The sequence below is a fragment of the Rhipicephalus sanguineus genome, chromosome 5 (assembly GCF_013339695.2).
Source record: "Rhipicephalus sanguineus isolate Rsan-2018 chromosome 5, BIME_Rsan_1.4, whole genome shotgun sequence".
NCBI lineage: Eukaryota > Metazoa > Arthropoda > Arachnida > Ixodida > Ixodidae > Rhipicephalus > Rhipicephalus sanguineus.
The window spans coordinates 156,305,368-156,377,456 of NC_051180.1; the positions used below are offsets into that span (position 1 = coordinate 156,305,368).

The 72,089-nt window shown below is 45.9% G+C and overlaps 1 protein-coding gene across 1 annotated transcript; it reads left to right on the forward strand.

Moving 5' to 3' along the window:
- Window positions 1-5,060: 5,060 nt before the first annotated feature.
- On the forward strand, window positions 5,061-53,316 carry LOC119394371 (nephrin-like). The gene is given in 21 exon segments (XM_037661673.2): window positions 5,061-5,213; window positions 5,615-5,672; window positions 9,252-9,404; window positions 11,025-11,192; window positions 15,815-16,111; window positions 16,850-17,061; window positions 23,688-23,775; window positions 24,662-24,798; window positions 27,964-28,117; window positions 28,231-28,289; window positions 29,176-29,422; window positions 32,608-32,922; window positions 35,510-35,791; window positions 37,457-37,500; window positions 37,502-37,769; window positions 38,466-38,756; window positions 40,428-40,595; window positions 42,921-43,063; window positions 44,890-45,001; window positions 49,327-49,460; window positions 50,969-53,316. Coding segments are annotated over 21 exon segments (3,762 nt in total). The 5' UTR covers window positions 5,061-5,129; the 3' UTR covers window positions 51,317-53,316.
- Window positions 53,317-72,089: the final 18,773 nt, after the last annotated feature.

The following is a 72,089-nucleotide window of genomic DNA, read 5'->3' on the forward strand; positions in this document are numbered from 1 at the left end:
CGTCGAAGTAGGCCGCCACGAATACACATCCCCCGGGCGGCGACGCGCTGTAGGGGAACAGCGGTTCAAGCCGGAGCCTGATTCCCAATTACCAAGTGCCTCCGAGCTGCTTCCGAAAACAGCCAGGGGTCGTGGCTTTCCCTTCGGGGAACAAAATGAGCCAATCTGCGTCCTCGGGAGAGCGAAGCTGACCGGTGCCAGCGAGCGGCCCGAATGTCACACCGGTACTTTCTGACTTGGCTCACTAATCCGCGCGGATTATGGCCGAAGTGGCCAGCAAAAACAGTTTCCCCACACTAATGCGGCTCAGAGCGATCCGTGCCAGCTTCAGGTGCTTAATCAATGGAAAACAACTTACTTCGCGCGCCTTTTTTCTATTCTTTATTTATTGACACGTGCGAGTCAAAATACAAGCACTACTAACTGAAGGCACTCACTCACTCACTCACTCACTCACTCACTCACTCACTCACTCACTCACTCACTCACTCACTCACTCACTCACTCACTCACTCACTCACTCACTCACTCACTCACTCACTCACTCACTCACTCACTCACTCACTCACTCACTCACTCACTCACTCACTCACTCACTCACTCACTCACTCACTCACTCACTCACTCACTCACTCACTCACTCACTCACTCACTCACTCACTCACTCACTCACTCACTCACTCACTCACTCACTCACTCACTCACTCACTCACTCATTGACTTTCAACGAGATGAGAAATTGCTACCGTTTCGTTCACATTGTCTTCACATTGGTACTGCTTTTGGTTCCATGTCGCCTAGTTTTCGGCGTTTCATTCCATAAAAATAGGATGGGGAGCTAGCTGTAGCTGTACAGTTGGCGTATCCATCAAGAGTGTCAGACGTTGGCGATAAGTATTTTGGCGTTGTCGTGTTATGGAAATTCTAAGGTACTAGAGTTATGATGATAGGATGGCGACTTAGCATTCTTTGCATGCGCTAATGCAAATTCTGCCAGAATAATTCGCGCGCGCGCGCGCACGCACGCACGCACGCACGCACGCACACAACACACACACACACACACACACCCACACACACACACACACACACACACACACACACACACACACATCACCAACACACACCACACACACACCACACACACACACACACACACACACACACACACACACACACACACACACACACACACACACACACACACACACACACACACACACACACACACACACACACTCTCTCTCTCTCTCTCTCTCCAGCGAGAAGAGACTGCATGCATAAAGAAGTGCGCGCACGCGCAACTCTATCTCGCCGCTGTGGCCCCCTGGAGCATGTGGTTACACTAGACAACACCGCAAGCCCATTAGCACGTACGCACAAGCGAGTGCAAGCGGTAGAAACGGGAGACAGAACGTCAATGCGTGGAGGCGGGAGTCGCATGTGGAATCGGCAGTCTCAGAAACGTGGACATACGAAAAAAAAAAAAATCATTCCGCCTGGCTAGGTGTGGATGTCCGGATGGAGGACTGCGCATCTCACATTCCCGTCTAAGCTGTCCGTGGTAGCCTCGCATCTGGAACAGCGACGCGGAGGAGAAGCTCGGGGCCTTCTTCTTGCTTGGCCAGTGGCCCGTGTGTGCATTGTGTGTTCTTTGCACTCGATGGCGCGACGACGACGCCCCCCAGTGAGTCGATCGACAGTCGGACAAAAACGAGACAAAAAAAGAAGGAAAAGGACGAGACAGCTGGCAAGAAAAAGTTTGTGCGAGGACAGGGCGACGAAGGAGACAGCAGCGATTTGGACCCTGGTAGGCAAAGGGCAAGCGACAGCGGCGCAAGAAGGCCCGTGCTGCCGATGGCGGAACATGGCCGGGGCCCTGATGTTTGCGCAGCACTTGACCCAACGGCAACACGAGACTCTCGCTCCATTGCAGAACGCATTAGACAAACATGAGCGTGCTGCTTTCGGCGTAGGCCAGGAGGGAGGGCGCGTCTTGCTTATTCACGGAGACAGGAAATCTCGCCTCCCGCTCCGTTTCTTTACCTCTCCCAGACGGTGCAGTGCGCGCCTCTTGTGCTGTGCTCCGCATAAATGGAATCCGCCGTTGCTCGCTCTGTGTTTGGCTTCTTTCTTGCTCCAACTTTGTTTCTCCTCGTGTGGACACACGCGGACCGAAAGGAAATTTGACGTCTTTTCGCTGCCGTTTGCTCTCGCCTCAGTGGTAGTCCCTGCGTTCCCGACAGTGTTTTCTTGAGACTAGGGCAATGCATTAGAAGCGACGTGTACTGTTTGGAGGCATTCGAAAGGTTGGCTCTGGTAGCATTTGAGAATGAATTGGATCATGTAATATTTTGTGTCTACATCGACAATACTGTCGTCGAGTCACTATCTGTTGATTCCGAGTCGCATTGAGGTCAGTTCGTTATTATTTTTTGTTCATTTGCTCAAAGTACCGGGATTCCATCGACAGGCCGACGGGAGATTTTACTCGCAATAGCCAAGAAGTAGATTCAAAAGCATGGAAAAACGGCTGAGTTGGGGTGCGTTTGCTTTTTCCCTTCGTATGTACCAAGTTGCGCTGTGTGCGGGGATAGCCAATAACTGACGTTCTAAAGAAATACGTTACCTTGTAATCACTGGCTATTAACAAGAGCGCAAACTTCCAGCTCACTCACACAGGCGTCGAATATAAAAAAAAGCAACAACAACAAAAAAGGACACCTTATGTCAACATTCGACTATGTATGCAACAAACTATTTCATATACTTACAGGATCTGAAATTTGGGTGAGTTTGTAGGAATTCATACTTGAACAAGTAACTTAATTAACATGAACACAAGAAGTAACAGGAAGGCCGTCTGGTGTTGTTACTTCTTGTGCCCTTGTTACATGCGCCACTTGTTCACGTATGTATTTGATCAACTGTCGACAACGTCAGGTACACCAAAAGGCGTTTCACGCAAAAACATTGTTACACTGTAATCATGTGACAGCAGAAGCCACTATTAGTTCGTGAAACTAGGAGAGAATTCACTGCAGCGCGACCGAACAGAAAAAGAAGAAACTGCCGAGGCAGCCTTATCGTAAAATTGCTGCAGGAGGATAGGTCGTTTCTGAATTAGAGCCATTAACGGGGAGCTTTTACTGCCGATACACGTGCTCTTCCACCGACGTCGTCGCGTCTTCATTTTGCTGCGTAAACTTTTCTTTTCTGTTCCCGTATCGTTTGGCTTTCCTTCTCAAACGGGAATGTAGCCACTTCCTTCACTTCCCTTGCAGGAATTTGGCCGTGACTGCGCATGTACGAAGAGAACGCGTTCTCAAAGCGCCGAATGCCAGCACTGAGCAAAGTACCGGATATTGACGAAACCGAACACGCCATAAAAGGATACGGCGCGAATTCGGTGGGGTTGCGAATGTCTCCCTTTTTAAGTTCCTTTCGATAAGTACAACACGATTTCAATCGGTCTAAGGAATCACGCTCACGTAAAAAAAAAGGGGAGGGGGGACGAAGAGAACGACTGACCTGTTACAACACAGGATATTAGGCATTTATAATGAAAAAAAAAAAGCTAGAATAAGATATGCGATTTAAAACGTTGTTACAAGAAAACCAGGGCTTGCCGGCTCTCACTGATGTGCAATATGTCGCCAGAATTCTATGTTTTTCATTAAAGAGCTTTCTCTCTCTATCTCTCTCTTTCAGTGTTGCGTAGAATCCTAGACCTGAATTACCTGTACAATTGCCGGCAACTCGGCAGCGGCACTATTGGTGGGAACTGTTAGAAGCCACCAAGTGATTTGCGTTCGCTTACCTGTCGTTACGTAATGTCTTATCAGGTGGCGTTGCGTTAGGAACACTTTGCCAAACTTGAGGCACTGTCGCGGGTAGTATGAAAATAAGGACGATATGAAACCTTGATCAGGAGAGAGGCTGAGAACCTCAGGTTATTGCCATCTTTTGAGAACGAAAACTAAGACCAAGTAATGTAAAAGCGAAAGGCGGGGGAAGATAGAAGAGAGGAAGGAAAAGGAAAGACAGAACGACTGTAGGTTGATCAGAAATGTTGGCTTCCTTCGGCTTGTTAATTTCAAAGGAATAATACAAAGACGAGAGAGATGACTTTGCGAGGAGGTTATGAGAGAAGCAGTGGAAACACGGGCAAGCTGTCCTTTTAACGCGCCAGTGATAACGAAGTAATAACTCATGAAATATGGAGGAAGGTGGAGCAAACGAAAACAGGCATCGAAGAAATGAAAGATGGACGGGTTGGTTACTTTTTGTGGTGACGGCGCCGTAGTACTCGCCATTGCACCGTTGTAACTTTCATGCCACTCACAGTAAACGACTGAAGGCTTCGAAGCTTCGCAGTATGTAGATACACTTTCATTTTTTTAGATCCTTGTAGACTCTCTGTCCTCTGTCAGGCTGATTATTTATCAGAGAGAGATCATGAAGGGACTGAAAGCGATGTATGAATGCAGAAGTCTCTAACTTAGAACTTCTCTCTCTCTCTCTCTCTCTCTCTCTATAATATATATATATATATATATATATACACGTCTGACTTCACGCGGCCATCACTCAGCGCCAGAATACATACTTTTGCAAAAATACATTGCTACAAGAAAAAAAGCGACCTCACCATCAAAACGACAAAGTAATTTCACCGCCATATATTAGAGAATTGTAATTAGTTTGCATTATTTTGTTGCTGACCTCTTCTGGACAACTTTCAGGTTTGTTCACCGGTGTGTCGCGATGAATTACAGTGAATTTCTAGAGTCATCATCAAGCCATGCGTGACCTCTAGTTATGCCATGTACTGAGAAAATGAATGCGTCAGGTTTCTAGTCTCTGGAGCCGTTTCATCTACAGGCATGACGAGAGCTGTGTTTTTATTCCTCTCATAACCAAGGGCTGCGCAGCGGGTCCGATTCCAATGTCACGTGGTTTGCTTAAGCTAGTTTCAGCTTCTACTTAATCAAATCACGCCCGCAACATCGTAAAGTGCACAGTTCGTGGATTCCATCTAGGTGTTTCGAATTGCTTTACAAACGACCTGGCGGTTCTTTTTTTTTGCAGGGTTCAACCGCAGCATACCTGGATACCCCCGATACACAATGATAGGGGATCCCGGCCAAGGAATCCACAACTTAAGGATAGACAACGCGACGCTAGAAGACGACGCTGAATACCAATGCCAGGTGAGTGAGACGACGTTGGAGCGTTCACTCATCTCAGGTGACCCTTGCAAGAGGAGCCGAATTAGAAAAATAGAAGTTTCATCCCGACCGTCGAAACCGGTTTGTGTAGGTATGCCCGTGTCGCGGTGTTGCTATCGGGATCTTGAGTCGACTTAACGCTTCCGATTGATGATGAGTAAGTCGTTTTGCCATTTATATGAGAGAAGAAAAAAAATATAAGGGTAAGTCGGGGGTGGGGGAGAGACGCAAAAAACAAAGTTGGTCTGTGAACTAATTTCGCCATTGCAGTGAGATATCGGTTATTCAAACCACGCACGCTTTCTTGAAAATACTTGAGTTCATAGCTAGGCTGTCTAGATTCTTGACTTTTTTTTTGTGCGCGCTGTTCTCTTTCTTTTCAGGTTGGCCCGACAGCAGACCACAAGGCTATCCGAGCGGACGCCCACGTCACTGTGTTGCGTAAGTGAATTAACCACTGTGACCACATATACTGAGCTGACATGCGCGTAGTTTTCAGTACTTGATACCGACACAACAGAGATACCTTAAAATATGTCGTGGAAGGAACCGCGAAGTTCAGAGGAAGCTACGAAAACGACGAAAAACAACAAGATGAAGAAGAAAAAAAAAACCTCAGTTCAACACGAACAAGGATGACACAAGAACGCAGGACTGGCGCTAATTGTGAAGTGAAGTGAAATAGCGTCAACAACCTAAATCTATTTCCGCAGGTAGTTATCACTTGCTTTGCATCGTAGCCATGTTAAGGCGTGATACCGTGTAAGAAATAGGGAAAAAACGAGCACGAAACAATCTATTTTCGTGCTCGCTTTCGCCTCAGCAATTGCTTCGGGGATGGAGTGCGCCCAGCGACTCCAGACTACTTAGTTCACTAAACGATGAGCGTCATATCTAAGACGCAAATTGAGCTAAGCTACCCGAGAAAAGTGCGTGGAGCTCTGCCGAGAAGCGAATGCCAGGCCATATGCCAAGTCAAGAGGGGCGTATAAGAGCTTCCGCTCTAACCCCATCCGTCCACGCTGTCGGCGCAGAAACGACCTGTCTCCAGCAGGCCGTCTCCTTCGCGCTTATGCTTCCGTATCCTGCGGCAAAACGTTGGCACTGCCCAGCAACATCCGCCGACGCCGGCGCATGGGCCGGTGGCAGCTCTCTACCTTTTCTAGATATCAGAGAGAAAGAGAGGGTTAAAGTGAGAAGGAATGCACCTAGGGAAAAGAAAGATGGGGCCTTAGAAACCAAGTGCACCAGAAGCATCGTGAAAAGCGCAGAACGAGGGTTAGGCTTAGAAGCCCCTCCGGGCGACTCGCGATTTTTCTAGCCCGTGGAAGATGGTTGGCCTACGGCCGGTAGCGGAGCTTGCAGTATGCCGCCGCGAACGCCGGAATATCCGCGATGCAGCCCCCCCCCGCCCCTTCACCTCTCCCTTCGCACCCCTTCTCTTTCTTCTTCATGTTCTTTTTCTCGACCGTTCTCGACGCCAGTGCTGCGATCTCTAGAGCGTTGAAGCGCGCCGAGATGATTCATCATCTTCTGTCAAGGCGCATTACGCCAGTCATCCGGCGATCCACCAAGATTCTTCAACTTTTAAGCCTGCAGAAAGAATTCCTTCGTCGCCTTTGTTCAGATTCTCCTTGGCGAATTCTTCCGCTATTTTTTAACATTTATTTTGTTCCAATATAGGCCGCCGGTGCAGAGGCTATAGCTCGACCCTAAGCGCGCTACTTGGCGTTTTTGACTTCCGTGAAAGCGTGAAGCGTAGCTTGAACATTATTTCTTTTCTTTTCTTTTTTTTCTTTTTTTCCCCTTCACTGGCATTGAAGCGGCCGCTCAGGTCGGTTGCAACCCGACGGACATTAACTCGAAATTATGTCTTGTTTTCCGCTGCGCCCAGCTTATGCGGAATACTTTTATCGCTTTAACCCTTTGAACCTTTCCTTTTTGAACCCTTAAAGGTTTTCAGCGGAGGAGAAATCGTTTTGTTCGAAAGTAAGAACATGCTGACTACCCTAGTGAAAAAAAAGCAAATAAATATACAAAAGAATCAAAGAGTCTTTTACTTTACCTTTGTCAAATTTATTATCTGTTTTGTTGTATCTCGATCACGCTGCATGTTCACCACATTTTGAGAATCCTCTGAATTTGCGCATCAACGCACTTCTAAAGCGGGTAAAGTGCAAACCATTATAAGCTACGCGATCTTAATAGATCTTGGATTACAGCAGTATGATATGAAAGCATTGCAGCCGCAGAAAAAGAAATATTTTCGAGGTCCATACGATAGAAGTTTTGATTTTTATCTTGTGCAGGTTTATTTCCGCAGTCTTGCAAGTATACCCTTGCAATGAGCGAAGCCAACACATTTACTTATTTATTACTGCTGCAGCGTTAAGCAGTTGCGCATGAAAACAGTTCGACTTCCAGGTGGAGGCATTCTGACAGCATGATGCGAGAACCGTCGTTCACGCAGGTACACGTTATAACGAGACACATTCTCAAACAAGAACGGTAGGAACGCTCCGTCAGGCGCATTTTGAGGTGTCAAGCTCCGAATCCACTAAGACATACTGCGGTCTTCAGCCACTACATCGCGAATGGCAAACCTATAGCTCCTTCTCGCGGCTTTTGCGTATGTGATGGAACGATTGAGAAAAATGTTATGCGCTTGTTCTTACTACTTCGCAGTGATCCCATCTTCACGCACTGTATACTTGCAGATTCTCGACTATTTTGGTAGACAAACATTTCACCAACGTTTCTGGTCTCTTTTAGTGCGATAGCAATTATATGGACAGTCTCGGCTGGATTTTGCCGTCGCCGTCGCCGCCGTCATGCACCGTATATGTATAAGTATATATATATATATAAGCCCCAAAGAAAAATCAGAAAAATGCTTCCGAAGCGCGGAATCGAACCCGGGACCTCTCGCTCCGCAGCGAGTGGCGCTAACAACTACGCCACGAAACGCAGATCCTCCACGTAGCTAACGGTGAGCGTTATATACACTCCCTTTACCGCTGGACGGACTCGGAGACGGCAGGCGTAAGTGTTTCTTCATTGCCAGCCACATGGCGCTAGGAGCGCGACGGGCGCATTTTTTGCTTTTTCATTTCGGCCTCGTCAAAATGTAAGCCGCCAGGGCCTTAGTTGAAACAGGAAGATCGAGCTCAGAAGCCTTAGAAGCGTAAGCCAAAGGACGTCCAACACTACTGCAGTTATTGAAGCGTGTCGAGCTGAGTGACTGTCTATTGTGGTTATACAAGTCTCCTATGCGTGGTCACAGTGTTCCGGCTCAATTGCTCCCGTTCTCTTTCACCTAACATGCAGGTTTGCAAACCAATCGCTCGTTTTATCGATCCCCTCGCCTTTATTTCCTTAATGTTCGCTTTACTATTTTTTTTCTACAGTTGACCACGCTTCATACTTGCCAAAACTATGATTGCATGCCCGTGATCACGTGCCCAAACAATGATTGCGTAACTTAGGAGCGCGATTCGTTGGGCAAGTTGGTCGTTCGTGTCGAGTCGCAGATAATGTAGGTAATCATTATATTATAGTTTTGTTATTGCTATTTCCTTGTCACGTCTTCTTTATAATCTGTCGTTTCCTTCAATAAATTCCAGTTGTTAGTAATAATAATAACTGGGGTTTAACGTCCCCAACCCACGGTATGATTATGAGAGACGCCGTAGTGGAAGGCTCCGGAAATTTCGACCACCTGGGGTTCTTTAACGTGCACCTAAATCTAAGTACACGGGCCTCAAAACATTTTCGCTTCCATCGAAAATGCAGCCGCCGCGGCCGGGATTCGATCCCGCGACCTTCGGGTCAGCAGTCGAGCGCCATAACCACTAGACCACAGTGGCGGGGCTTGCAGTTGTTAGTCAGCGCTTCGTCTGTCGTGTCATCACTTGTGTCCGCGTTTTTTTTTTTTTTCAGCGCTGTAAATACCTCGAAATGGTTGCGTGTCTGTGAACAGCATTTTTAATTGTTTTTTATATCATTCCCTCCCGTGCGCAGTGCCTCCTTCTTCGGTGACCATCACGAACCACCCGAACGGAAGCAGCGTGGAAGTTCGCCAATCGGACTCCGTCAAGCTCACCTGCGTCGTTTCCCAGGCGAAGCCCGCAGCGCAGCTCAAGTGGTACCGCAAGAACGTCGAGCTCCGACCAGGTGCGTGATACGTTTATGAGGCCCGGCGGTAAACGGAGCACGCCGCAGATTCTTCCGTCGCCGACAGCTCGCAAGAGAGTCGTAACACGGGGCGGAGGAGGACCCCACTGCCGCAGATAAGAGCTGTCGCGTCAAAAAGCTTTCGTGGCTCGAGATTTACGGTGAGACGAATCGATACAACTATTGCAAGGAGAGGGCTAAGAGCGCTTACATATTGGTTTTCTGTGCTCCTAGGCATCTAAGGTTTAAGAGCCCCAGAAAGAACGGTTGAAAGAAGAAACCCTCTGCCTCGCGCTACTGTTTAGACAAAGGGATTTATTTGAACATAAGTACACTGCTTAGATTCTTCAGCCTTACAGCTTAGCGATGTTTGTTAAAGATTAATTATTTATTCATCTTTATTTCATCCTTGCGCTCGTGCAAGAGGGCCTTAGATATGGCGGTGGTAAGAACACGAGTAAGATTCATGGCATACGATGCTAGCTATTTGAAAACGAACAATTATATACGCGGAATACTCGTGATGGGTGTGATGCAGCACATGCGATGAATGTGTCAGAGAAGCATGGTGATGAATTATCAATGTCTATGTTGAGGACACTTTGCGTGTGACTTGTGGTAGTGTGCATAACATTTGTTATACTCATTCTCATTGCTGTTTCTTGTTTCTTTTTTATCTGATTACTGACTTCATATTTCGAGAGAGCCGGTACTAGGGATGCCTGCTTTAACAGCCTGCTTGAGATAAATAAACAGAAAGATTCATTGCAGAATATGTTGCCAGGCTAGTTTATTCACTCTTGCTTGGAAGAAAAATGCGCGCACATTACACGGGACGAGTTCAGAGACACAGGACAGGGGCTAATCCGCGACTAAATTTTATCAGAACACATACTGCATTAGAAAATTTTATATGGTGCCTCATAATCATATCGTGGTTCTGGCACGTTTAACGTCAGAAATTATTGTCCACCACGGCAGACCAGTGGTTACGGTGCTCGGCTGCTGACCCGAAGGTCGCGGGTTCGATCTCGGCCGCGGCGGTCTCATTTCGGTGGAGGTGCAATGGTAGAGGCCCGTGTACTGTGTGATGTCAGTGCACGTTAAAGAACGCCAGATGGTCGACATTTCCGGAGCCCTTCACAGCGGCCGTCCCTCATAAACATATAGTGGTCTTGGGACGTAAAACACTGGATATTATTTCTAATTAATCCCAGAAATTATTGTCACCGCATGCCAGCCCCTCTCCCTGAGCTTCGCTCGTTCCATAGTTCTTATCATTTTATTTTCACTTTGCCGAGTAAGATCATCGCTTTTTTATTTTTAATAAATGCACTAAAGAAGAGGTTAGGCCTCATGTGCGGCGCCGCCGACTCCTCTTACATTACATAGCAGCTTTCTTCGTAGTGTTGTAATGAGTGTTTGCGCAAGAGAAAATTTTACTAAGCATAAACGTTCACAAACCAGGATCTCCTCGTTTCTTTCGTTATTTTTGTTGTGATTTTTGTTCATGAAGAGAGAGGTCTATTATGATATCGAAGGCTGGGGGTCTTCGAGGTGCTAAGAAAGATCGAAGCTGCTTGCGTCCATTGACGTCATCCTTGTGTCACTTCTTCGCAGACAACGTGCAATACAGCGTGGAAGAGAGCGAAGCAGGCCGCCAGAACGCCATCAGCAGCCTGACGCTGACTCCGCATCCCGAGGACAACGGTGTCGTCTACTCGTGCGAGGCCGTCCATCCCGCATTGGGCACACCGCTCTCCACATCCGTCAAACTGGACGTGCTTTGTGAGTTGTTATATAATTACGTTGGCGCTCATGCAAGCGCACATTCTTTTTCGAGGACACAATAGCAGTGCGTAAACAACTGGGCTAATGCACGTCCACTTTGATCTACAGTTACTTTGCCGCCGCTCCGCAAGCATACTTTCCGTTACATTCGTAAGTCCGTGTCATCCAGGTAATCGGGTAAACACGTAGCTTACTGCACTGAAATTTCACCACGGTAATTAGCTTGTCGTTTGTTTTTTTTTTTGTACAGCGAGGCAGTAACGCAGTGCGAGTTGTTCTCGTACGTGTCAGATATTCATAGACCTGATATCAAGCGCGTGGTGCGGTAATCTCGTTCTAGGAATCTCACAAACAAATAAACTGCTCGCAGAACACTCAGCACTGTTACTGCTGCATTGCCAACATGTCTCGGGGAGTACCTGGACTTTCAAGTCTCTCCCCTTTACATCGCACAACGTCTCCGAGTTGAATATAGGTTTTAATCCTTGTTCATTGGCGCCGTGGCGGTAGCAGCACGTCAGCGTCGGTCCAAGCCGACGTCACGGCCTCAAGTGTCAACGCTAGCGGGTGTCCAAAGCTGTGAACACTCGAGTTAAACACCCACATCATAACGAAGTTTCCAAAGTCTTTCGGCGTGCTCGGAGGAGTCGCGATTTATCCGCTCGCGGCGCGCGTTCACCTGCGCGTTAGAAGCCGCGCGCTCTGCAGCGGCGGCTCTGTCGGGACCACTGAAAGCCCCAGCGGCGCCACGGCGCGTCACACGAAACGAGGTGTGAACCAGACGAGACGACGACGGAGGCGAGGCGCCTTCATAATCGCCAACTGAGCCTGCTGGCCCGCAAAGTGCGCTCATCGGCGGGTCCCGCACCATTCGCGACGGGGGAAGTGGCGGAGATTCCCCCCCTTTAATCGCATAAATTACGCCGCGAGGTAAATTGGAGGAGGCGCACCCCTCTTTGGCTGACGTCCCCCCCCCCTCTTCCCCCTCTTTTGGGGTGGCGGTTGGGTTTAGGCTGGAAAATTTAATTTGCAAATGCGTCCAGGCTTCCCCTGCCAACAGCCATAGCGGTGGTTTCTAGCAGCCGCCTCGCCCGCCCCGAGCGTGTTGCTTCAGCTAGCAGCCTGTCTGTGGAGCTGTGTTTACCTGCATCATTTTATTCGCTGCGGAAACGAGTGCACAGTCGTGCAAAGCCTCTGTCTGATGCTAATGTCGCGAGTAAATCACCGTGAAAGTTCTCAGACTAAGGGGAGTCCGCTTCAACCTGCCTTGAGATATTTCATGTTATGTTCTGATGGAGCAGGCGATATTATACATGGCTATCTTAACTATTGAATAGTTCGAGTTTTGGGGAGAGCAAAGATAGCGTGAGTAATTGCAACGTTTTCTTCTTTTATTCTGATAACGACAATAATTGAACTACGTGTTGACTTCTCATTTTATTCTATAACACCCTTTATGGAAATATACGAAAAAAAAAAAAACGAAACGATAACTTTCGAATATAATCAGACCTAGAATTTGTCAAAGTTAGAAGAGTACTTGTAAAGAATAAATAAATATTTATTTGAAAAAAAAAACGACCTCATTTGGGCGTGGAAATATTTGTAGTAAAAGCGTAATGTTGATTGGGTCTAAAGAGCTGAATTAATACAGGAAAAATTCAGCTTCGAATAATTTCCTGCATGGCTTCCTGCAATGCGGGAACGCGGCGCTAAAGAAGCCGCACTTAACGGAGAGTGATCAACTAACGGAATATTGAGATGCTCATAACGAAAATAGAGATATCGGCACACATAACACGAAGAGGAGGGAGACGGGGGTGGGAAAGTGCGCAAACGTAATTTCTTTCGTAATAGGCACAATTTCTACGCTCCGCACCGCATTTGCAGTCCTTGCAGACCCATAGGACTGCAGCCTTTATATTGAGGCTTCTATGCGTAGTTCTACTATGGTCGGGCTCTTGCTCAATGCTCGTAGCTTAGCTAACCCCTGGGATAGTAATGCATTTCTATTAGTGCGAGCAACGAGAGGGCTGGGCGTTTTCGCAAGTGCCGCGTTTTTTGGCCTTAGCAGGGGCGGCATACTGATGCCGATATAATCGCTTTTTCCCGTTCCGAGTAATTAGTTTAGAGAAAAGAGGTGCTTCCATTTTTTTTTCTTCTTTTGTCTCTTTCCTCCTAAGCAGGGTCCCTTATGCGGAGCGGGCTACATGTCCATAGGAAATAAAACAGAGTGGGTGCGCGTGTGAGCTGACATGAGCGAAACTGGCCGCGTGCGTATTTTCACATTTTCCGTCGGGAGAGACGTTCTAATAGGGTAGGACGTGACAGGCAGCCTGAAAACGTAGTGACGTGCTAAGTTTTATTGGTTTGAGTTTGATACAGCTGTACGAGCTAAGGAGACATGGAATGCATGAAGCCAAAAGTTGAAGTCGTGAGAGATAATCGTTTAAAGTTAGAGACTCATCTCTCACACTGCAATCGTTTAAAGTTAGAGACTCATCTCTCACACTGCAAGAGGTATGGAGAGTATAGAAAGCCGTTAAAGGAACACTTCATTAAGTGATTCCAAAAGACAAAGTTGTAATGAAACTATAGAATACTAATGCAGCAGCACCATTAAGGACGTAACAGCGGCCGCTTCCACGCGTAACTGCCTGTTGTGCATCATCGACGTTTAAATCCTAATTCGGGGTTATCCTCTGTGCGTTCCGCTTGTACTTTACACTGTAAGCGCTTCCGATTTCCTTTTTTACCGTAAAGCAACAATCTGACACCGAACCTTTGGTTGAAATATTGTCACTTGAGCGCACAGTGTAAGTTTTTATCATATGGCGAGAAAAGATGCAGAGATAGAAAGGAAAAGCGCTCAGGTCAATCTGGTGCTGGTTTCCTGTTTGCTAACCTGCATTGAGATAAGGACACGTGGGGTCAGAGAGAGGAAAAGAGGAGTTATAAAAAACAAAGGAATCGCGGTAAGCGTTCACTGAGCCCAGTTTGTGAAAAAAGTATTACGTAAAAAATGCTGAATCGTGCTTTATACACTCCTGCCCAAACCCTTGCTCATGGCGAGCAAAAGTAAAATATTTAGGCCGAGTGACACGGTTGGCCGCTGCTGGCGACTCTTGTAGATAAGAGCTTGAAAGCACATGGAATAGGCGGTTAAAGGTTTCTCCCCCACATAGTTAGAAGAGCGCTAAAAAAAAAACATGACAAAAAGGGAATGGCATAGCGCCGACCTGCAGCTAACGTTTATTGCGCCCATTGCGACGCAGCGCTGACCTACCTAATGTTTATTACAGGCCGACGCGGTGCCACTCGTTTGCTTACCTCGTCCCGTGTTTGTCCTGTTCTTCCGACTGTGTACCAGCTATACCTCGCATGAATTGGCTTTTTCGTTGTACTATTTGAGGGCGCCGCCTCATCTTCTCTTGTTACCGAACCAGTGCGAGGGGTCAACGACCCGTTTCACGACATCAAATGCGCGCATGTAAGCGTAATACTTCTATGCTCGTACTAACGACTCTACAAAGTTCTAAGCACTCATAGATTTCACGATGAGAGCTTAGATTTGATTTCGTAAATTGAGTCTTTGACCTGCCGCGCTAGGTAGTTGTTGCGTTCTGATGCTTGAGACAACATGACTGGCATAATTCTCGTCGGTGATGGCAGCATTTACAATTTCACTGAAATGCAAGAACGGGCTCGCCACCAGCTAGCATCGCCTGAGTTTTTCAGAAGCTTAAACAGTAAAAATTAGCCAGGAGTAGTGAGTGATAGGTGCACAAGACCACTGCTTGCTTGCTTGCTTGCTTCTTTGCGCTTGTATGCGCCAATTTCTGACCATCTTCATTCCGAAAATATATCGGTGACGTCACTACGCCACTGAGAGAAAAATTCTTCGTATCCCGTTCCAACAAAACGTTCGTGCTTTTCGTTTTCTTTGCTAGTGCGGAGACCGGTCGTTCATCACACACTGACACAATGGACCTCACCGTTTTCCTGCAGCGGAGTCGACGCAATTTTCGTGGCGTCGCCTCATACGACAGTCAACCCAGACGTGTTATGCACTGAACCGATGACAAATGCCCACAAACGTGGCTTAAACTGAACTTCCTGCCAAGTATTCCTTACGTGCAAAAATTCATAGCGATTGAACCAGTGTCCTCAGCAGGAAGGAAGATGTATAGCGGAAACTCAAACTCCTTCTTTTCCCAGCGTTCAGTATATGAGTACTTCATCTTTTCTCCACTGCTCTCTGCAGCGCTCTATGTAGGCAGACAGTGAGTGGTTTCGGTTGTTGTTGGACATGCATTCATCTATTCTTGTCGCATACGTTTTCTGTTATACGCTCTCACTCCTTCCTTGGTTATTTCCTTCATATGCTGCGGCGCTCCCTTTTAAACTGTCTCGTATTGTTACTGACCATTCTAATTTATGTACTTATTTTCTACCAGGGACGGCTGTTGTTATGCACATCGCAGTATGCGATTGTTTTTATGCATGCATAAATATTTGTAACAGTATCTATTAGCAATCCATAAAAGTGAGTAATTAGAGCTTTATAACGTCCCGTCTTCCTTTGTGAAAAGAAACATGTCGTCCTTCCTTTCACGCAGTCGCCCCCGGTCCTCCGGAGATCCACGGCTACACCGAGGGCGAGACGATCCGCATGGGCGACACGACCACGCTTCGCTGCATCTCTCGCGGCGGCAACCCGTTGGCGCAGCTCGTCTGGTACCGCAACCAGGAGCGCCGCGTGGTCGACAGTTCGTACACCACGAGCGGCCGCGAGTCGGTCAACACGCTCACCTTCGTGGCCAACTCGTCGGACAACAACGCCGTGTACCAGTGCGCCGCCACCAACGTCGTGGCGCCCGAACCGATGACGGCATCCGTACGACTCACCGTGCAGTGTGAGTGGCGCTTATCAGACCCCTCCCCCTTTCTGCACGAGCGACATCTACTCTGCTATCCACCCGTAAACGAACCACGGAGCTAGGAGGAAATAGTACTCAGAAAAGCTTCCCGGTTGACGAATAATGTGTCCCGGTCCGAGATTGGAACCCGGGACCAACGCCTTTCCGCGACGATTTCGGCTAACCAGGAGGCTAGTCGAAACTGATTTAGTGGGAGAATACCTTTATAAGCCGGCGACAGATGTCCTCAAAATTCGAGTGTTTCAGACTAAAAAAATGGTTCAATAAATGCATATCGTAAGAGCAAAAATATACATACCCGTTATGATAATTAATTCGCTCTTAAAACTGCGTCACTGTAGCTGCATGGCGTATCAAAGAACACGAAAAATATAATCAGAACAGTAGATTAAGTGTCAGTAAGATCTGTAGAAATTGCGTTCCATGGAGGGCGTACTTGAAGAACAGCCCACAATTCCGCGTGCATAGTGAAAATATACAACGCGATAGAAAACTCTGCGTGTGATGTCACAGTAATGAAGTAGGCACTAGTCATCGTGTGTCTCATAATGTTAGTACCACGCAGGCTAAAAAAATAAAAGTTTGCGGAGTGATATAAGGTTATGGAATCCTATTTCAGCTTTTCAGTTTCGTTAGCATTCTTTATCTAACGCCTTTACTAGGTATACGACGAACGACTAGAGCTTCAGCTAACTCACGCCATTGTCACTGCAGTCGCACCTTCAAAAGTGAAAGTACGGGGTCCCAAGGAAGCCAAGGCGGGGGACCAGGTGACCATGCGCTGTTCCACGGAGCGGAGCAACCCGCCTGCCGAGGTCTCGTGGGTGGTTGACGGCCGCCCCTTCGAGTCCGTCTCAACCATCACGGCCGACCCCAAGGGAGGATGGGTCACCACCTCCAACATTACCGTCAACATCACGGGACAGGTGAGGGCAACATTCTTGCCTCTTGTCGAGAACTATCGTTTTAAGGACATTACACAAAAGCAGCAGGAGGAGGAGTGTTTGTTGCAGGCGGACTTACCCGTGCCGAGATTGCTGACAAATGCTCAGCCCGAATGCCACATACCAAATGTGGCCCAGCCGAAAATTCATCGCATTCTATCTAGTACATGAAACACATTACCATCGTGCTGATAACGTCGACCCGCACTTTTTAACCTTCGCACTCTGGAGGAACATGAGGAGGAGTATCCGAAACACATCTCTCGGAAATATCGAAAGTCCTCGAACGAAGAAAATGTCGCCTGCACGTGAGTGTGGGACCATCGTGCGTGTTAAGGAATTTATTAATATTTTACGTTCCGCGTGGAATTCACAACGCTCTAATTTGTAATCCTGGGTGCCACCAAGGATATGACAGTGCACACAAGATGATGTTGTTCAAAGTCCTGCTTTACGCCGCTATGCAGGAGATTGCGATGGCGGTGTAGCAAAGCCTGAGCGTATAGCATGTCGCTAACTGCACAGTTGTCGCTTCAGCAATTGCTTGTTGCTCTAGCCGTTTTTTGCCCTTCAAGTTGTTTCTGAGCTTTCGACGTGATCTTGAATGAGCTGCATCATCGTGGTAGTCTAGAAGAGGGTCCTCTTATATGAAATAATGAAAAGATCAGCAAGAGTACCTGAAATACTACACCTTAATAGAATGATAGTATTCGATTAAAAGAAAAAGCTCGCTGACTATGTGTCACCGCTCAGTTTCCAAGGGACGTCAACAACAATCACCATTATCATTGTGAGATGATGTAGGCAACTAATGATGAAGGAGCTTTGCGCCGTCGGAATTTTTTCTAGGCACGAGTGAAGTATATGCGAACGGGCAGGTGACACCACTCGCGGCTTATTTCTGCAAAACTAAAAAAAAAGTGAACTATCGCAACACGAATAAAAATGGCAATGTAGTAAGCAAGTCGCGGGGTGTGCGTGGCGCTCCATCTAAACATTTCACCGCTTGAACTATTGTTTATTTATATTTTGCTTTCTAGCTTTGCCGGACCCCTTCTACCTGCCTTCAATATGCCTCCAAATCCGTACGTTTTGCCCTACGGCTGTCACTATTGCGCCATAAGGTCTCTAGTGCCTCTCGTCTCGCAGACAAGCTGCTGGACATGCCCCGAAGCGATCCTCTTTTTATAGCTAGCCCGTTCAGCGCAAAGGGTGTCCGCCGGGACCGTAGCCGTCCCGGTGTCCCGCTCTCTCTTCCTGTCTCTCCGAAGAGTCCACGCGCGCCAAGACTCCGCGCTGCACTTCTTTTTCGCTCCTTACAAAGTTTGAAATCCTCTTCTCGGCATCATTCATCCAACGATGACCCCTGCTCTTCTTCATCCTTCGGTACAGGAGGACAGCGGGCACCTTCTTCATTTTTTCCTCCTTTCTTTTGTTTTTCTGAGCTCCGAGCAAGAGCAAGTGCCGACAAGTCGCATCGCAAGTGGGGCCAACACGCCTGATTTTTGCGCCAGCGCGCAGTGCAGCGACGTGATATTCCATGCCGGCCGGGCACCAAGTTTTTAAGCGCCCGGGGCCATTCGAGTTGGCTCCGAGTGAAGCTCCGAGCTGATGGGCGTGTTCGGAAGCAGCGGAGGAGGCGTTCGGTGAGGGAAAAAAAATGAAACTGCGAGAAATCGGAAAGGTGTTCACGGACCGAGAGCGCCGGTGCTCGGAGGGAAAACGAAGGAGGGCAGAGATGGTGTAGCTACTGCCTGTTCGCTCCCTATATATTAAAAGAGAGAGAGAGATAAAAAAAGAGAGAAAAAAGAAAGCAGAACTGCCCGAAGACGAAAGGATAATAAAAGAATCGGCGAGAGGCTAGATCTCCGCAGTGGGCGTGAGTACCGGCGGCATTGACGAAGAAAAAAAAATGGAAGAAAAAAAAAGAGCGTAGTAAATTGAGATGAGACGCGAGAGCGGCGCGCGCCGATTGGATGACCGAGTGCAGTCGGAGAGGAACACTTCGTCCCGGCCGCTCCCACGTGATCACGCTTCTTTTACTCCCCTTTGGGTTCGCTTCCATTAAAATCTCATCAAGAAGCGACATCCAGAAAACGATGGGGAAAATGGACAAATCGCCAGAGGAAGCGGCAACAATCGCCTCCAGCTCTCCTGGCTTCCTGCCTTTCCTGTCTCGGGCGTTTATGTTTTGCTCTATTTTCGCCGGCCTCCCTTTACGGAAAAAGAAAGAAAAATCTTTCTCTACATCTCTCTCGGTGTCTGTATGTTTCGTCGCCTCCCCCCCCCCCCCCCCCCCGCCTTCTTTAACGCCTGCAAATCTTTCTGCGCTGTCTGGCGAGAGATATACGTTTTTGCCGCGGGGAGAAAACGTGGCGAACACGCTGAGAAGGATGGGGGGGGGGGGGGATCTATACTCTCCTGAAATGTGATGTATCTGAATGCACACGTGTCCTATAAAAAGAACAAAGACAAAATTGAAACGAGCAAAAGAATCGGAACCTTGAGATGAAGTTCGTTATACTTGTATATTTATAAAGTAAAAAAAGTCGGCCCGCAAAGAGAAAGATTGAACTGAGTACTCGGGCCGACTGGGGTGCAGTTCCGTAGATACAACGGATAAAACGCCAGCGATGCGACAAACTCGACGTCTCTGGGTTTGACAAGTGATGCCTTAATGCTTTCGCAAAACGAGGACTGCACTCTCTGGACTGCGTTTTAATCTGTGTCGCAAGTAGGAATATAATTCTTTCCGAATTTACGTTCCCAGTTTTAGCGAGGCGCGAAATGGGTTGCTCACTGCAAATGCGAAATCTAAAGCGGAGTTTTTCTTTCTTATTTCGGTCTTTCGAGTGTGAGAAATGTTTCTAGGGCTCTTCTACGTTTGGGGAAATAGTAATGCAGCCTGACTGAATCGGCTAATAGTTAATGGGTGACAGAGAAAGCGGCAGAAAAAGGCTGAATGGAAAACTGCAGCGAGGGTAGTTTTACTACCGTACATGTAGGCAGGGTGTATAAAGAAAACAAAACATGAACAGAGACCTAGAACTAAAAAAAAAAAAGCACACACACAGTCCAGTAATATCGCTGGGAAGTAAAAGCTAACACCGACTATCTTGAACGCAGAGCTAGCGTAGAAATAAGCGTAGAATAAGAGGGACGCTAAAGAGAAAGAATTTAAGCCGTGTTGGTAAATTACCTTGAACAGCTTCCCCATAAAAAAGTCACTAATACATCGAGAAGAAACCCTGTAAGCAAACAAAAACCTAAAACGCATTACGCTAATGTCGGGTGGCGACGCCTCCTTTCTGTTCACGAAGAGGCTCGTCGGGATGTCATGATTTTGTTCACCGCTCATGTTAGTATACTTCAGAAGAAGCTGCGTAAGTCACTATAACATTGACTGGCCAACAGGAGTAGAGTCGTAATTCATAAATCAGAGCGATATTCGCAGTTGAAGTTGCCTTTGATGTAGACGCCGCAAATCAGCGTCCGTCGGCTGAACTTGAAGCCTGTCTTAAATCAAAGGGAGAAGTGCGATAGAAGCTAAACTAAGCCGATACTGAACTCTGGAAACTGCACGGTCCTGTGTAGTCCTGCGGAATCCTGCTTAAAAAATAGAGCGGATTCTTGTGAACCAATTTAAAGGATGTACTCAGCAACCTAGTTTTAATTGTGAGCATGCATTTTTAAAAATATCCCGTAGTGCACAGATCACTCTTCCCTTTTCACGTGAATTACTGAAAGAGCAAGACGGCTAAACGTGTGACTGATTCAGTGCTGAATTGGCTAAGTAATAATGTCTCGCTCAATAATGTTTCATTATTGAGTTTAGGGAACACGTTGTAATCACACAGTCGGTGTCGTGGGGTAAAGAGGCGATATTCATGCGACGAAGATCTCAAGCCCCGGCACATATAAATTCCAATATTTCCTGAAACAAACAAACAAAAAACCTTGCTGACGTAATATATACCGCAGAAGTATATTTACGCAGAAGTGCCTGTGCTGTGTGGTCTACTCTCGGGTGTCCCGTTTCAACAAGCCAGTTTAACCGCCATATATATATATATATATATATATATATATATATATATATATATATATATATATATATATATATATATATATATATATATATATTTCAGTGCAGTTCGAGGTTGGGTATGTCAAAAATTGAGTTGGCCCCACAAATTAGGGTGAGATGATCACTTGCGTGAACCAGTTTCACGCTGCGAGAAATTCTATTAGCTGAAACAGAGTAAAAGTTCACTTATAGAAACTCCTCACAATAGCTTGTCTTATCATTCAGATTTGACGTGGAAATATCGGTGTGTAAATGTCACGAGGACGTTGTGCTCCGCTTCGTGTGAAGAACGATTTCCCAAATGTCCGCTCACAGCAATAAGAAAGGCAAACAAGCTTGCGAATTCATTACGTTTAAGCTCCCATATTCTCGCTCTTATCCAGCAGTAGCTCTTACCTATAAAACGGCTTATCTGTAAGATCCTTAGCTTTAGGAGCTTTAATCATAGCTTACACTAAATCACGCTCTGTAATCCTCCTGCTGCTAAGCTACGCAGGCTAAAAGCCGTCCGTCTTCATTAACCTCTGCTTTGTTTTCACGCATTGTGGGGGAAACGACTGATGGCGAGGCGAGGGCAAACATCTAGAAATAAGAGAGATTTATGGTTACCGCTTCTGGGAATGCAGCGCGAACCGACTCTTGTCGAGAGCGGGAGAATCAGCATTTCCGGTTTACGCGTGAACGTGTCACCGCCTCCTTTTTTTTTGGAGACAAGCTTATCGCGCGTCGAGCACCGCCCGCGCATGCGCCTAGCCGCTGCACCTCGCGACGCTTCGTCAAAGAGGGTCGGGCGCCGCGGCGCACATCTCGCATTCGTGTCGGCGGCGACAAGGCCGAAATTAATGTCCACGTCGCATCGAAAACCCGGCGCGGGACAAGAAAAATAGGTGGCACCAATCCTGAGAGCAAGCCACCCCCCCCCCCCCTTTCAACCTCCTCCCCGCCACCCCTAAAAGTCAGCCGTACGTCGTCGTCGACTTCTTCTCCGTGGCCTACATACAAGAGTCGCGACGCTAGCCATAGCTGCGTTTTCCTAATGGCCCTTCGCGCGCGGAGCGCGGGCAATCCGTCTATGCCAGCGCCCTCTTTAACCGTCCCGGATAAAGAAAAGCGCAGCGCTTTTCGTCGGCTGTGCTCGCAATCATGTAAAGAGCAAGACAACGACAGACAGCTTGCTCACGTCACGCACAAAGACACTATTTGCCGGCTCTTCGGCGCGTTGGAGCGCTCGCGAAAATCCGTGACCTTCTTCTTCGCTCACCCTCCCTCGTGCCTTTCCGTTTTTTGCCCCGGAGGCAAAGGACGCTATCCTTTTTAGAAAACGATAGCGTCGCGAGCGAAATTTCATTTCTCTGAGTGCACGGCGGCGTTTCGCATATGTACGCGATCCGTGTAGGAGGAAACGCGCTGATATGTTCATCCGTTTGCGGCGAAAGAGCGGCCGGAGAGATCAGCCATTTTACCCAGCTCCGGGACATTTCTTGATTTCGGGCAGGCACGCGCTCCTCGAAATCTGGCTTTAGTTTTCTTCTATTTCTTTTTTTTTGTGCCCCCTCCCGTCTTTTATTCGACGACGTTATGTGGATTCCTGGCGAAACGAGATTGAGTGTGCCGTGCGCTTTCGCGGGATGTGTTTGATGTTTGCCCGTCTGCTGCATTAAGTGGACCAGCTCTTTTCGGTGACTTGTTATTGCTGAAATTTAATCATTTCCTTTAGATTTCGTTTTATATAGCGCGTCTTATCTTTTCGCTACTGAGCGATCGAGGTCCGATGGCTTAACCAAAGCGCTTTATGCTGATCACTGTGGTTCAGTGGCTGACATTAAAGGGACGCTAAAACGAAGCACTAAACCGCTTTATACTGATAATTATTCCCTGAAGGTTCTAAAACTGTTAGTGTCTCCGCGGTAGGCGCATTAATAAAAGAACGAAGTGGGGTTCAATGTTTTATAATTGAATTTGATGGTAAAGTTCACCACCTCACTGTCAGTCTAGCGTCGCAAATTTCAGCCTTTTGTCGTATTTTGGTCAAATTTACTCGATGAAGTTTCCTAGAATTTGCTGTCTTTCCGTTTTCTATATCCACCTCAGGAAACAGTGTAATTCGCTTTTGGCGATAAAGAATTACGTGAGATGTAGCAGACGCCCCCAAAATCTATGACGTCACGACGAGTCCGAACGGAAACCTCAAGGCGGCGTTTGCCACCTGTATATCTTTTTCGCGCGTTTTGTTCCTTACCGAGCGTCTTCTCATGGTCTTCTCATTGTCTTTTGGTGTTGCGACTACATAATTCACTAACATGGTAAAAAAAAAGGTGGTCTCTTCAGTCACTCTTAAGTGATCAAGTTCTTCACGTGGTGTTGTCTTCAGTGATCATAGTTTCTGATTAAAGTAATCTTCATTGGTTTTGACATTGTGTTGTGTAGGTCAGGTAGCATTTCTACAATGTTTACTCTGAGCATTTTAGTATTCATCCTTCTTATTTATGACTTTCTGATTTGATGTCATTATGATTCGCAGGAGCGCAACATGAAGATGTTCTCCTGCTACGCTGTCAACCAAGCCCTCGGAGACACGGTCGTGGAAACTGCGGCTGTCAGCATCCTATGTATGTTGTACTCGCATCTTCGTAATAATTTTGAGCGCAGATATTTTTTGGGGAGGTACCTTTACTAATGTTTCATAACACTGCTGTGTGATGTTTTTAATCTTGAAAACAAGTTATATTCAGTGTTTGCATTGGTTTGAAAGTGTGCCTATCTGTGTGCCTCCGACAAAAACACTTTAACCAAATCATACTTATGGTTTAGAATCATCTGTGAACCTTTTGTATGCGTTAGCTATAATAGCCAAAGGAAAGTGCAAATTACAAGAACTGCGAATATAAGCGTGATAATAAAGGAACAAAAGATTTAGTGTTGATAACAAAGCAGAATACAGCACATTAAAATTAACCAGCCGTTGGTCTATCAAGCGTTATCTTGTGACGTGTTCTTACGTCCCGTAATGCTGCCTAGGAAATACAAGAAAGAAAATTTCCAGCGGTAGCGTAAACGAAATAGCAGGTCGAATGGTACATACAATGGGTGCAAGAAGATCACCCATACAAAGAGTGACCTACGCGCACAAAGGTGCCCACTGAAACACGAAGTTGCCCACTGAAACACCGTTGCCCCGGTAAATGTTAGACGGTGTTCAAATGACGCGCCCCCGTGGTGAGTTGAACTTCACCAAGGCACGTCATATTTGCATTTTACTAGAACAAGGTAGTCGATGCACGCTTGAAGCGAAATCAATCAATTGGTGAGCAAGAGCTCGCGACACGGCGGCACGTTCGGTAAAAGTGTTCTAAACTTCGTGTCGGAAGTCTGTCCCAGTCGCGGCATTTTTGTGCATGGCAATTCTGTAGCTCTTGGCTTTCGTGAGCTTTCACGAAAGATCAAAAGTGGACGTCCCTGACACATCCGTGCTTTTGTTTGTGCTTGCATCCGCAGATGCCCCCGAGGCCCCGCGCATTTTTGGGTATACGGAGGGAACCGCCATTCGTGCGAAGACGCTGCAGCACATCACGTGCGTGACGAACGGTGGGAACCCGCTTCCGACCATCCGCTGGTTCAAAGGAACACAGAGGGTGAGTCTCCTATCTCATGTTCATTACCTTAAGACATAAATAATCAATGCCTTGATACTTATCAACTCTGAACGGTGGTTAAGATGGATTTTTATTTATCATGCGCATTTGCTATTCTTGTAAGTGGTTTGTTGTGGGTATGTGTGAACTTGCTATGTTATTGTTGTGAGATGATGTCAAGGACATTAATAGTTTCATTACAATTTTTGTGCTATCATTATTAATAATAATAATAATAATAATAATAATAATAATAATAATAATAATAATAATAATAATAATAATAATAATATTATTATTATTATTATTATTATTATTATTATTATTATTATTATTATTATTATTATTATTATTATTATTGCTATTATCATCATCATCATCATCTTGAAAAAAGGTCATCTTACATCACTAGTTTATAAACAGGAAAGAAGGTCGACACAAAAAATTGTAACTTTCTGTCTTTGCATGAAATGTTTATGTGCTTACATTTTAATACTAGAGAAAGGTCCGTACTGAAAAGACCTTTCGTGGCATAAAACTTCGGCCAGTTCCAATGATAGATATATTATGAACTAAAGCGGCCAGCGAATGACAAACACGCATAGAAGCAAAAGCTTTGTGAAGCCGGTCCCATGTTTACTGTGACCTGCTTTACGAGATTGATAGTGTGATGTCAAAATGAACGTTAAATATGTTCCGAAAAGACGGGAATGAGCTCGCAAGACAAGTTGTTGTAACTCTAGCGTGCGAATTTCCTTCCATTTTTTTTTTGCGCAAGGCGACTGAATCGATTCTTTCTTTCTTTCTTTCTTTCTTTCTTTCTTTCTTTCTTTCTTTCTTTCTTTCTTTCTTTCTTTCTTTCTTTCTTTCTTTCTTTCTTTCTTTCTTTCTTTCTTTCTTTCTTTCAAGAGTGATGCCTCCAATGCAGGTTCGTTAAGTCTCCTGCTTATTTCTTCACATAGCTGTGATTTTCAATTTTTTGTTTTCGCGTAGCCGTAATCTATACTGTAACTCAGCAAAAAAAAAAAAAAATCTTCTCAAGTTTCAACTCTCGTTTTCTTTTATAGTTAAAGGAAAAGTAAAACGAAGATACCCTAACGCGTTTAACTCAGCATCTTTCCGTTGACTCTAGCAAAATTCAACGAAGCGTAAGCTGATCTGGAAAGCTCGCTTTGCCACACTAGACATCTTGCTGCAGGAGAGCCTACCTTCGCACCTGCATGAGTGTCGGTTAATCTTTTTCTCCCATTTCAGCTTCCGCTGGGGCAAGCTACTACTACTTAATTAATTTTAATGTGTCGTCACAGCAACTTGTACATCTGTCCAAACGACTATGCTGTGTGATATGTACAGCTGAGTAGCGGCTAAATTTAGCTTACTCCAGTTTATTAAGGCAGGGGAGTTAATAAATCCCGCGAGAAGCGCGCAGAACAACCTGCAAGAAAATTCCTTTTCGGGTTTGTTCATTAGTGATGCTCACGTCTCTTTCTTTTATCTTTTGACTTACTTGCTTTGAAATAGCAAGTTTAATGATAAACTGCTGTAACACTGGATCGCAACAAGAGACGTACGATAACGCGTTGCGAAAAATAGAAAGGCAACGTCTCCGGTTTCTTTAATCTGGCCTCTATCGATCAATTCGCAACGAGGGAAATTACTGCATAAACTTATTTAGCTTTTGTGCAATATTTTAGCTACATTTGGAGATGTTACTGGTACACGCAATGTAGAAGTATTTACCGTGCGAGTAACAATGGTTAGGTAAAATTTAGCTCTTGCTTCAGAAAAGCGAAACAAGAAAGTCGAAAAATTAAGAAAGTATTGAAAGTGATACTCCTGGAGACAACATATATCACGTGTTATTATATTGTACAATAGTTTTGTAATGAAGTAAGGTCTTCGTTGATAATACAGGAGATATGATTCAATTGCTTATATGGGTCAGACATGATTACAGGGTTAAATGTTTTGTTGCAAGCAATGCAACGGGCACCCTTTCATAGTGAGATTTGGCCACGAATCGTTGCGCGTTGTGGTGCTGTCCACCTTCCTGCTGTATATAAATTAAGTCCTAATGTCCAGGTAATTTTTGTCCGTCGGTAGTTTCTTACGCCGGCTACAAAGAGCGGAGAAATGTTAAAGTGGTGAAACAAATTTAATTTCCAGGACTCCCGTGCAGTTGGCAGAGAACTGTCGCCTTTCATTCTTGGTTACGTTTCATAAGTGCAAATCTCATCTGCCTCCTGACTGACGCCTTATCTTCAGCGCGCGTCGTCTGCTGCTTAAACGCCACGAAAGATACAATTGAGTTCGTACAAATCTATCTCCAGTTTCAGCGGGTGTATGGACGGAGTCCGCAGCTGACGTGATGGGGAAAAACACAGCGATGTTTGTCGTTGGAAAGCTCCTTCTTTTCGGAGCTAGCTGTTGAAAAGAACTTGAAATTGCGGCATGAGATGTGTGTCTAGGTGGTAGAGTGGTAAAGTTTTTTTTTTTTTGTTTTGTTCTTTGTCTGGTGTCTTTTCAGTCTTCCCACACGACGGCAAATATGACAAGAGCAGTGGTTGCAACGAGAACCTTTTCAAAAGAGAACTGCCGGAGGAAAAAAAAATGAAGAAATATATGAACTGAATTTGTTTAGTTTCGATGTTCCCGTTAGAATAAACAGGAGGAATAACCACATACACATACACAGAAGTAGAATTTATTCCCGCTACCTGTAGTTTACTTTGTTGCTTTAGTTTTGCAAGAAAAAAATAAAATGAAAAAAGAATTCCGAAGCGTGGGTTCACACACGCGAATTTTTAGTGACAAGCGGTGCTGTAATAGCACATTACAGGGTCCATCTGAGGGGCGTGACTGACATGTGTTATACGGCGCAACACCAATCAATCAATCAATCAATCAATCAATCAATCAATCAATCAATCAATCAATCAATCAATCAATCAATCAATCAATCAATCAATCAATCAATCAATCAATCAATCAATCAATCAATCGTTAACGGTGACAGGGGGAGGGTAACACTCTGGGAATAGGCTGAAAGTGGTTCCACGATTACAAGCCGCAGGTGGGACCTCCGGTGTTACCACACCGAAAAACTCTTAGAGCGAGCACGTTTAGACAACCATTTTAGCTTGTGCTGCATCACTGTGTCTCCAGGTGAACTCGACTTCAAAAGCAAACGGAAATTCGGTGACCTCGGAAGTAGCCATCGTGGCACAAGACTCGGACAACGGAGCCGAATATCGCTGCGAGGCGTCCAACCCGGCAACTAAGAAAGCCCTGACGACAAGCATCAAGCTCACGGTTCACTGTAAGTGTGTCACTTCATGCGCTGAGCTGTTGTGGAGGCATTTACAGCTGCGTCGAAACGCGCGGCACACTAAATCCGTGGAGCCAACTCATTGTTTAACCTTTTGTACGCAGTCCCACCTCCAGCTGTCACTATCAAGATAAAGCCACGAAAGCCGAGGTCTGGACAGAAGGTAAGTCTCGTTATTTGATTTGGCTCATGTTTCTTGCTGATAACGGCCGTTTAATTTCTTTCGACGGTTACGGAATGGAACTCGTGGTCCTGATGGATTTCAGAATACACTTTATCAGAGATTACTCTACCTCGATGTTTATTAGAAAAAAATAGCTTCTGGAGATTGTTGCAGCGGGGAGACTCGTTAGTTGATTTATTTAGTGTAAATGCCTATTACTGGAGGCCATTATAAAAATAATGACGGCAGTAAACATTGCAAATGAACATGTGTAATGTATCGGCGAGTAAATGAAAATATAACTGAAACACTCACTCACCTCTCATGGATTAATATTGTGGTAAATATAAACGGGCACGCAAGCAATGCACATGAACACAAACACATGTCGCTGCTACCCAGGTATGCGATGCAATGTCGAGCCTGTCGCAGCCGCTCCGCTAGAAGAATCTTCGGAACGCTCGTTCCATATGTTCAACTGAGGGGAAAAAATCTCTTAAACTACGCCGACATTTCACGGTAGAATTTTCTCTTCTAAACGGAAGCTCTGCATGCGGTAAGGGCAATGATACTACACGGATGCCGGAATACGTGCACGAAAGGGCCCGTTGAGTGCTTAGGAGTAAAACAAGGCGAAGCAGGGAGGTCAACCACCTAGACACACGTCCGAAGGAGGTCAACCACCTAGACACACGTCTGGTTTGCTACCCTACTCTAGTGGAATGAAAATAGGGAGGGAGGGGCTATTAGCACTGAACGCGTGCGGCTGACCGTTATGCAAACATGAAAATGAAATCCACTAGTGTTGCACTGGGGTTTTTTTTTGGAGTGGCATTGACTGACCGAGTATTGAATGACACCAGACGCCATCTTGCGCTTTGTGCAGCTGACGCTGACCTGCGAGACTGGCTCGAGCAACCCGCCGTCCGTGGTCAGCTGGTGGAAGGACGGCCTGCAGCTCTCCGGTGCGGTCGACGAGCCTTCAGTTGATGCGCCGTTCGGAGGCAAGGCGTCCAAGAGCGTCCTCGTGGTGAACGTCACCGCCGACGACAACGAGGCGAACTACATGTGTCAGGCCACCAACAAGGCGCTGCAACTTAGCGTCCACGACTCCGTCTTCCTCGACGTCACCTGTGAGTGCAGCTGTCTGTTCTGTTCTTCGCGAATTGGTGACATTATGTTGGAATCGAACGCTCTCTAGCGATCATAATTGTCCCATGTGTCACCAGTTCGTTTTGTGAGCGAATGCGCTTAATGAAATAGACAAAAGACCAGTGAATTAGATCGCTTGTAGGCGTGCAATTGACAGGCGCACATGTACCCTGACAGTGCTTTCTTTCCTATTCTTTCTTTCTTTCAATGTCTTCATCCTTCTCCCCCCCCCCCTCCGTCGTATTATCGCCGCTGAGAATACGACGCGAGTCCTGCTGCCTCCGATATGCCCCAATTCCTGTGGTAGTCTAACGAAGTCGCTCTGTACCAGAAAGTACACTGCTTCTGCTTTTTACTGTGATTATTCGAACCTTTTCTTTCTAAGACGTGCCAAGCCAACCCCGTCACTCAGGTTTGACTGTATTGCCAAATAGATACCGCTGGTAAACGAAAGCAATAATCAGCTACGGACACTCCTATCGTATATGTGCACGAAAATCTAGTGCTGTAGTATCGATGAAAATGCAGTAAGAATATACAGACACCATAGTTAAAGGGAGTTCGGGACGGTATCAATGGACGTCTTGTTCTGTGCGCACTTCTAATGTAAAGTTATTTAAATTTTATTTTGTGAACCAGAAGTTCACTCGGCGCTACTTCATAACGACGCGAGACGCCGGCCTCGGCGGCAAACAGTGAAGCCGGAACATATTACGTCGAGAGCGTGGGGAGGAAATGGCGTCGGTGTCGGCAATGGCAACCGCGTCGATGCGCACTGAACCAGAACAACGAGATTTGTTCTTGACTCTCTGGTTCGCAAGCCGCCGCATCGTTTTCGTCTCTCCTTTTGCGAGTCGGAAAAGAAAGGCCTTGCTTCTCCACGCAGAGAGCTTCCAATATAGGCGCATATCGTGAAGGGCGCTGCGCCGACTCTTGGAGGCGCCGGAGCGCGCTGTTTGTTCTCCCGAGAAAGACTCGAGAGCTTCGCCACACTGCTCGAAAGCACAAAGGAGAAGAATGCATTACGCGCGCTCGCGGGGATAGAAAGGGGTGCCGCCGCCTGGCTGTGGGTTTGAAAGCTGAAAAGAATGCTCACGCACGTTGTTGAGGAGAGGCAGGCGTAACCAACCCGCATGCTGATGTGCATTTGCCAATCTCGTACCCCGCTTCGCCCGCGTGCCACGCAGAAAGAAAACCCCTTCGCTAGCGAGCCAAAATAAACGAAGAAGCGGCGAAACAGCAACAATTACGGAGGCTGTCGGCGATAAAGGCGAGACGCCGGAGCAGACGCTGCGAGCGAAACAAATGCGCCTGAGGGGAAAAGAACTTTCGAGTGAGGCGGCTGGAGTCGGCGCGCCTAACTGCGGCGTCGCTTCCTCGTCAGCGCTAGGCTCACTTAGCGCTCCACTCGTCGGTCAAGACGAATGCGCACTCTAGCGGACGAAAAGCGCCACCCGGAGGGGTGCTTCCACACTTTGCGCGCACGTTCTTGCCTTCAAAACAACAGTTCGGGTGGAAAGTAGATGCTTTTTGGGGGCCGTTTCCCCTCCCCCCCCCCCCCCTCTTTTCTTCCGACGCGCGTGGGGATGACTTGCCTGCGAAACGTATATGCTTCTCGGGCTTGCTATATAGCGGCGATGGTCATTCTTAGAGAGACGCCTGTGAGCCCTGCGTTACCTCCTCGAAATAGCCCCCAGCGTCTCTGCTCCCTAGCGCTTCCCCCGGCCTTCCTGCGTGCCCTATCAAACTTCGCTAAAAGGGCGCCACGCAAGGGAAGTGTCCGTGGGAGCGCTCCCGTTGTGCTAACGCCCGAGATGCTTCTCTCCGGCATCCGGGGTTGTTGTGACAAGATCGCTCGTTTCTTTTATTGTATACGCGTCACTGCAGTCCTGCTTCGTTTATTCTGGCTCCTTTCTTCTTTTTTTTTTTATCACCCACTTGCAGTGCCAGTCAGAGCCTTATCTTTAGCAATGTAAAGCGCCCTACATTTGATCGGCAACATCCTCGGCGGAAAGCGGATGCCGTTAGCAACGGCTGACGGCCGCGTTTTGAGTAGCTCGCTCTTATTTTCACTTACGTCGTTCGCTCGGCCCGAGAGCTGCGGACGGATACGCGGGAAGCGCTGGATCGGCGCACTTCCGGAGTCTCTATGGCCCGCGCATTGACTCTGAAAGCGTGAAACCAATTAGGCCGTATACGAACATGGCCGACTTTCGCAGCATGACGATGCCACGGTATTGTCACGTGTTTTTTTTTTTTTTTTTGCCGGCTGCGAATGACAGGTCAGCATCCGTTTCCGCAATGTTCGCGTGTTCTGTCGTTGTGCCATCTGATTTCATGACACGATGTCGTCGAATATGATACCGAGGTTAAAACCAACTGCCGCAAAATCTGTGCGCTCGATCTGGTAATGTGATATTGCAGCAATACATCACCAAGGTTGCAATTCGGGCCTGTTGGTTGGCCATTAGTGGGTATAACGTTGCGCATATAACGTTGCGCAACAGGGGGTGTAACGTTGCGCCCTGTGTGTTACGTCGTCTCTTCTTATGTCCATGTATTTTGTGTGCAACGTTATATTCACTAACAGCAATGCGTGTTTTTTTTTGCAATTGCACGACCGGCTGCGTGTTGATGTCTGAGTCCCTCTATATCGAAATGTCACTTTGCGATATTCTATCAAAGCTGAGTAGAAATACATTTAGGACAGCTTTTTTTGTGCAATGATCAAGCACAAATTATAAAAAGGTACGTTACTTAAGTGGCGTTGTATTTTGCCGTGCTATGTACGCTATTTCGAGCGCACTCGCAAGAGCCAAGGAAGGAAAGAAAACAAATATAGACAAAACGCAGGGCGCAAGAAGAATTTAATTGGGAAGAATGAAGCGAGAGAAGGACGGAATACCAATCAGTGAACGCAAATGAGCATGAACGATAGTAGGGCCGCTGGCTGGAAGATGACATGTGTACGTAGCTCGTACAAATACCGTCGAGTGAATATGAGCATTTGCTTATTTGGACCAAATGTAATTCTTAGAGCCCGTTTGACGTTCATTAAGAGAATTTCCCGTCAGCCACGCCGGTGTCTATGGTTCGCGTAGCGATTTATATTTGTCGCATCCTCCTAATGTAGGTCTCATTTCTTTGCCCTTTTTTTTCGACGCAGACAAGCCCGAGTTCTCGATTGGGCCGCAGGAACGCTTCGACATCGTCGAAGGCCGTTCGCTGGTCATCAACTTGACGGCGCAGGCGAACCCGCGGCCGGTCAGCTACACGTGGACCAAGGATGACCGGCGGCTGCCCACTGTTCGAACCTCGGAGCGCTCGTCCAGCCGCTCGGCCTCCACTGCGGCTCGCGTGTTCGCCAGCGGACCTCTGCTAAACCTGACCGGCGTGGAACGCAGCGACGGTGGCGTTTACGAGTGTGAAGCTACAAACAGCGAAGGATCCACGAAGGCTTCCATCCTCATCAACATCCAGTGTGAGTTGTCACGTGATGAATGAATGAATGAATGAATGAATGAACGAACGAATGAATGAATGAATGAATGAATGAATGAATGAATGAATGAATGAATGAATGAATGAATGAATGAATGAATGATGTTTATTTTCGCATACGTGCAGCGTAATTATTCGAGGGGGCGGGCGGAAAAAGCTGTTGTTTAGACATCCAAACAATGCAGGAGTTCACGGAAGAAGTGGAAGCTCGAAGGGATGAGAAATCCAAGAATACGGGATAACTTCTTGGACGAGTTGGTGTTTACTAAGCATATTGTAGTGGCGAAAATTTCGAAAAAAGGAAACATGAAAAAAGAGGAGAGAAAGACAGGCACTACTTAATAAAGAGACTGTAGCGCCTCTCTTTCCTCTCCTTCTCCTGTCCCCCCCCCCCTCCATTTTTTTTTCGAACTTTGCACTACTACAAGATATTTGAATACGGGTTGTCGCTGGAGCCAATGCAAGCATCGACAAGTCCTCTTGCTGCCTTGAAGAAGACAAGACCACTTGTCAAAACGTTGGCTTGATCGACACCCCGTGTTTACATAATTTTCATGTTTTCACTTAGACAGCCTGACGAAGCCGCAGACTCCACATAGACACTGTGCTCATAGCAGCGGTGAACCTTCGTTATCTAGCTTCCTTTCGACTTATCTGCAGAATGCAATTGGACAAAACAGAAATAATAGCAGAAAAATGAAGTCATAAGCCAGGGCACATGTTTTCTGTTGTCCATTGAAGAAAAGCCAACAGCTTCTCGGCATATGAAATGCTGATCCTACCTGGAGTAAGAGAAACTGTGTCAGCAGCCGAATTAAAGCATACTTACTTGTTCTGGCTGCCTGTTTTCAGACCAGCTAAGGTTTTAATTCATCAAAGAATATCGCTATGGTTCAGCTTGCGCTTGTCCCCGCGTTGTAAATCCGCCGTACTTTAACAAACGTATAACAACTAAAATAAGGCCGTACTAACATTTGGATGTATTATCTGACGAATTAATTAACAAAGCTATATTGTCTCGCAGAAGGAGGACTTCATACATTTCTTTTTTTTTTTCTGTGGAGGACTCCCTGCGTTTTTTTTTTCTTTTTTTTTATGGAGTAATCAAAGCACAGCGCATGCTCTGCAATGCCCTGGCGCGTCTGACTGCATTGCGGCACAGCAGGCGCGCCCCATCAGTTTCTCGCTTGGGTAACAATATACAGTACATCGTTGACCAATACTCATGAATACAATGAAGTATAGAGATATCATTTGACGAATATGCCGGAAGTTCGTTCTACTTAGTGTGCGCTTCAATACTCATTCATTAATTCATAGTCGAGCAGCTACACTTTCAATGTGTTTGTCATGTGCGTTTCTAATACGATACGTGTTTTAAACGCATGATTAAAACAACATTTTCGGTTATGGTTAGTTGTCCTGGATGAACAGAAGTCGCATAGAATAAAAAAGGAATGCAAGGAAGAAAAAAGTGAGGACAGGTGCACATAGACTCTTTAGCAGACAATAACTTAAATCAGTACAGAAGCCATGTCAAGTTGACAGAGACATATGGGGCGATAAAGAGCGCGGGGCTAATCAAATGTACGTCATTATTCAAAACACTCAGGGAATGGGTATAAATAGGGAACCACGACGCCTATTCAATGCTGTCATTTGAATGAGCCCGATTGTTCCGTCCTTGTTTACTTCGTATTGGTTTTGATTGCGTCGTTATTAAATTTCATATATTAAAAGATTTGCGACAGTTAAGAATGGCTATCCAAATATCTGTGCTAGAAAAAGCAAGAAGAAAAAAAAAGCGAAAATACATAGCGGTATTTAATACCAATAATAAAAAAAGGAAGACACTAACAAGGTGATTTCGTCGATAGTACAGGAAATGAAGAAAAAAGGTTATAAGACCGCAATGATGATATAAGCGCGGTCATCGTATGCGAACGTAAAGTAAACAAAAATATGCTCACAAACTACTGTAGGCTACCAACCAACTGTCTCTGGGAAATTCTCGTGGAGTTTCGAGGCCTAAACTCCAATCGTCACGGCTGTCATACTAGCATTAACATACATTTTTGCGTGAAGAAAGGGCGCAGTTACATCAAAGCTTATCAGACCAACAATTTTTCTTGTTGCTGATACTTGCATGGTTGCTTAAGAAACACGGACTTCTTGGATTTAAGTGTGCGAGTGACGATTACATTTTTCGAGACGGTGTGCTGCTCGACGTCACCAGGCCCATCGAGCTAACCTTTATGGACCAAACGGACCGGTTCATCGTTTATAGACGTTTTTCGTGTTTTTACTGAGTTTTATCCAAGTGTTCGTCATGTTTTCCCTTTACTTTCCAACTTCTTTGCTCTTTCTTTTCTCCTATCTTCCTTTCCTCTATATATCTTCCCTCCTCCCGAAATAGTAGGCAGGCTTTGTGCCCTTCCAGGTGGCAGTTGCCAGCCTGCTCTCTCCCTATTTTGTCGGTGTCCTGGTTTATTTGTGCATGCATATCAAATAATAATAATAATAATAATCCTCGCGACCCCATGCTGTTCTTTTACATGGACGCACAGATGGCGCCGTCATCAAGGCTGTCACCGAGACGGTGATCATCGACGCGGGCTCGAACGCGCAGCTCGAGTGCGACGTGGACGCCAAGCCGTTCAACGACGACACGGTGTCGTGGCGCCGGCCGGGCTTCGACATGAGCCGCACGCGTCAGATGATCAAGGACGACATGCGATCCATCTTCACCGTTTACAACGTGTCGCGCGAGGACTCGGGTCCCTTCGACTGCGTCGCCCACAACGGCATCGGCGAGGAGGCCGTCAAGACAGCAAACCTCATCGTCAAATGTGAGGAGTCCTCGTGCTTTGATGCGCCTTTAGCGTTTTTCGCGGACCCGCCTAGCTACAACGCGACTTTCGAAGAGTGCCTTGGCAGTGATTGACAACTCGAGGGCAATTTTGAGGAAGTGTATACAAGGACATCGTGCATATCCCGGATGGAACTTCTCGTGTGGTTAGTATTCAGATTGATGGCTCGTGAACGAATGCGCCGACGAAGTTCTTGCAAATAGTTTTCGTTTTCTATTCGTGAGTTAAGTTATGCTTGGGTTTACAGACTTGGTAAGCCACTAAGGGCTGGTTTTTTAGGCCAGTAAGACAGCATTTGCTACTGGTACCATGCATACTTCGCTATGACTGCATGAAAGGCTGCTCAAACGACGCATCGCTGACGACCGTAACGTGGTTGCTATATTGAGACATAAATGTGCGCAATCAAGCTTCACTGAAATAAGCATAATGAATGCGCCATTTGATCGAGATCGATATCTGATGCTGTATCTTTTTATAAGAGGCTTTTATTTTTTTCATGGAACACTTCTCGCGCAATCTAGAGTAGACGTATACGTGGTAAGATAACTTTTTCGACAACCCGGCCCAGCTGCATTTCACTATGGAGGCGGTTTGCCGTAGGGCCCTGCGAGGAGGCGTTGTGATAGCATGATTCTTTATGTGAAATAGCAATGAATGAAATGAAAAAAAAAGGATATATTACTATAATGCGAAGGCAGTGTACTCATGTAGGAACCATATGGGCAGGCTTTTGAATGTGGGGTTGCCAAAGAAAATTTGCAAAAAAGGAAACAGCGCAGAAGCTCTAAGCCTAGCATTTTCAAAAACGCTGCAGTTATTCATTAAGAAGTCATTGGGTAACGCAGCTTTCCTATTCGAAGAAGAAGAAATTTATTGACATCCACTTCCTGTACAGTTTCAAAAGTACACCAATATTTAAGGTTGCCGGCGATACACAAGAACGAAACTTCAGAAAGCCCCTGCAATAGAACATATTCAAGTATCAAGATCAAATTATTCCATCCAATGTTTGAGGCTTTTAGAATCATACCGGCATTATTAGCAAATCTACGGCTATGAGTAGCAAAAGATGGTTAGGGCATCGGTGATGTAAATGCTGGGTTACCAGATGTTAAAAAAAAAGAATAATGTTTCGGGTAATAAGCTTCTGCCAATCTGTCGTCAGGTAATGAAAGCCGCAGGCGCCTAAAAACCAAAATAATATTGCGCGACATTAAAGAGAAGTTTAACAAAATAGACGGCTTCAGCCACCATGCAGTTTTCAAAGGAGACCCTCTTGCATTCACACAATGCGCTCATTAGTGGAACTTTTCGCGCACACTAAACAAGGACAAAACAGAAAGCACACCAGTCAAACCAGTAAGCGCATATCAGCAAAAGAGACAGGTAGGCCAGCGGCGCTGGTCTGCCAAAAGGAGACGACGAAGTGCGCAAAAAGGGACGAGGAAGGAACACAAGATGGGCGTCTTCGTCTCGTGTTCCTTTCTCGTCCGTGGTGTCACAGTAGATTGCCAAGTCACCTAATCGCTCCATTATTCTAACGAGCTAACCCGCCTTTCCGTTTTATTACACAATGTGTCACTAAGCATAAATTATGCACCCCACTCATAACTTGCACGACGTGTGCCACTTTATCCGCAGTCCGGCCCGAGATTGACCAGAGTCCACCACAGCTGAAGGCAGCCGGGACGAGAGGGCGGCACTGCCGAGTTGGTGTGCCGTGCCCAGGCAGCGCCAAACGCCACGTTCTCCTGGTCACGTGAGGGCGTCGTCATCACCGCTTCGTCACCGCAGCCGGACAAGTACGACGTGTCAGTGCGGCAAATCGACCTGCTCACCTTCGAGAGCACGCTGCACGTCAAGCGCATCCGGTCATCTGACTACGGCCACTACGAGTGCGTGGCCCGGAACGAGCTCGGTTTTGACAGCGCCAAAGTTCACTTGGACACCCTCAGTGAGTGGCTACCTTGAACATCCGTCCTCATCATAACTTCTCATTGTTTTGAAAATGTGTGAGGGCGGTCTGACAAAGGAACAACAACAACAAACGCACGGACGAAGAACGAGGAAGCAGACAGAACTGCCAACCACGCATGCCTTACGTTAAACGACGAGACACGGACAGAAGAGACAAGTCAGCGACAACACACACAATCCGAATCTTATCCAATGAATCCCTACCAATTAGTCCAGCTTTCTGTTATTCCAAACATATGCTGTAATTTTGCGGTTGCGTTTTCCCGTCCTGCGTTTGGTTGCGTTTTCCCGGTCATACATAAAGAATTAACCAAGCAGAATAAACCTAATATTTATTGCTGTTATTCATTGCATGCTGCTCGACCAGGCTATCTCTCAGATTCTTCGATTATCTAAACAAGGTATCGCAGCTCATATTTGAGCACGTGACGTTAATACAAAGTTTCGTTCGGTCTGAGTGATCCTGTGTAGTGCTGGCAATACCCTTGACAGTAGATATCGGGCAGTACATATGGTCAGTAGATATGCTGTGCCAGTAGATACGGTGTGCATTTCATTTGGTCTGCCGTAGTTTACTCAACGTGACAATTTATCTGCACGGCCTTTAGACGAAGAGTGTCGTGTTGAAGCGTAGCATCACTTCAATGTAGCTCTTGTCCATCGTCGTTGCCAGGTGCCCCTGACCCTCCGCTACAGCTGAAGGTGACCAACGCCACGTACAACAGCCTGACGCTCGTGTGGCGGCCGGGCTTCGACGGCGGGCTGCCGCAGTCCTTCCGCATCCGCTATCGGCAGGCGGCCTCGAGCGAGGGCTACCACTACCAGGACGTGCTGCAGTCCAACCTGACCAGCTACACGGTCGGTGCTCTACGACCCGACACAGAGTACACGCTCGGCATCATGGCGTTCAACGACTACGGAGAAGGAGAGTACCTCAAGGACATCGTCAAGGGAAAGACTACTGGTAAGGCTTTCTCTGCTGTTATGTCCGGTGTCTGAAAGGGATACTGACGCCAATTTTCAAAGCTGACTTTACACCGTCATACAATTCTCCTGTATACAGAGACCGCCCGGAGCAAGTGTGAAGCTCAGGAAATTCTGATAAGATATTTTATTTTGGCGCTCAGTTTTCGCACGGCGCACCTACTGACATCGATACTAGCGCGACGACAGGCTACGGTGCCAATACTGATGACATCGCGTCCCAGTATGCCTAGCCTTGATGACGTCATGTACCAAAGCATACAAAATGACCGCTTGTGCGTCACCACGAGCAGAGCGGCCGTGGAAACGTCACGATAATTTGGGGAAGCACGTGACGAGAAGCTTTCCTAACGTCCGAGCAGAGTTGAAGTTACTATATATTGCTTCTAAAGAGGCCATATGCAGTAACTCTACGTCAGCAGAGTACTGCCGTGTCAGTACCCCTTGAAGACGCCGTCCACATCGCGTTTTCATGTAGAGACTCTGAAAATGAAACTTCACCAACCAGAAGCTATACTGTCTTATAAGTCGATTTATATTAAAAAGAGAGCGCGAAAAAATAGAGAGAAAGAAAGGAATGAGGACAAAGCAGGAAAGCTAGCCGGGAGAGAAAGTTGTAGTTTGGTTTGCTACCCTACACTAGAGAAAGGAGAAAGATGGAAAGTACAGCGGAGGCAAAAAGCAGTCGTGCGGTAAAAAATAGAGAAGGTGCGGAACGGGAGAATTAGTCTATACGATATGCCTCTGCGTCGTGTAAACTCCAATTCGCGGTGCGATTACTGTTTGAAGTTCGTAAACTGTAAGGTGGGAACCTTTCAGACAGTGGTTCAGTCTTAGCACTCACCAGTTCATCAGCATTTAGTAGTCTTAGTTGTGTCTGTTCTCATACGATTATAAACTGGTGTCATCGGAACTATTTTTTCTTAACTGGTGCGAGTGCTGAAAGTGCAGTGTGGTATTTCTATAATGCTTATATAGAATAAAGGGTGCTGTACAACTTTTGTTATCACCCGGGAATGTTTTTTGAAAGAGTCTTGCTTCTCGCGGTATATATGTTCGGACTGCAAATACTATTGTATTTTTGTTCAGCTGTGATCGAGGTCGGAAGCCCGTACAATATAGTGGGGCAAATGCTTTCTCATGAACGGTACTTAAGCTGCTCATCGTAAAGCTATTGCCACTACTTTAATCTCTTTTAGTAAAAAATTATTTCCCAAATTTTCGTGAAATTCTCCTTACCCTTTCCTTTTGCGGAAATTAGCACACCTTAAATGTCCGCTAATATTCTAGATTGCCTCACGTAATAAAAATAAAAAGGAACGAAGGTTAGCTTAGTTGTGCAGACTGACGTAATAATTGCCGAGTAACACTGCAGAAAAAGCATATCAAATAATGTGAAACTCCTTCTATTTGGTTCAGGCAAAAGCAGCAAACGAGCTTGCTCGTTCGCTGCCTACATTTCTTTATATTTTTAGAAACGTTATAATACGGTTAAGAGCTGCGCATTAACCGGCGAGTAAGTTCAGCGGTAGTCAATTTTCAACTCGTCGTAGCGCGAAGCCGCTAATCCTTCCGCCCATTTTCGTCGGGTCGGCGAAATAAGGCGCAAAACGCGCGGGGACCCGTAATCACTCACCTCCGCACTTTTCAGACGACGCCCCACCTGCGCTCACCCAAGAAATCCCGCCGCCGGCCAAGATCGATATTCCCAAGATAATCATCACGAGCGTCTCCGTCGTCGGGACCTCGCTATTGTTTCTCAACATCATCCTAGTCATTTGCTTCGTTCGCAAAAGGAGGAAGAAGCGGCTGGAAGAAGGTGAGCACAACTTCCTCGATTCCCTACTGTTCTTTCCCTTTTTCCTCATCTCGAATTGCACTCTCCTGCCTAGCATCTTTCTTCCTTCATATTCCCACGAGGCTGACCCAGTTTTGCTCCCCGGGCGGGTTTACTTGCTTTCCTGTACTTAGAGTGAAAAAAAAAAATATATTTCGTGTAATGCCCTTCCTGTTGCTCGCTTCTTGTTTGCGTAGCTATTCTTTCAGAAGCAGTCATTTCGCGGTTCGCAAATCTCTGCCAAAACTAAGTCGAACTTTCCATTTGCACCTTTCGGAGCACCTCGCTGTTTACAGAGATGAACTGGGATGAAAACGGCGAAAGGAAAAGCCGATAATGTACACGGACATAACGGGCCCGGATTTCTTCCTTGTATATTTTTTTCATCCTCAAGGTCGCGTTTCCTCGGTACGGACCAATAATATTTGAAGAACGTTCTTCCGCGATGTTCGGTGAATTCTGCAGCGCGGATCTTACTGTTTCTTTTTTTTTAAAACAACCTGCGGTAAATAGGACGCAGCGCCGCGGGGATCTCGCGATTGCTGTCATGTGCGCGTTTCGTTCGTTGTATTGTCTCGGATATGAAAACTGTGGACGCGAAAACTTGTCGCCGACTGCGACAATCTCCTTTGCTCTCACCGGCGTAGTGTGCTTACACTCGGCGATTGATGCAGTCGGGTACTCTTCAGATGAGATGGCTCGTTGCGAGAAATGATGTAGCTGTGTAAGAGCGAGAGAGAGAGCGAACAATGATACGAGAAAGAGAAGGAGAGAGAGAGAGAGAGAGCAAGCAAAAAACAGAGAAGTCTGCGAACGCTAATACCCCTGTCACACGAGGCAACTTAAGTGCACTTTGACGGAGTGCACTTCGCCGCTAGTGCCATTCGCACGCTGTCACACGGGAACGTTTAGTGACACTCGCTGCAAAGCGCACTTGCCGGCGAGTGCGTTCGCCAAACTCACTTCGCCGAGACGGAGTGTCTAGCCTCGATAGCAGTGGCTCGAAAATAAAGAAATTATCGGAAACCGAGTTCATAGCATTTTTGAACTATCGTTTTTTCTTTATTACGAATATTTTTATGCATTAAAACATACTAATAATACAAAAAGCTACTTTGCTATTCTCGTTCTCGGGCAGTTTACAGCCCCGACCGCCAGGGGCATGCCCAGCACACGCCGTGCAATGGCTGCAGCCGCCGCGTTTGTACGTAAATTTTATTTTAAGGGCTGGTTATTGCTGTAACACAGTATTGCTTAAGAAACATTGCCTGAAATAACAAATACCTGTTGTGCTACTTAAGTACCCATCGCCATTACAATCATTTCCAAAGTGCACTTCCCTTTCTCGTGTAGCAGCGCACTGCCAAAAGTGCCATTCTGGGGGCGTAAGTACACTCGCTCAAAATGACACTAAACTTGCCAGTGTGACCGGGGTATAAGACCAGTTCTCGGCGACGTATTTGGGAATGTAGTCTCCTACTAAGTGTTTGCCCGAATGATTGAAGCGTTGCATTAGGGACTCTGGTTAGCGAATGTCTTTTGAACTGCTTCTCCTTTTCCAGTTCTGCACACTCGTGAACCATAATGCTCTGTGCCACTAATTTCCTCTGTTGCAAGCACGCACGCGCTACTCAAAACATTGTCCATTTCTCATTTCTCGGAATGTATTAACATTACAACACATAACTCAGACATGGCTAATGACTCGCATTTCGCCACCGAGCAGACTTGCCTGAGGTTATGAAATCGGCGTTGTCAATCTCTTGCATTGCTCTATGGCCGCTGCTCTATCACGTATTCATCGCACGTCTAGTCGGATGAACAGCGTGTCATATTACGGCGTAATTGTTAGCATTGCTGTGCAAAACACAACATGGCACACATGCTGAGTGTACCTCATGTCTGTTTGTTCTTCATTGTCCATTTCACAGTTTTTGTCACGTTTAACGGGGCCAGCAAGCAACAAAGCTAGCCTTTGGTTAGTTACTAGATTACAGATTTTTATAGCAACTCCCGAATACTTTACGTGTAGTCATCATCAGTATCATACTTTTTAACATGAGGCGGTAGTCTTATAGGTCATATATAACGTGTCTGTTATCTGTAACTAAGGTTTTTCTACATACACTTCTCATAAAGCAGGCCGGCTATTTGCTTTTTGCCGGTTGGCGGTTCGCTGTTGGCGACAACAGCAACGATGATCATATGACTGCACGTGACCAAAAGTTGCTTCTGCAACGTTCACCCAGCCCTGCTTGACAATGTGTTCCCTTCTTTTTTTTCTATTTTTGCTTCTCTGCTGCCAAGAAGAGAGCGACCAGTCGAGCAAGACGGCCACGATCGAGATGTACGCGCCGAGCAGCTACAACGAGACCATGAACGGCGAGACGGTCAGTTCCACGTCCGAGAAGAGCGAGGCTTACTCCAATGAGCACAGCGCTGAATACTCGGTGAGTACGCACACTGTGTGTCTACACTGCACCACGGTCGTGCGGCCTTTACATCAGCGTACGTTCTACAGCTCGAAATGAGCACGCTCCCTGACCGTAATTATCTTGAAGTGCGCGAAGTTTCATGCCGGACAATCAGGCAGCTCCGTTAACGGATGCAAGGTTGAGCGAGTCCATACAGTCTAAAAAAACAAATAAATAAATAAAAAAGAGCGAGTAAAAAGGGTATCTTTTTGTCTCACAACAATAATCGCCGTGTTTCTCGTGTGCCCGATATTTCGAGGTCGCGAGCGGTATGCGCGTTATCAGCGTGACATAGCTTTCTTGACAGGGAATCGGCGAGCGCTGAGTTTTCACGAAAGTAAACGAAAGCAAGCCAGATGACCGATTATTGTTAGACACCTTTTTTTTTTTTACGCTGTATTTTCTTCGGAGTGTGCGGTAATATAATTAAAATTTTCAGCGCGTGGACACGCGGTCCTGCTTTTATGCTATCACACACGGGCAAGGACAAAAATTTGTCAAAAATTGCGCAAGCCGTCAGCTGAATCTATAATGAAAGAACATCGTACATATGTGATTGTAAAAACAGTGAGCAAAGATACTCCACGTGGCCAAAACAATCACTTTTCACACAGATAAATATTATAGAAAAGCAAAAAGCAAACAGAAAAGAAAGACAAAGCGAGAAAGCAGACTACGTGGGATGAACGCACGTGCCAAGTAGGTAGCCATATTCTTTGTTCTGCGTTGTAACCGACGCGTGACAGACGCAAGCTTCTTCCATTCTGATATCTTTTTGAACACGTGGAATATCCTTGCTGAGTGGTTTTGTAATCGCACATACATACGGTGCTCTTTTAATAAAGAGTCAGTTAAAAGTAAGCGCTCGTCCGGTCGCTGTCTTCTCTTTGTCTGCGTCCCTTCGCGACAAGACTTCAATTAGGCCTGCGGGAACGACCGGCGTAGAGCGATAAGAAACCACCTCATAGAAGGGGGTGGGCAATTACTCAAAACTTGGAACACGAATCGAATGGTCTTTGCTAATGAAGTCTTATTCAATTGTAGACTTCACTACCCGACGTTATCGAATGTTTTCTGTTCATTGAAATAAGGTGCAACAATATTTGAAGAGTTTCGAGGGAGATGCACAGATCGATGCAGACACCGCAAGTGCGCTCCCAATAAGGTTTGGTCCTTCAACACCTCTGCTTTCATAGTGCCCAACCAAAGCCGAAGTGAATTAATAACTTGCGGAGGTGCACGATGCAGGCGACGATTCTATACCTGGGAGTTGGAGCTTGTGAAACTGTTGATCCATCTCCACGAAGCAGAGTTCTTCAATCGTACGAGTTTCGAATACTGCGTGTCTCGAGAGTCCAAACACAGCACTGGTGAAAATATCGAAGCCTGCCGATTTTGGCGTCACCGGACGGCGGAGAAGCGAACTAAAAAGTTGCACTTTCTGGTGTTGCGTTTTGCACAGCACTACAGGCTTGATAAAGCGAGCAACGTGTCTACATTTGCGCGTAAATTTTTGCCTGTGCTATTGCGGCCACATAAATCTTCAACATTTCTGGAACGTGCAGCGATGCGGTGTGTTTTCTGTCGTTGCTCTCAGGTGGCGAGTCGGTTCGTTAACCTCCGCAGCTTGGGGGTTTTCGCAACTGATATGATTGAAGAACTATGGCAAGATACAACAGCAAAAACCAAATGAAGCGTTAGTGTAAGGAAGTTCTATGACTGTGCCTGTGTGACGTGTCAAGCCGGTAGCTGAGTGATTAGCGAATGCAACTACTTGTTCTTTTCATTTTGTCCTGACCCAGGAGGAATCGAGCAAACCCGCCGCGGCGACGTACTTGATCGATCAGGCGAGCGACAGCTACGTTCCTGACGGGTCGCTGCACTACGCCCCCTACAACCGATATGGCGACGAAGGTAAGATGTGTTCTAAGATCTTTGCTCAACACACGAGCTGGAAGTTCTATATGCAACGCCACTCTCACGTGTTATCATAGCCGTGTTATCATAATACTTATTTTTACTCTCTGCCTCATTCTTAAGTGTATTGCTAACAAGACTCATTTTCGTTTAGAGATATGTAAAAAGCAACTTTAAAAGAAGAAAGATAAAAAAGCGGCAAAAAGTCACGGTAGTCAAACTATACATCCGAAGTTTTTGCCTACACATAAAGCGTTTGTCAATGGCGACGCCTCAGGGTGCTTAGCTATACCCTGTTGCATTTTGCCGCATGACTGAATTCTCGTGTCTTCAGAAAAATACTTTTCACAATACTGAAGTATGCGAGGCATTCAATGAAAATTTTGTCACAAGTGACCCCCGAAACATATCGATACCGTACTTAAACGAAGCAGCTTAGATTACAATCACAAGACCACTTGTAGGAAAATTACGGTACGGGATGTTGACCTCTGCGTTTTTCAAAGAATCTTACATTTCCTTATCACATCTTAGCGTTGGCATCATACTTACACATGTTAGTAAATGAAAAGCAGTACTTTAACGCTTATCGTGTGTTCTATCTAGTTTTAGTGTGAGTAATCGTATAAATAGTTACAGTTCCGTCATTTCTTCACGCCTTTACGAGCGCACTGATATCAACCAAGAGATCAAGAAGTAGGTTCCCAATAATTTTTTTTCCTTGAGCTAGCAGCGATAAATCCTGCCGTAGTGGCTTTGTAAGTATGGCCTTCTAGTCCTTAACAGAACGTCGTAGATTGTTTCCCCCTTGAAGTAGTCTTCATTTTCAAAAGATCGAAACGTGAAAATAACTGTTCGCAAAGACGCGCGTAAAAGATCACGACGTTTTTAGAATGGGTAAGGCGCCTTTATAAAATCTGTATTCTCCATCATTTCGAACCTGAAGTGTTTCCTCGAGGTGTTCCAATCAATCAATCAATCAATCAATCAATCAATCAATCAATCAATCAATCAATCAATCAATCAATCAATCAATCAATCAATCAATCAATCAATCAATCAATCAATCAATCAAGCTGTCCATCAATCAATCAATCAATCAATCAATCAATCAATCAATCAATCAATCAAGCTGTCCATCAATCAATCAATCAATCAATCAATCAATCAAGCTGTCCATCAATCTAAAAAAAATAAAAACTATGGAGCAATGGGCACTTTTGAGACATCTAGAGGCAAATGCAGTGATCGCAAAAGTGGATTGTCTTTAGCTGCATTCTTAATGAGAACTAACAGACAATAATGCCAAGGAAAGTATAGGGGATGTTACTTGTAGTAATTAGGATATTCGTGGAGTGTAGCGGGGAATACCCGCTGAAAGTAGTTTTATAAATAAAAAAGCAGTTTTGAGACCGTTTAGCTGTTACAAACTTCATATCTTATACTGCGTCCGGTTCGGAATCAAAGGAACAAAGAAGCATAGGATATTAACTCATAAGCTGTGCCGCAACCGTGCCGCATCCTTACGCGCCCTTGCTTCGCGCTGCCGCATCGCTTCCTACACTGCTGCGTGCAGGCATAGCTGTGCACAAATGGAACCATCGTTCCCCGTTTCTCGGACAGCCAGTGCTAAAAAAAAAGAAAAAAGAAAAAAGAAGATAAGGGAAACAAAGAAAGGAAGAAAAAATAAAGACAACGTGCAAATTGAAGGCAGAGAACATCTCTTTCCCGAGAAGCTAATGCCCCCTCCTTTGTACACCACTTTGCACCCTTTTAAGCGGCATGGAACATTTCACGCTTCCTTTCCTTATGAAGTTTCCGGATTTCTTCGTTTAGTGTCCACCTTTCTTAAGCTGGAAAATTTTTTCATATTTTTCTCATCGTCCATTTTATGCCCCCTTACCCACCTCATTTGTCTGCACCATTTACGCGATGAAATGTGGCTGTAACGAGAAGTGTCAGCGATCTTCACCGCGCGATCTCATCATGACCGCTGGCGAAAAAAAAAAGAACCCCACAAAATAAGGAAGAATAGGAGAAGAGTAACACGGATAAAGTTGCGAGGCTTAGGACATAAACGGTGCTATAGTTCGCGTTCTTCTTGCGTGCTCGCCTCTTCGGTTTCCTCACCACGTACGCATAATGCGCCTTCATCTGCATATTTTCTAGCCTTCGTCGGCGCCGCAGTTCCTTCCGTCCAGTTTTTTTTTATCTTTTCACCGGTGATTAAGCGACCCAGTGGGAACAAGCCTAACGAGAAGATCGCTCTGGAGGAAAAGAATCCAAACTGGGAATTAGAAACGAAGTACATCGGGGGCGAGAAAGAAAAAATAAAGAAGACAGAAGCGATAGAAAGACCGAGGTTTTGCTGTTTGCACGCTCTCGCGATTAGGTTTGTTTCTGCCTGTCGCGGATACTTTGTACTACAGGACAAGAATACTAATTTGGTGCTCTAACGCAAACTCCCAGGTGACTCGACTCTCGGTGCATGCAGCACTGTACCTTCGAATTACGAAGAAAAAATAAAGAATGCGTCTGCATTCACCCGATGTGCGAGTTGGGTGACAGCCAATAATTAGGGCACGCGGCTGACTGCGGCCGTTTTCAATTTGTTTCTTTTTAAGCGACAACCCTTGTTGCGGCGTTCTGAGCTCGCTTCATAGTTATCCGTGAGTTTAGCTGCATTTCCTTGAAATATTGAGGGTTATTCATTATCTTTCGAAGGAACAGCGCGGACTTGAAACGAAGACAAAAAGAAGAGGAAACAGACAAGAGGAGCGCTGACAATGAACTGAAATTTCGTTGAATAAACAACATATAAGCAAAGAACCTTCTAGGAAGTACTCATGCGCATACATGAACACGTGTCCAGAACAACAGATACATTTGATGTTTTTTTTTACATCCTATGAGCTGTCGAGATACATTATCTCTTCTTCAAGGAGGTATACAGAGGCTTGGCGATGAAATATTCTCCCAACTTGTTACTATTTGCCGGGAAGTTTTACCGGGAAGTAATCGAAGCCTCGATTAATTCCCGGTAAAACTGATTTTCGTTCTTATAAACAATGCTTACGTCATTGGAAAGGGGCACACGGAGAAAAGGAAACACAGAAAAAACAAGCAAGGACGGTATTAATTAGTTGCGCGACTCAAAACGCGCCTTTAAAATGGCCTAGTAACAGTAGTTCCTAACGGTATCGAAACTTTCCCGACGGACTTCGTTTTCGGTTTGCCGTGTTTGCAGCATAGTTGCATTTTTTGAAAGAAAGTAGCTTGGAAGATTCCCTTGCAGGAATTCCGGTAAAGGAATTCGTGCAAGAAATTCCTGTGCAGGAATTCTTGGCGAATTTGTCGCACGTGGCACAAATAACGTCTATGACTGTATTTGTATGGCGTATTTGTGGCTTTGTAGCTGTTCACGTCTATTGTAGAGTAGCCTACATTTCCGGGCAGAGTCATGACGTGCTAAAAGTGAACAACAATGTTAAGGGTTTGGGATACCATAAGGACGGTGGTATTCTTATGCTCCCCATAATGACGGGCACCGGGCAAATTTTGGTCAACCGGAGTCTTCTTACATTGCATTTCAACCGAAGTGCGCAAGCTTTTAATGCGAGAACGCGATTTGGCTCATTTTACGACCTTAATTTCATCAGAAAGTCGGGGCACGAAAATGGCGCACAAATTACTTGCAGTAAAGAACACAGGAAACTAGACGAAGAAGAATGACATGTACGCGCACATTTTATTTCTGTAAAATCTCTGTTCAAGGAGGAGATCCCCAGAACGGCGTTTGTGGACTATTTTCGACAAAGTGAACACACGTGCACTTGCGTTAGCTCGCGTGCACACCAACGAGTGTCAGAACAAACAATTCCGTAATGCTGACCTTGTAAGCCTATGCAGAAGAAGGGAACCGAGGCATCATTTGGGCTAGCCTGCGCTACGGCTTCCTCCATCTTCTCTTTGGGCTAGCCTTTCACTTGAGATGAGATTATTGTGTAGCTAAGCTCTTTGGCATTCTCCTTTCATTCATGTCTGTCCATCTCGCTTCAAAGCCGTTGAATGAGCATTAACGAAAGTAAAGAAAAGCAGAAAAAGAAACCCAGTACGTCCTATCTAGTACGACATACAACCGTTATTTTTGACGCACGATGCCACCACAGCGCGCACGTTCGAATTTACATTTGTTCACGTGAGAGGGTGATGCATGGCTACGCCTTGATTTCACGCTCGTGTCGTGCTCATATCCTGCCCAGCTCGCCCAACACCCTCCGCTGGAGAGCGTGCTCAGTGTTGTCTTTCCTTCTCTCTCGCAGCAGTTCCGGCTGCCGGCAACGGCAGCATCGATCGGCGGATGTTGCCCAACAGGCGAGTCCACTACGAAGGAGAAGACGAGTACTACAGCGACGCGCTGCGGCGAAACGCTTACAACCAGAAACTGGGAGACAAGGTGCGTACGCACGTACTGTGACGCTAAGGAAGTTTAACGCACGACTTTCCAGAGTGGAAGCTCCCGCATCTTCTCAACGGAGGCGTTGAAATCGCCCCCTTTAGTCTAGGTGAAGCCAGTCAATACGTCGTCGTTTAAACACAGCCGTGCTTGCTCGAGTACAGCACAAGTGCAGTTGCTTTGTTAATTTAAATGTTAAACTAATTACCAAGACAAAGCTGGTTCTTTCTGCCAGGAGTATTACCTTCGGCTGAATAGTGATGTCATTACACCACTCCAAAATGTTGTGAAGACGCCCAGGCCGTATATTTCGCGTTCCTTAAACCAGTTAACACCTATAGCGCACAAGGGGGACAGGACACAGAGGTACGAATCGGTCACGAGGAGACACATGCCAAGGCTCACCGTCTTTCAACTTACACCAGTAACGTAAAAATATGGAAAACGGGCGAATAGTCTCATCCGTGGTGGAGTGCCTCATCTTTATAAAACACATACAGTGTGTTCCTTAGCCAAACAACCTATGGCCCGACTACGACTAGAACTACCGGCTCCCACAGAGCTTTGCAGGGCACTGACCATAGTGACGCCAGTTTTTTTATGCTTTTTGTTACTGTCCATAACATCATGTACAGACATTGGGGAAAATACTGCGGAAATGGCGAGCGTGTGTTCTGTAACAAAGCAACTCCCTGATGTCTGGACATGACAAGGCGCATGCGCGTTCGCTTATGCTGATATACAGTGCCCACGGATCGAAACGCAACACCGAAACTTCAAGTACAACAACTGGTATGCGCAATTGCTCGAGATAACTGCGTCATGTCGCTACGAATCTGGGCCCGTATTCGCAAAAACGTATTACGCTAAGAATTTTCGTAAGGGAATGTGTCAGCGAATCACGATGCGGCACACATCATTAGTGAAGCCGGCTGATTATTGTGAAAACGCCCTCACGAAACGGAAGTTTTGTAAATTCTCCCCCTGGGGGGCAACTAAATGTGACGTATTTGCTCTCATGTAAGTGTACGAGTCACTATTAAGCCGATGGAACGTGAAGTGTACGAAAGCACGCGCATTGCTTAGTCCTGAAATGTCGCGTTTCAATCTGTGGGCACCCTATCTGCAAGTGCATCCACTAGCCGTCTCCATGCTGTCAGAATCTTTATCAGTGCAACGCGGTACGCTAGAAGAGCCATGTACGTTTCAAGCGTCGTTGTGTCTGTGTGGGCCGTTACCTCGGTGGCCAATACAAATGCCACTCTTTCAGCATGCTGCTCCTTATTCATCTTTGTGTTCACCCTTTTCTGTCACTCTGCCACGGGCAATCGCAAACTACCTAAAACCGACATTGTGCCTAACTGCATATGATTTTCTCAAGAACATGTATTACGAGTGTGAGAAGTGTGGTTACTATTCATGTCTTATGCGTACATAAGTCTACGAGTATGAGTAGTGTGGTTACTGTGCATAAGTCTTATACATAAGCCTATGTCCTTCCCGTCCAGGTTGGCTACGGCAAGGTACCGGGCGTAGGTGCAAGCCAGCCTCCTCCTCCGCCCGGCCGCACCTCGGCAAGTGGCGTGGACGCAATCTACAACATCAAGGCGGACCAGCAGCGATACGTTCCCTACCCAGTTCCCGGCGGCGCTCAGGGTTCCGGCCCTGGAGGCCCATCCGTCCACCACCACCCGGGAGGCGACGTGGCCGCCGCAGCAGGACAGACCATCCTGACGACGTTCAGCCCGTCGGGCAACGTGCCCGTCTCGCCCGTGCTGGCCTCCATGCACAGCTACGGCCCGCCGCTCATGGATGGCGCCGCAGCACATGACGAGATGGACGGTCATCTTGTCTGACGATCCACCGCCGTCTAGCGTGGCCACCGATGACGCTAGCTTCGCAGAACACCTCTTATCAACCGCTCACCGACGTCAGAGCGGCGACTGCGTTCGAACGGGTTACGTTGTCGCTTTTCCGATATCCATGCCACTGCTTCACGCGAGGGCGGCAGTCGGGCCGACGCTACACGGTGTGCGAGAACAGCCATTGTTGCGCGTGGGATGTGCAAGAAAACGAATGCGAGAACTGCGTCGGAGTCACAACACCGAGTACGCCGTGCATTCGAAACTCCGCGAGTCACCTTGGTTACGACCGCTTGCCGCTCAGCAGCCGGACTGCAGGGAAAATGAACGTTTTGCGTCACGTCGTCGACGACTGACATCACGTCGGCTCACTCCACGCCATATGCCGCTGGTTGGCGGCAGGCCCATAGTTTCTACAATAGTGACTGCATCACTCTCGCCATTGCCAGTGAAAGAGGCCGGGGAAAGACCAGACGATCCTTCTTTCCCAAAGTCATTTCTCGCGAAAGTCGGGTTTCAGTGACCCCCCGAGCGGTGCGCTGTCTTCAGGGATGCTACAGAGCTTGTTGACAAGTCTACGTGAATGTGAGAGAGTGTTGCGCGTTAATTACTGTCTTCACACGTGTTTTATTCTTGCTTTCTTGATTCTTTCGCAATGTCAATGACGGCGTGTGAGTGTATGAGTTCATGTGCCTGTGAATTTTTCGTTTTCGAACATCTGGTGACTGTGCCGTCGTGTTCGCGGCAACTCTTTGTTGTGCTCAAGTCGTGCATCTAGGAAAGCGTCGTCTACGAGTCCGTCACCAACGGAGTGGCTTTGTACAGACGAACTATAGACGACTTTCCATCGTGCCTTATTGCAATCTAGTAAATTTCAGTGCGGAACTAGCTTGATTTTGAACGCCGCCCCGTTCACATCCACATTTTGTAGTGTGCTCGTCTCCGGCCGACTACTGGACGCTGTGTGTGATGTGTCATTGCGCTCTTGGACTAAACATGTTTTTTTTTGCTTTTTCTTTTTGCCGTCTTTGAGTAAGAGCTAGCATTAAGCTCTTGCGCGGCGGATATTTATAGTAATTATGAATACGACGCAAATGTGTTGTGTTTTGGTTTTGTACAATTTCAGTTGCCAATGTGTCCCAAGAAAGGATGACATCGTTAAGTTTCACTTGTTCTCTATGAAAACTTTGCCTATGGTTTGATGTATTTAATGAGATTTTTTTTTTTGCATTGCGTGCACAGGCTTACTCGACTTTTCTTTCAAACACGTGACAGTGTGAATTGTGTACATAACTCAGTGCAAGCATGCCATGGAGCTGTCACTCTATTCACCTCATAGCCACAAAGTAACCGCATTTTCTCATCACGTCTAGTCACAGCCAATGGCCAAAGAAACTGCTGTTGCTCTCACGCCAGACTGAAACTTTCTTACCAATACCAGGTCCCGTGTTAAGAAAGATAAGTGCCGTTGTCACAATTAAGGTACTTTAAGCGCTCTCAAATTCCTAAAGGTACTGAAACGGTCACAAGCAAATGAAAAGTTGCTGACAGATAATTTGCTAGGGCTGCTGAACATAATGGATTCTTCAGTGTATTTAGTTCATTAACTTCTATCCTCGATGCAGTTTGAAACGAATCTGCATCGTTGTTGGCCTAGTTCTGCCCGTACTATAACTCAACTCTAATTCATTATGATGACTTCATGCAGCTCTGAGCGACCAGCATGGCAGACATTGTAAAGCCTAGTCTTGCTGACTATCACCAAAGGACCAACATGCCAACGTGCTTGCGATTCCCTTTTCGCACTAGCGAGCTGTCATGAACTTGTGAGCATAATTTCTTTTGTACGTGTTTTGTTGTGTTTAAAGGGTGCGAAAAATGGTGGCCAGTTTCGGTCAGCGAAGAGAAGCACCACCTGTCCGCTTTCACCCTCTGACTGCTGACACGCTTCAAAAATGTACAGCAATACACATGAATAAATGGTTTGTCCTTAACATAGTGCGTACTGTGTTGTTCGGAGCGATGCCAAAACTACGAGAGTACTATTTTAGTTTGGAATAATGCGGTAGTAAACTTAATTTTAGGAATGGTGGCCCATTTCATGCAGATACTACAACCACGGTTTACGAAATGTGTTCCTCATGAGCCGCCATCCACAGCCTTCAGTATGATGAATGTTCACTTCACTGAGAATATTTCAGTGGCCTTTCTGTTAGGGCACGCTTAAAGAACGTGGCGGACGTTCATTGCCCGACGTAACAACGGAACACTACCAGCATACTGGAGTGTCGTCGTATGATTGAGTGTGATTGACTCCAGGTACAAGCGACGGCTGACCTAAGGGCCACATCGGCCTGAAGTATAAATTAAAAGAAGCGTCTTCATTTCTAAACGAATTAGTATCATTATAATTTGATATGCATACACAAATGCATAAGGACGCACAAAAATGAGTGAGAGAGCAGGCTGACAACTGCCGCCTAGAGGCGCACGATGCCTGCCTACTCTTTCGGGATGAATGAAGAGATAGAGGACATAAACATACGAGGAGAGAAAGAGGGAAGAAGATAGGGAAAAAAAAATGACTATGACTTGGACAAAAAACACGAAAAAAATGGCGAAGCTTGCACTAAGTCGCGCAAGGCTTGAAACAGCGCAGCTGAATGATTCTGAAGTCTAATGTGGTTGCTTCTAGGTTGTTTCTAGGCTCTAGGTAGGCGATGCTAGGCTGTTTCTAGGTCTTTTTCTAGGTTATACTTGGCTTTAGTTTGGTGATGCTCGGTTGTTTCTAGGTTGATTACATTTTATTGCTTGGCTTAGCTAAGTGATTCTAGGTTGTTTCTAGGTTGCTTATCAGAGCAGACAAGTTCAAGTGAAACCACAGACAGACACAGACACGGAATGGATGTCCGAACTCCAGAGACAAAAGCTGGCTCTGAAACCGAGCGTTCGCACCTCCCACAGACCTACGGGCAAGTCGTCGTCCGCGTAGGGCTTCCATCACCTCGGGGTTTTCTCGTAGCGGCTGTTGCCTTTACCGTTCCCTAGTATTTTCTCGTACGTACCGCTGAAGCACTCCGTACAGATGCTTCAGCGAAGCTAAAACGTGCGGCCACTGTGTTTATTACTGGGCTAATCGCGACGGTTTATTACAGCTTTTCTCAATTACTGGTTACGTCTGTCTAGAGATCTTAACTGGTGTTTGCCGCCTGTCTATTGCCTCCTTCATTTTTAGTGGACCAGCGCTGAGTAGCGGGATTTGCCCAGTTCTGTGGCACGTACCCGTTCATGATGATCGTTGTTTTGTACACATTCGTACACACCAAAGCTCTTACGGCCGGCTAAAACAGCGTCGCTCTTAAACAATTTCTATAAACAGGTGGCCAGATCCGTTTGGTTGGTAACAGTCAGCAGTGCTCGATCGGCCTGCTAACTACGAGCAGCACACGCTCTCAGAAGGAGGTAATCTTTAAGGGACGCAGACTTACATGCTATCAGTCTATAATCTTTAATAAGCAATATCCGCTGGGTAACAAAAGCAGGACACTCAACTATCGCATGATCAAGTGTTCCCCAGGAGCCACAGTGTGTACTGTCGGCGTCAAGTGAAACATTACGGCGTTGCGTATGTCATTCCAATCAGCACGTGTGATTTCCGTATAATTTTACGGAGTATATATGCGGATTCTGTATTGATTGCATCATATTTGCATAACAGTCTTACGAGAGAGATAGAGAGAGAGAGAGAATTCTTTATTTAGAAGCTGAGAGTTTATCCGGCGTATGCAAATCGCTGACTTTATACTCTGCGTGGGGAAGGGGATTGGGGACTGAAGGACAGGAAAGAGAGAGAGAAAAAAAGGACATGAAGTGTTTAGATAGAAAAGAAATCAGAAAAAAACAGAGTCTCTCACTGCGTGGTTTCAAGTTCAAGGTGTAACTAAAGTTTGTCGAGCTGTCCGATACTGTATAAATATGTGAATAGAAGTTTCATCGGACGCCCTTATTGCGTCAGGCAGGCTAAAGGGCCCAAGACACAGTCAAATGATAAAGTTCTTTGAGTTATCGAATGCATGCAATGTTCATAGAGCGCACGCTCACCGGCATACGCTCGACATTCAAATTAAATATGTTCCACAGTTTAGATGGAACCACATTTGTTACAGGATGGACTTGCCGCTTGACCGAGGCAGTGCCGTAAGTTGTTTCCATAGGCAGTGTTTAGACGAAGACGATGGCACAGAGTTTCCAGATGTCGAGAAATTCTGGATGGGAGTTTTCTTCTGAGATGTGGGTCGACTGAGTGGAGGAAAGCATAATGATGTGTCGGAACGTTCCAGAGCCTCTTCATTTCTTCAGAAGCAAGTCTTTTAGCCAGCTGGGAAGCATCAGATTTGATGAAATAAGTTCGCATATAATTTCGGTATGGAAGACCTTTGCGTGCCGCTTCATCTGCTTTTTCGTTGGCTAGAATACCGAAATTAGCCGGTATCCACTGAAATGCGATAAAGTGACCTGTGGTAACAACCAAGTGGTGTAGATATGCTATGTCGAATAACATCATGTCATAAAAGAAGCTGCCCTCTATATCTTGCGTCAAAAACCGGACAGATGGGTGATCTTCACCGACTGCAAGGGAGCACTACAGACATTGTTCAACCTCTCAAAGAAAACAAATCTTCACAATCTCACAGACAACATATGGACTTATTAGAAAGTACGCGGAACGTTTAAAAATGGATGACATACGGAATACGAACCTACAGTACTCCACTACGTATATGCAGATAGCATTGTCTTAATTTGAGAACGTACACTAATTGTGTTCCTCAGGAGTAGTTCAGTTTGGTCTGGACAAATTAGGGTGAAGTACGGCAATGTAAAAGAGCACAAAAGACGGCACTAAAGGAAGACGCCAACACAGGATCAGAGCTGCGTGCTATTATGCGGTACCCCAACTGGCTAATTAATCGAGTGATCGTATACTCAACCTAGTTTCCTGAAGTACAACAGCTGAAGCGAGCACTGTTCCTCGTACTAAAAGAAGTTGTCACACACTTCATCCCTATAACGTGAATGGTGGTGAACAGTGCCAAAGCGGAAGAAGGAGAGAAATGAAAATGTGTCTCCTTTAGGCTAAACACAGCTGGAGTGATGTTTGTAGACTGGGGAACAGCTTTCACAGACGGTGGAGTGAAAGCTGTCAAAGCGAGTCGCATATTAAGGCGGAAGCCTTAGACGCCTCATCAAACGCGAAAATTGACCGGCGGCCTGGTCGGTGTCCCTCGTCGGCGGCGTCGGCACGAGTGATGCAAAATATCATCATCACGTGATGACGCCATCACGACATCGCAGATCGTAAAAATTTATGACGTCATCATGACGTAACTCTGACGTCACATCGCGTGACGTCATATGGTGACATCATAAAATGACATCCTTGCTTGGGCAACGGTGGGCCGATCACGAAGGCAGTGCAAAACCAAGCGAGGTGCCTTGGAGGCAGAGAAAAACCACGTTACCTGCTGAAAGCTTTGACAGGTTGGCGGGGCACGATCAACACATCGACTGAGAAGAAAAGCAAGGTGGTTTCGCCTTGGAGTCCTCTTAGGTGAATGCTTAAGCGACCCTGTGAGTTCTTTTTCCTACGCACAGTGGAATAATTCGTTGTCTCTATTTTTAAATTGAATGTTTCTTTTAAGCAATATGAAAATTGGATTCAGTATTCAAGATGTCTCATTGGTAAAAAGAAAGAAAGCCCAGGGAAGAAGCAGCCTGCATGCAGCTTCTAATTTCCAGAGGCACGCTCAGAAAAAAGGCAGCAGGAAAGAATATTTGTCGATTTTACATGCATCATAGGTAAAGAAGGAACCCACCCGCAACGTTTTAGTAGGTGTTAATCGGAACAAAGTGCGGAAGAAATATTTGTACACGACGTAAATGAATTATTATTATTAATTATTATTATATTATTATTATTATTATTATTATTATTATTATTATTATTATTATTATTATTATTATTATTATTATTATTATTATTAATTTATTATAATGCATACACACGGACAGAGACAAAAATAGAGAGAAAGAGGGAGTTGGAAGAAATAGTAGAGAAGGAAAGGCAGGCAGGTTAACCAGTTTAGGAAGACCGGTTTGCTACCCTACACATAGGAACACGGTGGGGGAGATTTAAAGATGGAGAGGAAAGAGAGAGAGAAGGATAGCACATGACACTGCACACACAGACTCAGTCGGCCACTCTTGCGTGGTACGCGGAATTTCTGTCACAACCGCTTGTCCAAGTTCGTCTCTCTTAAAAGCCTCAGCAGCAGCCTGACAACTGCCCCCTAGAGTCGCACAACCCGTGCCTACTCCATAGGGAGGAGAGAAAAGCTAGAGGAAAGGACGATAAATGGGCAGAAGGAAAGTAGATGACAAAGTTAAAAATGAAGGCGATGGCATGGACAAAAGTCAGCAAAAGTCCGGAAAAAAAAGACATAGAAACACAAAAAGGGAGAAGGCAGGTAGGTTAACCAGACAGCACTCCGGTTGGCTACCCTACGCCGGGGGGAATGGAAGGGGAGTGGAAAGATGGGAGAGACAGAGAGAGCGGAGGGAGCGAAAAAAAAAAGGAAATGATCAATAAATGCACTGACATGTACGTAGGCGGTGGCACTGTACAACAGCCATAGGCGTTCACAAAGGCTCGTAGTCCTAAGAAGCACAAAAGTGCTTTAACTGCCTTGTGGGCCGCCGAGCGATGGGGGCGGTGCTCCAGCAGCATCTGCACGGAGAGCGGCCGATCGTCCAATCGTCGCATCGCATCAGAAAGAGTTCGTCTTTAGGAGGCAAATCGAGGGCAGCGGCATAGCAAATGATCAATGTCTTCCTCAGTACTGCAAACCTCGCATGCTGCACTGTCGGTCACTGCAATTAATGTTGTGTATGCCTTCGTGAAGGTAACTCCTACGAAAGCCGACATAGAAGCGAAGCTTCACGTCGACGAATCCCGGATGGAGGTCGGAGTTCCAGAGTAGGGTTTATTTGGTGGAGTCTTGTACGTCTTATACTTGGCATGTTCCACTCCGCCAAACAGAGACTGCGTGCCAGGTGACGAAGCTGCCTCGCAGCGTCTGTCCTAAAAAGAGGAATCGGAACGGTGGTCTCTTCTTGATGGGATGTGCGAGCAGCATTGTCTGCGGAAACATTGCCACTGATCCAGCAATGACCAGGTAGCCACTGAAAGTCGACCTCGTGGCCTTTTTCTTTCACGCGGTGATGAATCTTCAGAATTGCGTACGTAAGCTGTTCGTGGCATCCGCGTCGGAGAGCTGACTGCAGGCACCGTAACGCCGGTTTCGAGTCGGAGAAAACACACCATTTGCTCGGTCTCTCCGAATCGATGTACTCTAGAACACAACGCAGAGCCGTAAGTTCTGCCGCCGTAGATGTAGTCATAAAACGCCTAAAAAATTATGGCATATTTGCACTATAGTGGTGCCAAGCCTGAAGGAAAAACGGCGCTGGGTGGTCTACCTTGTTTCTCTTATTTTTTTTTCTTCCATTTCTTCCTCTTTCTCTCTGTTTCTTAATTGTATCGTATTTTTGTATGTTTTTTCCTATTTCTTTCTATTTCTTTCGTTCTCTCTCTATCTATTCCTTGCTCGCTCTTTCTATCTTTATTTCTCTTTCTTCCCTTTCTATCTCCTTCTTCCTTTGTTTCTCCTTCTGTCTTTCTCTCTGTTCGGCAAGTGGGGACAAAGATTGCGCATAGTGTGTAGCTCGATATACCGCGCATTGAGCTTGCCTAACCGTCAGGAACCTTACCCGCGCGCGGCGCCAGAAGCACTCTCACGGGTGTGAACTAACGAACTACCGTCAAAACAAAGGCTGCTGCGTTGAGAATACGTATGAAATCGAGGATGGGTCATTCCATACCAAATCAACCGGCGCTTTTCCGACCATCTCAAATATGGCTGTAGAAAATTCCACATTTTCCTTGAAGTTCAAAACCCGTTCGGCTCGTTTATTTTTGCTGCCAAAATTTTACCGCCTCTTGGTGAGAGTTTGTAGCTTTGCGCCGACTCAGCTGGAGGGCACTTAAGAGCAAGTCTTTTAACACGAAAGTGTTTTATGCCGCGGTCCACCAAGACTTTCATGGCGTATTTAAGTCACGGAAGTACGTCAGCAAAATGAATGCCATCAGATGGCAAAGAAAAAAAAAACTATAAGAAAAAGTTCCGTTGACGGCAATCGAACCCATGACCTCTCGATCCGCGACGATGGCTGGCGGGCATTTAGCCCACTGAGCTACCGCCAAACACATCGCGAATGCGACATGAACGCGCCTTTTATCCTTCACACTTGCCTCTCACAGTGACCTTGGATGGATAGATGATACGAGCATCCCCTTTATAAACGGGGCGGTGACATCTGTGCCACCAGGCTAGGAAAAAACGAAAAAACAAAACACGCGCCGTTTTAACGACCATCCCATTCGGCGCGTTTCCAATACAAGTTTAATTTCGTCAACGTTTTAACACACCGTGAGATGGTGGTTTTAGCGAAAACCTCGCTCATAGCATCCATCCATATCGACAAGTAGCTCTCCGACAAGGAGGTTAATCCTTGCTCTCCGACGCTCGCCTGGCTGTCGCACCGCGTTCCCCGCTCGCCCTGTGAGAAGTAACGGCCAGGCTGAGGGAACACACGACGCATGTAGCGTTTCTCTTCGCATTTCACGACGCTTTGAAGGAGTGCATATCGATCATTAGTGTTTATTATGTGTCTGGTGATGCCATCTTTGCGCGGGATTCACCATATGCGGAATCCACGTATATGTTAAGAACTTCAGCTACCGCAAGGGTTAAATCATGATCATGGCCGTTTGTCGTCGGAACGGAGATGTGTCACTAGGCGTCAACGTGAGTACGATGCGTCCACATCAAGCGGTGCTATATCTGCCAGACAACAGTAGACATTGTACAAGCTCTCATATATCAATGCACTATAAACAATAAACTACTTCTGGGACGACACGTTTCACTTTCGTGTTATACCAATTCCTATGACAGAGGAATCAACCAACCATCTTTTTCAAATGACTTCTGTGTGGTAGACTCGATAAAAGGGTATTTGCGCAAAGCTAATGAAGGCATGTAACTGTGAAAATAATGAATTATTTACGTATATCGAGTCTTCGAGGACTTTTCGCGCAGAATTTATATGCTGCAAAATTTGATATTTTTTCCAGAAACACGGCAAATTCAAAAGGCACAAATAAAATATGGATTGGTGGCGTGTTCGACATGCTACAAAATAATATAATTTAGGCGCTGAAAGTATAACAGATTGTCTGAAAAAATAGAGAATTTCGCATTTTTTTTTAAAAACTAAAGCTCTGTATTCAACGTCGAAAAACTCGCCTTGGTGTTCGGACTAAAGATAGGCATGATACCTCATTAGGAAGCTCTACGTATTAGCTGAATACACTCACAGCGGCAAGAGAGTGCTAGCAACTCTCTTTGCGAGAGTAAGCCCTTGTCCCACATTTCACACCCTTTTGGGGGAACTCTCTGCTGCACAGAGTAGGCACACTCTGTCGACAGAGTTCTGGTACTCTGGCTGAACGAGAGTGAACAAGCTCCCTCGCCAGAGTAAAGTCACGCTTTTCAAATGAGGTACATACACTCTCGGCTGGAATTGCGCCACTCCCTCGCAGAGTTTTACAATGCTGGTTGGGCTAGAGTTCATGAACTCGCTCCAAGAGTAGAATCACTCTTGCTGCTAGGACTAACGCTTAAATAAAGGAAAAAAAAAAGGAAATACTTCGTACGTTTTCTACAATGTAACAGTGAACCTGGCTGAACCTCAAGCCTACCTCACACATACACAGAACTCACACCCGCACACTCATTCATACACAACACAGCAACACTGAACATATGCACTACTTTTTTTTTTGCTTTATTGCCTGTTATTAGACATGTACATCAAACAATAAAGACATGAAAGAAAGACAAAAGTTGTGTCCGTCTTGCTGGACAGACACAAGTTTAAAATTCCTTGAGCGCTGTCAAGGGTTCTACCCTCGACAACCACTCAGGTACAAACTTCTGAGCTTTCTGGTGTTCCACAAACTTGGTCATACACTCACGAAAATACATCCGTGCGGGCCGTGCATCTGGATCGCAATAAAATCCTGCCATACGAGCCCGCCATAAACAGTGAAGGCCAGTTAACATTATTAGCTCTAACGGCAATCCATGTTCATCATCAATAGGGAGAAACCTGATACCATATGGATTTAACGGTAATTCCTTCTTGATTGTCCTCTGTAATACATCCCAAAAGTACACGCCCTCCCAACAATGTAAGAAAACATGGTCAATAGTTTCTGGCTTATTACAGATAAGGCAGTCCGAGCCCCAAGGTAAGAAAAAACCACGCTCCTCAAGGAATACCTTGACATGCAATGTGCCTGTGTGAACATATGCACTACTGGCGCTGCACACAACCATACCAGGCTAGTGAAAGAAACCCACGTGACCGGTATGGCAAATTGAGGCGCCATCTATTGACTGGGATCAGAGTTAAAATCTGCGTTCCGTCTCTTTCCTCCCAACTCTCTTCAACCCCCTCTCTGGTGGGATCAACTCCCTTTCCTGCTGGAGGCGCGCTCATGGCGCGCTTTCCGCCGCCTTGCCAGGCCCCGGAAAGTCTCAAGTTCCAGCGATCGCCGCAGAGGGCGAAAAAATCGACCGCGGCGAGTTCCAGCTTCAAACACCGGGAGTGGATCTACTAACCTCTGCGTTAGGACAACATGGCGACGTTGTGGTGGCCGCCATTCGCGCTATTGACTTTTTAGGTAGGGGCGCCCTCGTCGGGGCCAAACTTCAAATCAAAATATTCTTGAAATAAGGAAGTTTAGTTGTTTGCTTACTGTTGCACTTCAATAAAACAAATTTCTGTTTATACAAAGTGGCCTTGCCTTGCCAGGTACCGCGTCATCAATCTTTTGTAATAGATTTTGCTCCAACAGACTCGTAGTTGTCAACAGCCTATCGGCATCATTATCTTCGTTCCAAAATATACGGCGGCAGAGGCAGCGCAACGGCAAGTAACGGTTCGCGGTGCATTCGGATGGTTCTCGCGCTGTTTCGTTTAGCTGTAAATGTTTTGAGCCACTGCCGGCTGACACACTCGCTTTCGTTCTATTTGTTTTGATTCGTTAAAATGCTTTCGCGAAGTGCATTGAGCTGACTTCGGGGGAACGAAGGGACCGTTGAAGCTTTCACCGGATGACATTCGTTTCAAGCCCGAGAATATGCGGACCGGTGAGTAAAAACCCATTGCTTCAGTTCCTTTACCTATGGCTTGTGCGGGTGTCACACGAAGGCGACGCAATGAAATATTGAATTTTTCAACGTCATACTCTGTAGATGAGAAAACGTGCGTTCCTTGCGGCGTGGCTTCACGTGGGAGCGAGTTGCTGAGTTATCGTTCGGTTAACATTAACCAGGCCGCTGCAATAAAGAAAGGCAACTGCATCACCAACGCCTCGCATTTATCTTCGTAACTAGCCCGTATATCAGTGCAAAAAACATATGGGTTATAGTTTTCCGGAGTCGCATTTGAGAAGCCAGGTTTAGAGGTCTCATTTTTCCTGTTGTCAGTTTAGGTTATTTTTACTACACATTTAGTATAACAAAAGCTTCACATAATTATGAGTGTACTTTCACTTTAGTGTGATAAAAACCGTCACTATAATCAGAATTTTTTTTTTCTGCTGTAGCCTCCTGGCCTGACAAGGAAACAGCTGTGTGCAATGAGCAAGGCACCTGTTACATGACACGCCTTGTAAAGAAGCTAGCCCGAGCGATACAACATGCATTAAGGTACGTTTACATATATGTATAACAAACCGCTGTTTTTGTTCACTGTGTTTATATGTTTACTTTTGCAAAATTTAATATTCATTGATTATGCTTATCAATATCTGATGATGTCATTACTTGTTTTTCCAGGATTGCCAGGCAACGACAGGGTGACTACCTCCGAACGTCCACTCTGCAAGTGCGGCGAAACATGTGAACGTCTGCTACAACAGGTCATCTTGAACCTCACGCTTGCAATGCATTATTTGTGAATGGTTTACCAGGCATCTCATGGAGGGGTGCCTACAATCGTCCACAAGTATTAGCTGTCTACTGTGTCATGCAGTCTACACCGCAATAGCGTTGAAATTGAACACTAGCTCCGTGCATTAGTTACGTTACGTGGCACTGCTGAGCTCAACGACGCAGCCAATGTGACCCAGCCACGGTGGTCACATTTCATTGGGAGCGAAATGCAAAGACACTCGTGTGCTTAGATCTGCGTCTGAAGTTCAGGGAAAGACGGAAGCTTGAAGAGATGAAAAATTTGTGAACAAGAGGTGTCGCTGGAGCAAATGTTTCGACAAGCAGTCTTGTCTTCTTCAAGGCTACAACTGCGTTTGTTTAACTCCAGGCAGTTAGAATCAATCTAGAGTTGCCCACTACTGTATGACTCATAATCATATCATGGTTTGCATGTGAATAATCAGAAATTATAAATTTAAAGGTGAATATATAGAAGTCTGTCTGGCTGGGCAAGATTATAAGAATAAAAAGACTCTCGAGCCACATTTAATCATTAGTCTTCTTAATTTAAAAAAACTAAGAGAACGAACGGGTCTCTAAACATGGGGTGTTTTTTTTTAATTATAAATCACATTACAAAAGGAACATCACGGCAGTGAGGGGAATTAACAGTCTTTCCAACATCTAATAATATCTGGGGTTTAACATCCCAAAACCACGATATGATTATGAGGGACGCCGTAGTGGAGGGCTCCGGAAATTTCGACCACCTGGGGTTCTTTAACGTGCACCTAAATCTAGGTACACGGGCCTCAAACATTTTCGCCTCCATCGAAAATACAGCCGCCGCACAAATAAATGCAACATTTAGTTGTGCCTAATGAGACAGTTTACAAACTACGCTCAGGAACCGTTTTGCCTTAATTAACTGTGTTTAGATCATAGAAGTTTACAAAAAGATACGACAAAGCTTTACAAGGCTGTGCTCAATTACATTAGCCTTTGCACATATGTTCAATCAGCTCCTTCAAATTATTTACAGCTAATAAAAAAATTATAAGTGTGACGAGCACTTCTTCCAGCACAGCTTCACCAAGCACGTTTACGTTGTCGTGAAGAGTGAGAGTGTGTTCAGTGAATATGGTAGTGTTTTTTTTTTATATAGCAGAGAAACGTCCCAAATTTGTTCGAGCACACCTACTTCTGCTGTTTGAGTAAATTAACATGCCACAGTTGTAGCACCTAGCACTATGAAGTGAAAGTCTGTGAACTACTGTCACGAAAAAAACCTAGGAAATCGAAGAGGTAATTTAAAACATACATGAACTTGGACTTATCCACAGCCACACTACAAGATTTTACGTATTGTCACGGGGTCGTGACGTCGACGAAAGCAGCAGTTGGTGTGTCCAAGATGAAACTTTTTATTTGGCCGAGCTTGTGGCCGGGAAACGAAAAGTCAAACTACAGCAATACACACTGCACACTGAAATTGGTGAACAGAGCGTCAATAAACTGATCCGCGGCAAGGCGCGTCGACATTTATACCTGCGGCATCGAACATTCGAGCATTATCACTGGTGGCTGCGTTAGTTGGAGAATACACTCAGCTGTTCGCGATTGCGCGCCTAACAGAAGATCCTAAAATAATCTGGAATGTTCCCAGACATTCTGGCACGGTTTGCTCAACGCAGTAACTACACGTGCAATTGGCCAATAACATAAAACATAGAAAGAAAGGAGCGCATGTGGCAGTATTTCAAGCCGGAGCTTCTAAAAGTGGCAGGGAGAATACATACTTGAGCTTCCAAGCCCAAATATATTGAAAAAGTAAATAACACAATAACAAGTATGCAATATATATATGAGCTTTATTTATCCAGCATTGGCACAGGTGCACATCATGACCTACCAGTTGATTTCGTGAGTGTTTGCTTGCAATATAGTGCTCAAGTTCTATCGACATGTCTATGTGATACAAAGATTGTGCTCGTGGCTGAGCAGTTGTTTAGTGTTCTGTGAGAACACCAACAAAGATGTACACAGCATGCCTAAAGCTTATTTTCTTAGAATTGTGCTTCTGGAATCTGCAAGCACTCGCCTTGTCTCTTTTTCTTTAGCATTCATCTACGCTGCATACTCAGCAGTCCGATTACTACTAGCGCCAAGAAATTCTAGCTGTAGAAACTGTGTAACTGAACTATAACGAGGAACAAAACGAGCCTGAAATATTTTCTTCCACCTATTACCTGAATGGCTTCACGGCCGAGAATTTCGCTGAGAAATTCGTGCCTACCCTGTAGACACAACGCGATATTCCTTATTTGTAGCGCATTCAAGGTGACATCGCAGAGCGAGAAAGATGCAGAACTGTACGAATCCGCGATTGTTTACGTAACAAATTTATCAAAACTACATAGCTCTCACTGCGCTAGCTATCTCTCGGCGTAGCGCATGTTTCGTTTCAAACTACACCACCATGCACTCACTAAAGATCAACACAACCTGGCAAGCGCCGCATAACTAACGGCAGGATAAGACCCTTGTCCTAAAGCTATGCTGTTAAACTCGGACGCCGCAACACAATGAGAGCAACGTTCTTTCAGCGATCTCGGTGTTCAGTTATATGCAGATATTTGTCAGCTTTGAGACTCATTACACACGCACGGGTTGAAAGCTTTCGACGTGTATGAGTGACTTGTTTTGCTTGGACCTGACTGTATACATTGCTTGTACCACCTTGGGGACTCACAATAAACGATGCAAACCTTACTTGATTGACGCTGTTTTTGCCAGTCGAGGCCAGTTTGGTCACCTGGCGATAACTATTACACACGCGAGCCGCGATTTAGCAACGACAAAGAACAAAATACCACAGGGAGCAAAAAGCGCAGTAGCGCGACTAGGGCAAACCAGCCGCAAAAATGCGTTTGTTTAATGTTGATGATAGTACTTGCAGCGCCATCTCGCCTCGCTCTATTACAGTTCAGTACGCCGCCGCTACCCTTATTTCCGTACTACAGCCAAAGGTACAGTTTCCGTTCTCTAAAGTGGTAGATATTCTCTGGCCTTGCTGGCGCCGCCGACTTTGAAATCCGTTAGAAAGTTTCGTGTCTGGCGTTGGTAAGGCGTGCGTTAGCCGTCGTCGCTCGTCCGTTTCACGGTTCGCGCTCGCGGTGTGCTTGTGCGACTCGATGTTTTACGACTCGTGCTGTTCGTGCATAGTGCTTTGTTGCTCGAATACTTCCAGAACAAGTCCTGGAATATATATGCCGGCCCCCCAAGAGAACGACAGGTGAGCGTGCCCTTTGAGTCGCGGTCTTCATTGTGTCAATTTGAATTCACGTCCATACCGAGTAGCTGTCCTCTGAATTGGGGCTTCAGTTAATGTTTTCAAAAATGACTGATTTGAAAAGGGCACGATGCTGCGTTTAAATCGTTATACGAACAAGCAGCGGACATGAAGCCCATGCGACGTAACTATAGTTACAGGTTTACAACTCTCACAGAACCGCGTGTTTGAGTGTGTACTTTGCATTTGTCTCCGGTTAATTACTCGCCATCGCCTATAACCACGTTTGTGAGACATTACGTAGATGTATGAAAACTTGTGCTGCTCTGAGACAAACAAACGAGTTCACTTTTGCACGAGTCGACGGCGCTCTTTATCTGATTGAAACTTGCCCTTTTCTTCAGGGTGTATTTCGGAACGCAACACAGCTGATCGGTGCTCCCAGGGAAAAGCTGAAGAATTGCAGAATCGGCGGACTTCAAGAAGAGATGCCGTGAATCATCCGATATCAGTCGTTCATTTTCTCCGCGTTTAACATCACTAGTTATATGAAAATCAACGTTTTTGGAAATGTAGTCAATAAAGTGCTGCCAATATTAGTTGTGGTATATGTGGAGTCCATTTTGACATCTTTAAAATGATATTTACATTATTATTCTATTTTTAGGTATTTCAACTGCTTTCATTATTTTTGCATTCCAGGAATGTTCAATTTTGTTTGTTATGATAATTTTGTGCAATATCGTGCGCATGTATCAGAAGCTGTTCTGCACTTTTGTCAGTATAAAAATTGTCTTTTGAATATGTGCCCTAGTGTTATGTTGTTTTTTATTCCACTGTTCTTTAAGCTCTTAACTTTGCCGAGAACTTTCGTGTTGTTTAGTGATCCTGAACACGTGTATGTTAATCTCCTGTTGATAACTTCTGTTAATCTCTTGAGCCTGTATCGCACCACATTTGATGAAAATGTGATTTTCGGAAACGAGGACAATAAAACGAGACCAAAGATATTTTGTGTTGTGAGTGCAATTCATTCCTTTGCGTTCTGGCACATGCTGCACCACTGCAGTGTTTGCAGAATGCCTGGTTGCAAATTGCGCACATTCAAACGAGCAGCGAACGCGCGGCGCAGTACGCGCAGCGGATGCAAAAAAAAAAAAAAGCGCCCGGCGCCCTGCACGGCGCAGCACGCGGACGAGGGGGCCATAAAAGAAAGGGAGAGGGAGCCCGCGCACGCAAACAAAACAAAAAGAAAAAAGCCCGGCGCGCGCGAGGGAGCTAGGAGAGGAGGCGCGGCTGGTGTTAGTGTTGCCATGACGACGCATACCGTGTGTGCCGCCATTCTGCCGTTCGAGTCTCTGAATCCCAGCCGCCAGGATAGTAACTGAAGGGACGTTTGGCGCTGCCAGCGCTGACGTCATGAATTAAGGCGTCCTATGGGAGGTATACGGAGTAACCTCCCCCTGACCATACACCCGGTAACCGGTATGTATATCCATGATGTTTTGCCCCCCATCTAGTGCCAGTGGCAACAGCTCTGCTGTGCGTATTTACAGCAGCAGATATACAGGGAACACGTGTAAATATCTAATGATCTATTGCGATAATGTTAGGCACATCGACCTTTTACTATAAAACAGCATAATATTCAACACTGTTTTCATTCGTACATTCCAAATATCAGCTGGGACTCTATGATATCGGCTCAATTCCGTACAGCCGCTCATGCCGAAGTCTGAGAGTTGTAGCCACGCGCTTACAAATACACTAGCGACGATCTTTTACCAGGGCTGGCTGATGAATACTTTAGGACGTTACGATCAGGCGTCCGATCGGACATGCGGTGCCGCGGCAGGCGCGGCACGTACGCCAGAAAAGCAACGCCGGTCAACATAACCACAATGCAAGCGCGTCTCTGGCGATTCTCGCACTTTCGCTCAACCTCGGTTGCATTTTAATGTAACAGTGAAAGGCTTTCGACGATAAAATGCACATTCTTCAACCTTCGTCAGCCACTTGCGCCGAGATCGGTCGCACTCAATATGACCCGTACGACTCCCAGCGAAGGTAGGCCTAGCGCACCTGCCGAGTCCGTGTGTACATGCTGTCGGCGCTTCTGGGTTTAAGGATACGCAATTCCGACGTGTATAAATGAGTGTACAGTAGAGTTTTAGTATCGGTTAACCTGAATGAACCATTTTTTCTTGCGTACGGTGTTCGTACAAGAAGCGATGGGCATCGTTACGACGCCGCTTTCAGCAAACGCACCCGGCAGCCACCGAAAGCCGCCGGGCGCACTCGCCGGCACTTCGCAGACACAGACTTGTCAATTAGTACGCCTTGTTGAACTAACATGATGGCATACTTTCTTGCACGTTCAATTTGGTGTTTGGCGATCGGTTATGTATGTAGTTGCACCTACCGATTCAGATGCAAATCAGTACACTGACACGGGCGCTGTGCGGGTGTATCATCGATTGCGCGAGAAAATACACGTTATTGAATGTCATTCGTGGTCCTCAGCTGTTTTGTGTGTTATGAAGACGCGAATTTCATTTGAAAAAGAAGATCGCGTCTATCTTCAGTATGCGACCTGTAAAGATGAAGTCGAGCGGTGAAATCTGTCTTGACTAGTCTTTTTACCGCTTGAATGCTACGTTGGGGCGTGGCGTAGTGGTGGAGACCTCGGCTGAGAATCTGATGGTGGCAGGTTCGATTCCTCCTGCCGGAGGGTTTTGTTTTGTTTTCACGGCTCTTTTTTTTATTGCAATAATGCTTTAGTGTCTACCTTATTCCAGTGGCAATTAGTTTGTGTCGTGAACTAAGTTGGCGATGCGTTAGAAGTTGCCGATGTTCGAGGCTTCGAAGCATGCCCCTGTTGGCGTTTCAGAAACCAAAGGTTCACGATCACAAACACTTTCTTTTGTTATTACAGAAAGCTATTCTATTAACTTGCACATTAAAGTGACATCTGTGGCGTCTACACTCCGAGGATTATGGTTAAGAGACAGTTATATATCGCTGTGCGGCGTCGGCCAGAAGCTCGCGCTAGTTTGTACATCCGCCTGCTTAGGAGCGAGTTCCCGACCCTGTTCACGCTACGTCGAGGCGGGAGTTCCGTGGATTGGGAACTCTATCTGAGTAGCAGAGAGTTCGCGGTCTCTTTTACTCTCCCTTCAAGGAAAGAGTAAGTTCCGCGGCTAACTCTCCACAACTCCCCCACGGCGTTAAAGAACTCTGGCGAGAGTAATACAGTCGCTCTACCCTCGCAGTACTCCCTCTACATCTGTGAGTGTATATGCGAAGTTAAAAGAAGGTATCTTTCTTTAAAATTTTGAATCTTCACCAGCTTTTCGCCGACGTAACTCAAGCTGCATGAAGCACTTACTACGGCAATCTTTAGCCCAACCCCACTGACCTGGAATGCACACGGCAAAGTTGGCGCCGTCTTCAAAGCAATCGAAAAGGAAATGGCGTTGTCATCTGCGTTTCATTGCTAACAGAGGTTCGCTACAAGCAATGTGGCCAGGGCGTGACGACTTCCAGATTAGCCATCCAGCCGCTAGAGATATACAATCACGACATGCTACTTTCCTCAGAGTTCAGCAAACGCGAAAGGTGCGTTTTATACACTAAATAAAATATTTAACCATATGCAGCAAGAAACCGGGTAGAGCGCTAGTAGCATTCACGCAATACACTGGTAAAAGCTGTCCTATTACAATTAAGAATTTTTTTCCTGCTTTCAGGAGAGCGCCCTGCTCCTCGAAAATCAAGGACTGTCATAAGACTACACAAGTGAAGAACATCTTTGTATTAGGAACTGAAAAATTTTGAGGGGGGATTCAAACGCACCCCGCCCCTCAAAATCTTTCAGTTTTTGCATGTGTATATACACACGTACACATACAAACGCACGCACGAACATACTTAAAGTATGGTTGAACGCCACTCTGAAAAACATTTCTGGCTACGCTACTGATCATGAGACTCTGGTCACTGCTTGTAGCGTACCTCTGTTGACAATAAAACGCAGATGGTAACCTCATTTCCTTTTCGATTGCTTTGAAGACGGCACCAAGTATGCCGTCTGCATCTCAGGTCACTGGGCTCGGTATGCAGAAATACTGTTGCGAGTGGAACATGCCGCTTGAGTTACGTCGGCGGAAAGCTGGTGGCGGCATAAAATAAAAAAAAAATTGTCGGTTTAAGACACTAACCTGCAACATGACATATGTTCAGCTGCTACATAGAGCTTTCTAATAAGGTATCATGCATACCTTTATTCCGACCACCAAGGCGAGTTTTTTGACGTTGAATACAGAGCTTTAAAAAAACAGACGATCTGCTATACTTTCAGCGCCTAAATTATTTTTCTTTTGTAGCATGTCGAACACGCCACCATTGCATATTTTATTTGAGCCCTTTGAAGCTGCCATGTTTCCGGTAAAAAAATATCAAATTCTGCAACTTCATTCAATTTCGCTTGCGCCAAAAGCCCTCCAAGAATTGATATACGAAAATAAATCATTGATTTTAAAGTAAGATCCCTTCATTAGCTTGCGCAAATACCATTTTATCAACTACATCCAATAAACGTCATTTGAGAAAAATTCTTGTTTGATACCTCCTAGCTTAGTCGGCGCAACTGCTACAAGCTCTCAAAAATGGACGGGAAAATTTTCGGCAAGAGAAGTAAATGAGCAGAGCGAGTTCTGAACTTCAACAAAAATACGGAAATTTTTTCAGCCATATTTGTGATGGTCTCAAAAACGCTGGTTTATTTGGCATGGAATGGACCCGGATGGGAAGAAGTTTAAAGCGGTTGTAAAGCGGGAAAAATATGTACTGAGTGAACTAATGTCAGTGGCACACCTCACTCGTGAAGTACTTTGCATTCTCCATTATAAGAACTGTGTTATCCGCATACATCATCCGAGGTATCGTTTGTCGAAAATATATGGCGATAAAAATTTGCAGCCGATGCCTTTTTTCCCTTAGTGTTTATTCAACGGGCAAACCAAAGGGTCAGTTTTGCTTTTCTTGGTCAGGGACAAGATTTGTAATTATTACTGGCCCATCTCTGGTGCGTGATGTTGGTGGTTATTAAAGGACCACAGGTTATTTTAATAAAAAAATCATGCTATTTGTCATTCATGTAGAAAGTTTAATCTTACACTGACACAGAAAGCACGGAAGTTGAGAAGTTGGCCGAAGGGCTTGTTTTTATGTACACACAACTAATAAAACCGGCAGACAATTGAGGCAAGGAAGACATATGGGACATTATTTGTGGTTTCTTAACTGTATTGTAATTACTATCACTTAAATTGAAAGATATTAAGCTGGA